Raw genomic sequence first — 60,948 nt, 5'->3', positions numbered from 1 at the left:
GGTACTAGAATGATAAAAAGAAGAGCAAGAAATTAAAAATTTATTTGAAAAAATAATGAAGGAGAACTTCTCCAATCTGGCAAAGGAAATAGACTTCCAGGAAGTCCAGGAAGCTCAGAGAGTCCCAAAGAAGTTGGACCCAAGGAGGAACACACCAAGGCATATCATAATTACATTACTCAAGATGAAAGAAAAGGAGAGAATTCTAGAAGCACCAAGAGAAAAGGAGACAGTTACCTACAAAGGAGTTCCCATAAGACTGTCAGCTGATTTCTCAAAAGAGACCTTGCAGGCAAGAAGGGACTGGAAAGAAGTATTCCAAGTCATGAAAGGCAAGGACCTACATCCAAGATTGCTCTATCCAGCAAAGCTTTCATTTAGAATGAAAGGGCAGATAAAGTGCTTCTCAGATAAGGTCAAGATAAAGGAGTTCATCATCACCCAGCCCTTATATGAAATGTTAAAGGGACTTATCAAAGTAAAAGAAGATAAAAAATATGAACAGTAAAATGGCAACAAACTCACAGTTATTAACAGCCACACCTAAAACAAAAACAAAAACAAAAACAAACTAAGCAAACAACTGGAACAGAATCACAGAACTGAAGATCACATGGAGGGTTATCAGAAGGGGAGTGGGAGTGGGAGAGGGGGGAAAACATACAGACAATATGTAGCATAAATGGTAGGTACAAAATAGACAGGGAGAGGTTAAGAATAGTATAGGAAATGTAGAAGTCAAAGAACTTATATGTATGACCAATGGACATGAACTAAAGCAAGGGTGGGGGACGTGGGTGAGAGGGGCTGTGGAGGGGAATAAAGGAGGAAAAAGGGACAACTGTGATAGTATAATCAATAAAATATATACATTTGTTTAAAAGAAGAGACTCCTGAGAATCCCACAGTGTCTTCTGTTGCCCCAACCCTCACTGGTTTTTATAGCCAGAAGTTATGGGGACTCCTGGCACTGGAATCCTGGGCTTGGTGGTTTGGTGTAGGCCTGAGGTATCCCTTGCTCCTGAGGTATCCCTCCTTGTCTCTGTCCCCCACGCATGGGGTCCATGGCATAGTAGTTGAAGCTAAAAAAATTCACACGGACTACTGAATCCTGTGGAAGAAAAGGGCAAGCGGCTTTTCTCTCAAGGGGAGCAAAAGCCTCGGCCCTTGAACCAATGAGCTTTTATTGTCTTACTGGGCACATTACAAGAAGGTCCTCGTTAACTTTGCACAGGCTTGCTTTAGATGGTTTCCTTATACAGAAAACAAGGAGAAGATGCTGGTAATCAAACTACTGAAGAGGGATATTTGCAAACGAAAAGGCACAAGCAGTTGAACTGGTTACACTGGTCCTTGGAAGGTTTAGGATGTTTTTTAGGAAGTTCTTTGTAGTAAATGTTTGCCGCTGGGGACTGAGCCCATGCCACACAAGACGGTCCCCTACGTCTCCCCCCTTTTATAATCAGTAAGCAACCCACATTCTCAGATTAAGACCATCAATCACTGTGAGGCAGTAATGATCAAACAGATAACATTCAAAGAATTCTGAGGGCCTATTTTAAATCAGGGTCAGATAGCTAAAAAGCCATAAAATTCTGGGAAAAACAAACTCATTTCAGATTTGGACCTTTATCATTTAAATTGAGAGTACTAGCAAAGTAGGTTTCATAGGATTTTATGCATTCTTTCTTAGGCCTGATTGTCTGGGGGAACCTGCCCTTGCCAGCACAGGGCCACACCGACCTCCGGCATTGTTTCAGGCTTAGGTGGAGCAGAGGAAGGCAGGAAGCCAAGAGATTAGGAGACACCTTGCAGGCAGAATGAGGACTCAGGCTAAGTCAAAGCCGAGGGGCAGGGGTCCATCACCCCATTTTTCTATAGCCCCCTCAATTCCTTCCCTCAGGGCCTCCCATGTGATTGTGCCTGTCTTAGATTGCCCCTCCCATGAGGGATCTTACCCATCACTGGCTAACTGACCAAGCATTAGGGGCCAGGAAGGGTGATGTAAAGTGAGCAGAGGTGGTGCTCCTGCCAGGAGGATGAGCTTTGTCTCCTCATTGGCTTATGATCCCAAGGTCTCTCACTCAGCCTTAGCCATGGTGGGGTTACAGCTTCTGAAACCAGGCAGGGCTGTTCCCAACATCTAATCTTCCCCCTTTTTCTACTGTAAATGCAATTGTAGCTATTAAGCCTGTGAAACCTACTATTTGCTCTTCCCCAACGCAATCTTAAGAAAACAATCTCTCTATATATCTTAAAGCACAGATAAGGATTAAGGCAAAGGGGCATCCAAATGCTACCCCCAAACTCATAAATCCAGTTTTTAGGGTTCAACCATTGAACATTATGGGGCACCAAGGGGTTGTTGCCCTCTGCAGGAGGTGCTTGAGCCCAGGCCCCTGTCACTGGGGCAGGTCCCATCCTCCTCCCAGGGCAGACCCAGGCCCATGAGTGATGGTGTGGGTGTCTGTTTTCCTTCTCATTGTTCAGGGTCAGCTGGGCCATCTGGTCTCTCAGCTGAGTGGTTTTCATGTCCAGATAGCAGAGCTTGACATTGGTCTCGCTCATGATAAGGCTTCACTCTTTTTGCTGGTATCCAGACAGGGCCTGTAGGAACAGAAACACAAGCATACCCTCTTCCCCAAGTTAAGACATCTACAGAACCCTGCCAAGAACCATCTCCCAGCAGATCCCTGAGGAGATAAAACTTGAGGATAAGATGACTTTGGCTCTTTTTTTCTGAAAATGTTTCTTAATTGGAGTACACAGTGATTCATCACAATTTAGAAAATTATAGGTAAATGTGACTAACATAATAAAATTTGTGGGGAGGACTCATGGCTCCCCCTTTTTTGTTTTTTAAGAAGATTTTTAAAAGTATGATGAGCCCGTTCTACAATTGCCTGACCATTTGGATTGTAAGGTATTCCTGTTTTATGTTGGATATTCCAGTGCTGAAGGAAGACCTGAGTAAAATAGGCAGTGTATCCAGGGTCATTATCAGTTTTAATTTGTTGAGGCCGTCCTAAATGACTAAAGGCCTCCAGCCAATGGGTTTGTATATTTTTACAAGGCCTGTTAAGGCAGATGCATGTAGGACACCAGAGTAAGTATCAATAGAAATATGAACATACGTGGATTTTCCAAAAGGAACGTAATGAGTGGCATCTGTTTGCCAAAGCAATTGATAGCTTAGTCCTCAAGGATTAATTTCTGTGGATGGGGGTGCCTTGCTAAAGGCTTGGCAATCAGGACATTCTTTAATAATTTGCTTAGCTTGGAAGCCGAGGAATATTACATTGTTTTTGGAGTGCCTGGCTATTTTGATGAAAAAACTGATGAGAAGCTGCTGCTTCCTGGAACGCAATAAGGACACTGACTAAGGCATCTGCCTTATTATTACCATCTACCCGGGGGCTAGGCAACGCTGAATAGGATTGAATATGAGTAACGAAGAGGAGGTGTTCTTGCTTGTCAAGGAGGCACTGTGGAGTCAAAAATAGGTCAAGTATTGGGGTCAATAGAAGTCTTAATTAATGCCTGATTTAGATGCAGAATAGTATAAACAGTATATCCTGAGTCACAGACTATATTCAGAGGCTCTTGGGGCCATTGACACAGGGCCATGATTGCAGCATAAAGCTCGGCTCTTTGAGTAGAGGAATGTCCCGAGGATACAAAATTTCTCCAGTTTTTGCCCTCTTGCCAGGCAATAGGAGCCCGTCCGGTTTTTCCAGACCCGTCAAGAAACCCAGTTCTCGCCCCAGTTATTGGCATTGGGCTGACCTTTTCTGCTAGCCTTATTTGAAGGAATGGAATGTTTTGAAGCAATTTATCGGAGGGTAGGTTAATTTCCAGTCCTCCTACAAAGTCAGCTGTGGCAGATTGAAATTCTAAAGATTGAGCTGCCAGTTGTTGTAAATAGACTTGAGTTAAGGGGACGTGAATAAAGGCAGGATCATATCCAAGTAACTGCTGTGTTCGCTCACGCCCTTTTATAATAGGATGGCACAATGCAGTTATATAGGTGGTAATAGAGCGTTGTGGTTGATGAGACAGAAAAAGCCACTCTATCATAGCTAAGTGGGGTGATAGCTGTCCTATAAGATCTCACTGGAGTGCCTAAGGTTCAGAAACAGAAAAGCTGGACAGGAAACTGTGAATTAATTCTACTTAGTTGTTGCAGCTGAATATGTTGATTTATTATGGTTAATTCTTGTAGGGCCTCGGAGGACAGTTTTCTGGGGGAATTAAGATGCGGGTCCCCTTTAAGGGTATTAAATAAATGAATTAATTGTTGGATAAGTATTCCAAGGCTGGGTCTCACCCAGTTGATTGCTCCCAGGAGTTGTTGGAGGCGATGAAGAGTCAAATCCTTGGGTGGATTAATTTGAAGGACTTGAGGCCGAATTGTCCTATTAAAAAGGATATAGCCTACATATTTCCAAGGTTCTGAAGGCTGGATTTTTTTCTGGAGCAATTCCTAGCCCAGCAGAGGCTATACAAGTTTTAAGAAAGGAGGCAGTTTTTGCTAAAATATCTTGTGAAGGACTTGTGATCAGGATGTCATCCATATAATGATAGATAATTGAATTAGGAAACTGATCTCTTATTGGCTGAATGGCTGTATGAACAAAATGCTGACAGATTGTTGGGCTGTTAAGCATTCCCTGAGGCAGAACTCTCACATTGAAACCACTGTAAAGGCTGAGAATTGTTAATGACTGGGAGGGAAAATGCAAAATGCTCCAGATCCTTTTCTGCTAAAGGGATTGTAAAGAAACAGTCCTTTAGGTTAATAATTAAAAGCGGCCAACCCTTTGGAATGCTGGCTGGACTGGGGACTCCCAGCTGCAGAGGGCCCATAGGTTGGAGGGATTCATTGATTTTTCTTAGATCATGAACTAGCCTCCATTTGCCAGATTTCTTTGGTACAACAAAAATAGGCATATTCCAAGGGCTGTTAGAGGGTTCAATATGACCTACTTGTAATTGTTGTTTACCTAAGAGGCAGGTCTGTTCACATCTCTCTTTTTTAAGTGGCCACTGATAAACCCATACAAGCGCATTGGAGAGCCAGGTAAGTGGTAGGGGAGTTATAAGAGCAGTGGCCAGTAGGGAAAATGCGGCAGAGAGATTTGCATCCCCCACCAACTGAGGAGATCACAGCCCCAAATATTAAGGGGCATAGGCAGGATATGTGGTCGAATTCTCCCTACCTGTCCATCTGGTCCCTAACACTTAAGAGACCATACATTGAGTTGTGGTTGAGAAACTCCTCCAACCCCTGTTACGGGCATTCTGCTTTCTGTTAGAGGCCATTCCGGAGGCCAAAACTGACTTGAGTTAACAGAGACGTCAGCTCCCATACCTATGAGGCTGTGAAAGATTTATCCTTTATCTTTATTTGTAAGATTGGTTAATTTAATTGTATTGATTCTGTCCAAAAAAACTGATTGATTGTCTGTACTACCAAAGTCTCCCTCTTCCCTCACAGTATTCGGAGTCTTTGAGATGATACAGGGGAGTAGGAGCAGCTGGGCAATAGAGTTTGGGCAGGAATAACATGATAACCAGAACCTTTAGGCATGATTTTAATTTCCCCTTGATAGTCTGAGTCAATGACCCCTGGCTGAACAAAAATGCCTTTGGTAGTAGTACTGGATCTCCCTAAGATTAAACTGACTCATTCCCGGGGTAGAAGTGCTCAGATACCAGTGAGAGGTACAATTACTTGATCTTGTTCCTTTAAGATGAGCTCATTGGTGGTGACCAAGTCCAGCCCCGTGCTTCCGGGAGTGGCTGCGGGAAGGTTGGAAACTGCATTTCCCTGCATTCCCTGATACTGATTGCTGTCCCAAAAGCTCCGATTGGGTTTGGGGGCACTGGAGTGGGCGCCCCTCGGAAGTTTCCCTGAATAGATTGGCCATTTTTGTCAAATTTATAGTGGCATTCCTTTGCCCAATGTCTGCCTTTGCCACAGCGCGGACAATCCTTTGGGGGAACTTTGTCATTACCCTTTCTTCTTTTCGGTGTAGACAAACAGTCCTTGCGCAGGTGGCCGGGCTTTCCATAAATTGTAACATTTGAGATCTCCTTTAATTGCAGCAGCCAAGAGAGAAGCCTTATGCTGCTCTGTGCCGACATCTTGGCAAGCTTCGATAAACTCACTGATGTCTTGGGTGGTAGATTGCAGGGGTCCTATAATGGTCCTGCAGTCCTTATTAGTATTTTCATAAGCTAGTTGCCACAATAGCTTATTAGCTTTGGCTGCTCTGTCATTATCTATTTGCCTTTCAATAGCTTCTTGAGGTGACCAATAAAGTCAATATATGCCTCCAAAGCACCCTGGTGGATATTGGTAAAGGAAGAAGTTTCCCTGGACTGAGAATCAGGCACAGCCTTCATGGCCCTGATAGCAATTTGAGCACTTTGACTGTAAGCATGAGGATCAAGCCTGGCTTGAGCTGTAGTGGTGGAAAAATTACCAGACCCAAGCAGCATAGGGAGGGTGACAGGATTATTCATCTTTGCATTCTCAGCTGCTTGGTGGCTGGCTCACTGAGAGTACTCCGAATGCCAGACTGAGAACTGAGCTGGGGTTAAGACTGTCCTGGCCAGAGCAATCCAGAGTCGCAAGGGGCCATTCTATAGCTGTCAGTGATGGCTTGAAATAGCCCATTAATAAAAGGAAACTGAAGCCCACTTTCTTTAATGCTCCTTTTTAAATCGTTGTAAAGGGAAAGAGTAAGGGGTTCATGGATATTTCTTTGACCCCTAGCTATAATGGGGAAGGCTGAAAGGGCATCTAAATCCCCAGCCTCTGCTGCCTGTTGAAGGCACTGTTGCCTGGCCCTAAGAGGGTATCTGTCCAAATTTTCTGGCTCCCTTGGTGGTGAGTAATCCTGCAAGGAGGAACTCTCCCAGGGTTTATGTAAGGAGCAATGGTTAGGCAGCAGGTCCTTGGGTGGTGCCATAGGCAGAACTTTCATAGCTGGTTCTTCCACTATGTTGTATACAACTTCCTCTCCTGAACTAGACTCTTTATCCTCCCTTTTGACTGGTTCCAATCTCCTAGCCCATATGGACATGAGAGCTTTCCTTACTAGCCCCCAAGTTGCTAAGGTTTGAGTTCCAATAGAAATACCAACACCCTGTAAAGATCTTAACCTATCACCTACTTCTTCCCAGGTTTTTATATCTAAGGTTCTCTCATCAGGAAAAGCAGGGTGCTATTCCCTTATAATTTCTAAAAGCTGAATGAGATGCTCTTCCTTCACCTTGTAACCCACTCCCCTGAGGAGCTACTGTAATACCCTCAGATAAGCTTCCTGCTCTTTAGATGAATCAGAGCCCACTCTTGCTATTAAAAGGTTTTTTTTTTTTTACTTTTGATTATTGTCTTTTCAAATTCCGCTGCCTGTGCTGAACCCTAACTAGCTAGCTATTGAGGGATATAGTATAGTGGATCTAGATGTACTGTTGGTGAAAGACAATCAGGGAGAGGGGTATTGGACTTTCTGAGTACTCTCACCCCGCTTATGGGTTTCAGGTTTTCCCCCAAACGTCTAGAACTGCGAGGGGGGGCTCGTAGTGCTAGGTGACCGGCCTTATATGGTGCTTTCCAGAAGATCCAGAAGTCATATTAAACAGTGTTGGAAGTCCCTATAAGGCCCCTGCATGTCTTAGGAACTGATCCCAGACACCCTTGCAAGGTTCTGACTCACTGGGAATACCCAATTTCTCGGGTGGAGGGGAGGAAGTGCCTTTTGTCTTCGGAGCTTGGTGAATGTCAAAAGCTCTCATGCAAAGCCTGTGACTAACACTAAATTCTTCTGGAAAGCGATCCTCGGAGTCTGGTAGAAACCAAAACACTCATACGCTATCTGCTTTTCCTTATGCAGGTGGACGGAAAGAAAAGGCAAAATCAAAAGGACTGCAAGAAGCAGCTTAAAAGAAAAAAATTGCTGAGATGCTTATAAATTGTCCTGAAATTATTTGATGTTTTTAAAGCCAATTAAAGGAAAATCTTTGGTCTTTCTCCCAAGCCTAGACCTAGTTGGGGGTTGTGCCGAGGGGATGGGCTTGTGAGTGTTTTTACAGTGTGCCTCGCATTAAGTGGACTTTCACTTACACCTGGAGGAAACCTAGTGTTCTAATCCAGTCCATGTACCAGGTAATGTTGTCACGGGTGGATTCCAGTGGCAAGTGCCCTTGTGCCCGTGAGGTTGCGGCAAATATTTGCGGGAGAGAGCAAGGATCCTATTGTATTAAAGGAGGTACAATTGCAAATTGGTCTCACGAGAGAGCGGCCTAGGAAGAAAACCTTTTTTCCTCTGTAATCCAACATACACTATGACATACCCAAAAGGTGCTCGGGGTTGTTGGCCCTTACCTGGGTTTATTGCATGCACTCCATCCAAGTTGGTGTGTTGTCCACAACACGGTTCATAGCCTCTGGGTCCCTGTTTGGGCACCAGCTCTCGCTGGCCCCCCGCACATGCAGTCCATTGTAGATGAAATAAAAGAAATTCACATGGACTACCGAATCCTGTGGAAGAAAAGGGCAAGCGGCTTTTCTCTCAAGGGAAGCAAAAGCCTTGGCCCTTGAACCAATGAGCTTTTATTGTCTTACTGGGCACATTACAAGAAGGTCCTCATTAACTTTGCACAGGCTTGCTTTAGGTGGTTTCCTTATACAGAAAACAAAGGAGAGGATGCTGGTAATCAAACCACTGAAGAGGGATATTTGCAAATGAAAAGGCACAAGTAGTTGAACTGGTTACACTGGTCCTTGGAAGGTTTAGGATGGTTTTTAGGAAGTTTCTTTGCAGTAAATGTTTGCCACTGGAAGCTGGGCCCACATCACGCAGGATGGTCCACTACACCTCCTGACTTTTATTCACTATGTATGGGTGCGGCATTACCCATTCTGCATCTCCATGCCTCTCCACGAGTATCCGTGTCTCTGCCCCTTCTACCCATGTGGTTGAATGTGAGTTATTTAATTTCTTGGTTGTCAGGCTTCCATACAGTTTGATTTTCTGATGACTCTGGGTGATATTTGTTTTGTAGTATTCTTGTAATTTTTGCTGTGGTTGAGCAAGGAGGGAAACTGTATTTACCTACCTGCAGTTATGTTTCCTAAGTCCAATTTTCCTGGATCATTTTTCGTCCTTTATTAAATTAAAAAAGATTTTTTAATGCAGATATAAATTCTACCATGAGCAGTTTATAGTCATGGTCAGGCTTTATATCAATTACTTTCGGCAATAACATTTATTATGAATTGGATATAATATCGGCAGTTGTGTTCATTCTTAACAAATCATAGAGAGTATATTCTTGAATTGCTTGATTATCCATAATTGGTGTAAGTGATTTTGTTTCTTCAATTCTTCATTATACTTCTGAGCAATATATCACTCTTTAGGTACTTTGAGCAAATAACAAATTGTGGAGATCAAATTGTTCTAGCAACTCAAAGAGTAAGATTACCTATTTCTTTACTAGTAGTAGTTTGTCTGAGGCCCAGGCTCTATTTTATAATTGTATTTGTCTTTTTAAAAAAAATATTTATTTATTGTTATTATTTTTTTTAGAGAAGGGAAGGGAATGAGAAAGAGGGAGAGAAACATCAATGTGTGGTTGCCTCATGTGTGCCCTCTGCTGGGGACCTGACCTGCTACCCAAGCATGTGCCCTGACTGGGAACTAAATCAGTGACCCTTTGATTCATAGGCCAGCACTCAGTCCACTGAACCACACGAACCAGTGTTACAGGGTGCAGCCAAGAGGGGGGGGACCCCAAATGGGCATTTTAAAATGGGGTCCAGAACTCAAGGTGTCCAGAAGATTTTAAGATGTCTCCATCCCCCACCCCAGGGTGTGGGTTGGGGGAAGGGACAAGTGAAGCAGGGCCCTTGAGAGCTGTTTTGCATAGCAACAGCCTTGCAGCTAACCTCTGGGTTGGTCATTTAACATATCTATAGCCTTTGGCTGGTTGCATAGATAGGTTAAGTAGCTGTGATCAGCTCTAAGCCAGGGGAATGGAAGTAACTTCCCCACCCAGAAGTAACTTCCCCACCCAGAAGTAACTTCCCCACCTAGATGTAAATGGGGGGGGGGTGGGTCCCCTGAGTTACAGCGCCTGCGTGGAAGCTCAGAGAGGATTGGCTCCAGGACATGGGGCCACGCCTGCCCAGACTCATGATGGCAGCCCAGTAAAGCTGGAAGGATACAAGTTCTGGCATATGAAGCCAAGTGTGGGAGGAGTCGGAAATGAGGCTGCAGAGGAAGATTGGCCGCGGGGATTTAAAACCCAGATTTGGCGGCCATTGGGAGGAGGAGAAGCATGCTGCTTTAGGGAGGAGAACCATGTGCAGCCCTGAGAGGAGGAGAGCCATGCACAGCCCTGAGAGAGGGAGAACCTTGAGCAACCCTGGAGAGGAGAGCCATGTGCAGCCATTGAGAAAGAGCCATGCACAGCCCATAGAGAGGAGAGCCATGCGCAGCCCTGAGGAGGAGAACCATGCTGCTTTAGAGGGAGAAGCACGCGGACTTGAGGGAGTGGAGACTCCTGCAGCCCTGAGAGAGGGAGAACCACGTGGCAGCCCTGAGGGAGAGAAACACGCGTCTTTAGCAGAGTGGAGACTCCCGCATCCCAGAGAGAGAGAACCACGCGGCCTGGCAGAGTGGGGACCCCCACAGCTTTAGAAGGGGGAACCACCACCTGGTTTTAGCAGAGATCCTGGTGACTCAGCCGAGGGTGCCGGGAATCCAGAGAGGTCTCCCAGTCGAGATGGAGTTCTAACTGGGAAGAACCAGAAGACTACCTAAGTCATGGACTTCTATTTCCTTTCCTGAGATATGGTACTCTGGACTGGGCAAAGGGGGAAGGAAGGAAGGACTGTGTGTTTGTGGGTGTTTTTAGGGACTTTGGGATTTTGGTAAAGACATTAGGTCACTACTTTAAGTTAGTATAGCATTAAATAAACATTTCCTTTTCACAAATCTCTGGTATTGAGAGATGTCTTTCCTCTGGCGGTGGACATAACGGACCCGGGGCCTTCTTTCAATAATAGTATATCGTCCCAGGCCCCCCTTGTTGTGTTCTATAACACCAGGGCTAATTGTATTTGTCTTTATTCACCAATTCTTCCTATGGTCTCACTCCGCAGGATCCCAAATTCAGTGAGAATTCAAGTCACTGAAAAATTACCATATTTTTTTCTGGGATAAGGAAAGGAATAGTCATTCATGGATACAATATTCCCCTGCTTTCATTCTTGTCCCTATTAAATGTACATTAATATCAAAATATAGAACTTAAACATTAAGCTCTTAGTGACCTGACCTAGTGTCATTTTCCATGATCTAAGTAGTTATTGAAACCCCATGATAAATTTACATATTAATATTAGAAGCTTGATGCCTTAGGTCTGGGTGGGGGTTATGGAGAAGACATTGCAGGTTATATGGGCTTGTTCTTTCAGAGGGGCCCACAAGAGAAAATTATTAGCCATGTTGTCCTTGGTTACAAAGGCAGCTAGTACTGTGAAAACCCCAGGGGTCATTGGTCCTTACAGTCATGCTCAGTTAGTCTGCTGAACCATTTTCATTTTAGGATAGCTAGGTATGAACCCTTCAAATGGCACTTGTTCCAGGCGGGTTGGTGAAAGAAGCTAAGTAAGTTTTTATAAACATGGGTGAAATTCTGAAAGCTACATGTTGTGACTTCACTAATGTGATGTAACCAACTTTTTCTGGCTGACATAAATGACTTCAATACCGTCCGTGAAACCTATAAATAGTATTTCAAGAGCAGTTTTCCAGCTGGAGCTGCTTAGCAGGTTATGGCTTTGCCCAGGAGAAGCAGTGTTGAGACACAAGCATTAGCTGTCCAAGGACCTTTCACAACAGCAGGAGTATAAGCAGCCCCAGTGTTATTAGTCTGAAATATTTATAATCTTATAAAGTTGACATCTTAATTCTTATAGCAATGTTGAATACTAAGTTTGACTAAAATATCTGAAGTATTATGGAAATACCATATAATAAGGAGAATTAAACATGAATTGAGGATTAGAGGATGAGCCCAGTTATTGATGTTATCAATTACACTATGTCGGCACACATTACTGAATTGGGGAAAGATACTCTTTTAAATATTTACTGAAGTGAAGGAAAATAATATATAGAAAGATGAGCTATTACTCCTGAGGAATAATAAACAGCATATCTGATTGAATTATATATATATATATATATATGTATATATATACACACACACTATATATATGTGTGTGTATATAATTATATATTCAGTATAGCACTGTGAATTAATTACAGAATTAAGTACTGAAAATTATTTTATTTTAGACATTTTTACATGAAGCAATATAGTATAGTGGTTAAAGGCATGAACTCTAAAGCCAGACTACCCAAGATCAAATATAGTTCTACCATTTATTAGCTTGTAACCTTGGGCAAATTACTTAAGTTTTTTTCTTTCTTTTTTTTTAAGTTTATTTTTAGAGAGAGGGGAAGGGAGGGAGAAAAACATCAGTGTGTGGCTGCCTCTCATGTGTCCCCCACTGGGGACCTGGCCCACAACCCAGGCAAGTGCCTTGATTGGGAATCGAGACAGTGACCTGTTGGTTCACAGGCCAGCACTCAATCCATTAAGCCACACCAGCCAGGACAAGTTTATTTCCTCAATAAAATATTGTCTCTGTTTTATCTGTAAATTAGGTATATTACTAGTATCTTCCTTATAAATTTGTTGTAAGCATTAAATAAATTAACATGTATAAAGCACTTGGAAATATATGCCTGGCAAATAGTGATGATAGTGATGATGATGATGGTGATGATGATAGAGAGTAAGATGAAGAAGACAAGGAAGAAAAAGAAGAGGAGGTAGAGTGGAACATAATTCCATACTAAAAGGAACTATATTATCAATCCACAAAAAGACACTGAAAACCTTAAATGCATGTTACTAGGACAAAGAAGGCAGTCTGAAAGGCTATATATACCATATTATCCCAAGTGCCTGAAATTTTGGAAAAGGCAAACAGTAAAAAGAGTAGTAAGTGCCAGGGGTTTGGGGAGTGGTGGGGGAGGTAGAAGAGGGATGAAATATGGAACACAGGTTTTCAGGGCAGTATGACACTTTAATGATAGATACATGTCATTATGCATTTGTTAATACCCAGAATGTACAACACAAAGAGTGAACCCAAATGTAAACCGAAGATTCCATTAACAATGTGTTAATGTTGGTTCATCAACTGTAACAAATGTACCACATTAATTCAAGAAGTTAATTGGGAGAAACCATGTGCAGGGTCAGAAGAAGTGTATGGGTATATATATATTTTTTCTGGCCTCAGTTTTTCTTTAAATGTTATTGTGTTTTTTTTTCCATTACCATTTATCCCCCCATATCCTCTGCTACCTCCATCCATCCCCTCCCACAACAATATTTTTGTATATAAAATGGCTTAACATTATTTTTTTTAAATTCGAGATAGAAATCAAGTGCTAATTGTAGTGAGATATACCATGTTTTTCTGACTATAAGACGCACTTTTTGACCACATTTTTGTTTCAAAATTTTTCCCTCTATTTTCCTCCTCTAAAACCTAGGTGCTTCTGGGATCTGCACCATAAGACACACCTAGGTTTTAGAGGAGGAGAAGAGGAAAAAAAATTTTGAAGCAAAAATTGTAAAAGGTGCATCTTATAGTCTGAAAATGCAGTTAAATGCTAAACCAATAACTTTAATAATAAAGAACATTTTTTTTTCTATCTTTGTAATAAAAGTGAAATTGATGGCTGGTATGGGCTGGAAATTAGTAGGCAAATTTAACAGTGATAAAGATATGTGATCTTTTTTCTTGTGTTTTTAAATTAAATTTATTTGGGTGACATTGGTTAAGAGGATTATACAAGCCTCAAGTGTGAAATTCTACAATACATCATCTGTGCTCACCACCCAAAGTTTAGTCTTCTTCCAGCTCTCTATATTTGTCCCACTTTACTGTCTTCAACCTCCCTCCATCCCCCTTCCCAGACACTGGTAACCACTGTACTATTGTCAGGGTCAATAAGTTTTTTGTTTTGTTTTATTTGTTCATTCGTTGCTCTTTGTTTTATTTTCCACATATGAGTGAAATCATATTGTGCTTGTCCTTTTCCATCTGACTTATTTTGCTTAGCATGATACTCTCAAGATCCTTCATGTTGCTTCAAGTGGCAGTATTTCATCTTGTGGCTGAGTAGTATTCCATTTATCTTTATCCAGTCACACATCAAAGGACACTTGGGTTTTACCACTGTCTTGGCTACTGTAAATAATGTTGCAAAAAACATAAGATTATATATCTTTACAAAAAAATGTTTTCAGTTTATTTTGGGTAGATACCCAGAAGTGTTGCTGGGTCATATGGGAAATCTATTCTTAATTTTCTGAAGAACTTTCATAATTTTTTCCATAGTGGTTTTACCATTATACATTCCCATCAGCAGTAAATGAGGGATCCTTTTTTCCAAATCCTCTATAATACTTGTTATTTCTTGTTGATAATGGCCATTCTAACAAGGGTGAGGTGGTATCTCAATGTGGTTTTATTTGCATTTTTATTATAACTAGTGAAGTGGACCATCTATTCATATATCTGTTGGCCTTTTGCATGTCTTCTTGGAAACAGTCTGTTCAATGCTAGACCCATTTTTTTGAGTGACTTGATTTTTTTTTATATTAGTGCTCAAGTACAGTTGTCTGCCTTTTCCCTTGACCTCTCCCCACCACCCCAGGCATCCCCACCCACCTCCTCTGATTCCACCCAACCTTGGTTTTGTCCATGTATCCTTCAGAGTTGTTCCTGAAAACTCTTCACCTTTCCCCCCCCCATTATCCCCTTGCATCTCCCCTCTGGTTACTGTCTGTTTGTTCTTAATTTCAGTGTCTCTGGTTATATTTTGCTTCCTTGTTTCTTTTGTTGAATAGTTCCAGCTAAAGGTGAGATCATATGGTATTTGTCCTTCACTGCCTGGCTTATTTAACTTAGTATAATACTCTGCAGTTCCATCCATGATGTCATAAAGGGTAGGAACTCCTTTCTTTATGCTGTGTAGTATTCCATCTTGTAAATGTACCATTGTTTTTTTTTGATTCATTCATCTACTGATGGGCACTTAGGTTGCTTCCAGCACTTGGCTATTGTAAATTTTGCTGGCATGAACATTGGGGTGCATAGGTTCTTTTGAATTGGTGTTTCAGGGTTCTTAGGATATAATCCCAGCAGTGGAATTGCTGGGTCCAAAGGCAGTTCTATTTTTAGTTTTCTGAGAAAATTCCATACTGTTTTCCACAGTGGCTGCACCAGTCTTCATTCCCACCAACAGTGCACTAGGGTTCCCTTTTCTCCATATTCTCTCCAACAGTTGTTTGTTGATTTGTTTATGGTGGCCATTCTGACTGGTGTGAAGTGGTATCTCATTGTGGTTTTAATTTACATCTCTCTGATGGCTAGTGATGCTGAGCCTCTTTTCATATGCCTCTAGACCCTTTGTATGTTCTCTTAGGAGAAGTATCTGCTCAAGTACTTTGCCCATTTTTTAATTAGTTTTTTTGTCTTCCTGGTGTGGAGTTGAGTGATTTATTCATATATTTTGGACATCAAGCCTTTGTTTGAGGTGTCATTGGCAAATATGTTTTCCCATATAGTTGGTTCTCTTTTAATTTTAATGCTATTTTCTTTAGCCCATGCAGAAGCTTTATAATTTGGTGAGGTCCCATTTATTTATTCCTTCTTTTATGTCCCTTGCTTTAGGGGACATATCAGTGAAGATGTTGCTACATGGAATGTCTGAGATTTTCCTGTCAATGTTTTCTTCTAATACTTTAATGGTGTCACAGCTTATATTTAAGTCTTTTATCCACCTTGAGTTTATTTTTGTGTATGGTGTAAGTTGGTGATTAGGTTTCATTTTTTTTTTGCAGGTAGCTCTCTCAATGCCATTTGTTAAAGAGGCTATTTTTACTCTATTTTATGCTGCTGCCTCCTTTGTCAAATGTTAATTGATCATAGGGACTTGTGTTTATTTCTGGGCTCTCTGTTCTGTTCCATTGATCTAGGTGTCTGTCTTTATGCCAGTACCAGGCTGTTTTGATTACCATGGCCTTGTAATATAGTTTGATATCAGGTATTGTGATCCCTCCTACTTTCTTCTTCTCAAAATTGCTTCAGCTATTCAGAATAATTTATGGTTCCATATAAAACTTTTCAAAGTGTTTGTTCCTTATCTGTGAAATATGCAGTTCTACTTTAATAGGTATTGCAGTGAATCCATAAATTGCTTTGGGTAGTATGGACATTTTGGTGATGTTAATTCTTCCAATCTATGAACATGGTATATACTTCCATTTGTTTGTATCTTCTTTAATTTCTTTCTTCAGTGTTGTGTAGTTTTCTGAGTACAGGACTTTTACTTCCTTGGTTAGGTTTATTTCTAGGTATTTTATTTTTCTTGTTTCTCTATTAAATGGGATTCCCCCCTCCCTGATTTTTGTTTCTCATAATTCATTGTTGGCATACAAAAATGCCTTTTATTTCTGAACATTGACTTTGTATCCCACTATTTTGTGAAATTTATTTATTAGGTTGAGCAGTTTTTTGGTGGAGTCTATAGGATTTTCTATGTACACTATCATTGTCATCTGCAAACAATGACAGTTTTGTTTTCCTTTTTCCAATTTAGATGCTTTTTATTTCTTTTTCTTGTCTGATTGCTATAGCTAGGACTTCTAATACTATGTTGAATGGAAGAGGAGAAAGTAAACATCCTTGTCTTGTTGGGAAACCTAGTCCTGATCTTAGTGGGAAAGTTTTTAGTTTTTGGCCATTGAGTATGATGTTGGCTGTAGGTCTCTCATATATGATCTTTATTATGTTGATAAATGCTCCCTCTATTCCCACTTTGATGAATGTTTTAATCATACATGAGTGCTGTACCTTATCAAATGCTTTTTCTGTATCCATTGATATGGTCATGTGATTTTTGTCTTTGCTTTTGTTTATGTGATGTATTATGTTTATTGGTTTGCAAACATTGTACCATCCTTGCATCCCTGGAATGAATCCCACTTGTTCATGGTGGATAATCTTTTTAATGTATTGCTAGATGTAGTTTGCCAATATTTTGTTGAAGATTTTAGTGTCTATGTTCATCAGCAATATTGGCCTGAAGTTTTCTTTGTTTGTTGTGTCATCTGGTTTTGGGATTAAGATGATGTTGGCTTCAGAAAAAGAGCTTGGGAGTCTTCCTTCTTGTTTTTTTGTTTGTTTATTTGTTTGTTTGTTTTTTGGAATAGCCTGTGAAGGATAGGGGTTAGATCTTCTTTAAACGTTTTATAGAAGTCTCCTGTGAAACCATGTGGTCCAGGGCTTTTGTGTATTGGGAGTTTTTTAAATATTGCTTCAATTTTGTCAGCTATTCTTGGTACTTTCAGGTTTTCTGCTTCTTCTTCATTCAATTTTGGAAGTTTATATTTTTCTAGAAATGTAATCACCTCAGCTATGTTTTAAAATTTCTCAGCCTATAATTCTTTGTAGTAATTTCTTACAATCCTTTGTGTTTCTCTGGTATCTGTTGTAATCTTTCCTCTTTCATTTCTGATTGTGTTTCTTTGGGCTCTCTCTCTCTTTTTAATGAACCTACTTAAAGGTTATCAATTTTGTTTATCTTTTTAAAGAACCAGCTCCTGGATTCCGTGATCCTTAGAATCATGCTTTTAGTCTCCATGTCATTGAATTCTGCTCTGATCTTGCTTATTTCCTTCCTTATACTTGCTCTGGGTTGTGTTTGTTGTGGTTGCTCTAGTTCTTGTAGATGTAGGGTTAGGTTGTTTATTTAAAATGGTTCTATCTTTTTTAGGTAGGCCTGTATCACTAAGACCTTCCCTCTCAGGACTGCCTTGGCTGTGTCCCATAAGTTTTGGATTGTTGTGAGTTCATTTTCATTTGTTTCCAGAAACTTTTTGGTTTCTCCCTTGATCTCATTCCTGACCCATTCTTTGTTTAATAGCATGCTATTCATTCTCTGTGAGTTTGAGTGTTGTGTTTTTTTTTCCTTGGGGTTGGTTTCTAGTTTCAGTCACTTGTGGTCAGAGAAAATGCTTAATATGATTTTAATTTTCTTGAATTTGTTTAGGCTTGTTTTGTGTTCTATTATGTGGTGTATCTTTGACAATGTTCCATGTGCATTTGAAAAGAATGTGTATTTTGTTTCTTTTGGATGAAAGGCTCTATGTTTATCAGTTGAGTCCATTTGATCTAGGATATTGTTCAATGTGGTAATGTCTTGGTTGATATTTTGTTTGGAAGATCTATCCATTTTTGACAGTGTAGTGTTAAAATCCCCTACTATAAAAGTGTTTGTGTCTATATCTTTCTTGAAGTCCTCCAAGGTTTTCCTTATGTATTTTGGTGCTCTTATGTTGGTTTCATGTCTGTTTATAATGTTTATGTCTTCTTCATGGACTCTTCCCTTGAGTATTAAGAAGTGTCCTTCTGGGTCTCTTTTTATGGCCCACGTTTTGAAGTCTATTTTGTCTGATATGAGTATTGCTACTCCGGCTTTTTTTTCCTGTTTATTTGCTTGGAATATTTTTTTCAAACCCTTCCTTTTTAGTCTATGTAGATCTTTTGTTCTGAGGTGGGTCTATTGTAGGCAGCATATGCATGGGTCCTGTTTTCTTATCCATTCAGGTACCCTATGTCTTTTGATTGGAGCATTTAATCCATTGGCATTTAAGGTTATTATTAAAAGGCATTTTTTCATTTTTCCTCTTTGTACCTGTTTTCCTCGGTCTTTCCGTTTTTTTCTTTCTCTTCTTATATTAGTTCTTTTAGTAAATCTTGTAGGGCTGGTTTGGTGAAGATGTATTCTTTCAGCCTTCTTTTGTCTGGGAAAGTTCTTATTTCACCTTCCATTTTAATTGAGAGCCTCTCTGGGTAGAGTAATCTTGGTTGCAGGCCTTTGTTTTTCATTACTTTATATATCTCTTGCCATTCTGTCTTGAATTGGAGTGTTTCTGTTGAGAAATCAGCTGCCAGCCTTATTGGAGCCCCTTTGTATGTTACTTCTTGTTTCTCCCTTGCTTCTTTTAAGATTCTCTCTTTGCCTTTAATATTTGGCATTTTTATTATGATATGGCTTGGAGTTGGCCTCTTTGGGTTCATCTTGGTTGAGACTTTCTCTGCTTCCTGAACTTGCATATTTTTTTTCCCTCTCCAGGTTTGGACAGTTTTCTGTCATTTTTTTCAAACAGGGTTTCTACCCCTTGTTCCTTTTCTTTTCCTGGTAGTCCTATGATATGAATGTTGTTGTGTTTCTTGTTATTTTGGAGTTCCCTTAAGCTGTCTTCATATTTTTTTAGTCTTTTTTCATGCAGCTTCTCTACCTGGGTGTTTCTTTCCACCTTGTTTTCCAGCACACTAATTTGTTCCTCACTTCATCCAGCCTGCTTTTAATACCTTTCAGTGTGTTTTTTATTTCTGAGATTTTATTGTTCATTTCTTCTTGGTTTTTGTTTATAGTTTCTATTTCCTTTCATACTGTTGTAGTTTTCACTGAGTTCCTTGTAGTTGTCCTTGAACAACTTTATAACTACTATTTTAAATTCTATATCTGATGGTTTGCTTATCTCCATCTCATTTAGCTCTTTTAGTGGGGAGTCTTCCATGTGTTTGAATTACATGTTCTTTTTTTTTTTTTGTCTCCCCATTTCAGGTGACTCTTTTTGTTTGTTTCTGTGCTTCGTGATGTTTTGCTTTGCTATCTGTCTTTGTAGGGTGAACTTCTATGGTAGGAATTCTGTGGGATTCAGTGGTGTGGTCTCTTTGATCTCTTTGTCTGGATTCTCTAGGTTTGCCCTTTCTTCTGTTTGTGTGGGCTCTCTTGTTGTACTTGTTTTTTTGCCTTTTGGTTGTGCCCTTGTTGGTGGGTTCTGTCCTCCAGCAGGTATACTGATGTTTGCAGCTCCCACTTATTCTTGTATGTGATCAGTGGCAGGAGGTAGGCAAAATGGATTAAGACAGTGGGACAGTATTCTATGGGACTTAAAGTACCAATAAGTAGAGAAGAGTTAGGAGATTCTGTGGATAACATTAACTATGATATTTCACCCAACTAGCCACTTTTTATAAAAGGTGAAAGAGAGATAAGACTTGTGAGAGGGGAGGATGGTTGTGAGCTGAATCCAGAAAATGGAGTGCTCATGCAAGTTTGGTTAATGAGATATAGTGAGAGGAAAGGATAGAAAATAGTCATAGTGTGCAAGTGAATAGAGTTAACCACAACAATAATAAAACTCAGGAATAAAGTGAAGTGGGCTAAGATGGGGGGGGTTGCTGTATAGTATTTACAATTGTATGGAACAAAAATTATTTACAATAATACTGGAACAATAATAATATGATGAGAAATATATGATTTAGATAACAATAGAAAGTACATGATCAAGAGTAGTGTGTTATTGGAACATGAGTGAAGTGAAAGAAGGAAAATTAAAATACAATATGAGAGAATAAGGAAAACCAATGAAACAATGCAACTAAACAGAGAAATAAAACAAAGAAAACTAAACAGAAAGAAGAGAAAGTTAAAAATACTAATAAAAGAAGTAAAAATAACAAATAAATGATAAAATACCAGTTCTATGGGATAGCAAAGTGAAATTTGTATCAGTTTCTCAGTTTTGGGGGTTAGCCTTGTGCTCCCCCTTTGGATCTGTGTTTGGACCTTTCACAATTCCAGGTCTTATTGAGTCACTTGGGGAATTAAAAAAAAAAAACAAAAACAAAACAGGCCTAAAGGAAAGAAAAAAAGTAATTCTCCTGCTGACTTTAAACTATTTGAACAAGTTCTGCTGGTATTCCTGGATCTCACAGGAAGAGGGGCGCTGGGCTTCACTTTTCTCTCTTCCTATGGTTTTGTGAGGATCAGGGCCAGGTCTGCACTGCAATACTCACAGTTGCTCAGGCTCCAGCCCAGATTCTCCATGAGCTGCCAGGCCCCCACTCTCCATCTGTGCCAGGCCACCAATTAATCCACCAATTGCGCTGCACCTTTAATCCACCAATTGGTGCACCTTTAGTCCACCAATTGCGCTGAGGTCCATGCAGTGTGCCTCCTCCTTGCTCTTTGCTAGCACACTGTGGCTGGAGCCCACTGCCAGGCAAGCAGTGCCAATCAGCTACCCGGCGTATGGTGCCACTCAGCCTCTGGGCAAGCAGCACAGGTCAAGCTCTGGCAAGTGGCTCAAATCAGCCTCAGCGAGGGTGGTGCCTCTAGCAGCCAGAATCAGCCACAGGGTGAGCAGTGCCAGTCAGCCTCCAGGTGAGTGTCACAACTCAGCTGAAGGCCTAGTGGCCTGAGTCAGGTGCTGGCAAGTGGCTCGAATCAGCCTCAGGATGAGAGGGGCGAATCAGCTGCCCCACAAGCTGAGTCAAGCGCCAGACCAAGGCTCAAATGGGCTGTTAGGCGAGAAGCCTGAGCCAAGCTTCGATGTGCAGCTCAAATTACCCTCTGGACAAGGCAGCTGCTGTACACGAGTTCCTTGCAAAGCAGCTGCAAGCCCCCTCCCCCGCCCCCGTTTTTTTTTTGTTTTTTTTTGAGTAAAAGCCTCTTGTTTAAGCCTGCCATTGTTAACAAGCACCTGGCTTCTCACACAGCCCAACAGTCTAACCAGACTGAAGACTATCCAGGTCAGGGTCCCACAAGGCTCAACTCCTCCCTTCTTCAGGTGTTGCCAGACTCCCCAATTTCTCTGGTAATAACCTAGCTGGAGTCCACAGTGCCAGCAGATGTATACCACCTCTGTGTGTCCCACTTCGTCTCTATTCCCTCCAGCAACTTCAAACATCCAGGTCTCTCGTGGTTCCGGGTTGCCCTCCCTGCTCTGTTCGGGGAGGGAGCTGGTGATCTAACTCGCCTTCTCATATCCTGTGGCAGGCACCAGGCTGGGGCCATAGCTGCCTAGGTCCCTGCGCAGATCCCAGGGACCTTAGAGTCCTAATGCAATCTCCTCACCATGTGTTTTTCAATGTCCTCTACAATTTTTGGCCTCTAAACTTCATATAAAGCTGGGATTCTGTTGGCTGTTCACTCTGTTCCTCAGAAGATCAGCTAGGTGTTCCAGCTGGGCACAGGGAGAACTGGGCTCCACTCACACCTACCTTGCCACCATCTTCTATCTCTGCTTGACCCATTTTTAATTGGAATGTCTGTTTAATTTATTGTTGTTTCATAGTCTGAGTTCTTTATACATTTTGGATACTAGACCCTTATTGGACGTACTGTTTGTGAATACAGTGGTATGTCAAACTCATCGGTAATTTGTTCTGGCACTTGTGATGTGTGCCAAAACTGATGAATACTGAACAATGAAGTATTTTCTCTTGTGGGGCAATGTTGTGACTCATACAAGTCCTAGGAAGTGCAACAAGTCCTAAGCAAGTGCCGAACCTGAGACATTTTTTTCCTCATCAGAACATGATGAGTACAGGGTTCGATAAGTTCTGAAGCCCATGAATACTGAGATATGACTGTATCTTCCTCAGTTGGTTTCTTTTTGTTTTGTTGTTGGTTTTATTGTTGTTGTGCAGAAGCTTTTTAGTTTGATATAGTCTCATTTATTTTTGCTTTTGCTTCTCTTGCCTTTGGAGTCAGATTCATAAAATCTTCCTGAGACCAAGATTCATAAGTCTGTTTCTAGACCAAGAAACATAAGTCTATGTTTTCTCCTATGTATTGTACTGTTTCACGTTTTATATTCAGGTTCATTTGATCCCTTTTTAGTTAATTTTTGTGTATGGTGACAATTTGCAGTCTAGTTTCATTTTTTAGCAAGTGACTTTCCAATTTTCCTAACACCATTTATTGAACAGGCTTTCTTTTCTCCATTGTATGTTTTTGGCTCCTTTGTTGAAAATTAGTTCCCCATATATATGGGAATCTATTTCTGGGCCCTTAATTATGTTTCACTGCGTCTGCATGTCTGTTTTTTTTTTTTTCAAAACCAATACCATACTGTTTTGATTATTGTAGCTTTGTAGTATAATTTGAAGTCAGAGAGTGTGATACCTCTAGAATTTTTTTTCTTTTTTAAGATTGCTTTGGCTACTCAGGTATTTTTTTTTTCTCATAGAAATTTGATGATTTTTGTTCTATATCTTTGAAAATGCCATTGAAAATTTATGGCAATTGCATTAAATTGGATTGCTTTATGTAATATGGCCATTTTAACTACATTGATTCTTCTACCAATGAACATAAAATGCCTTTCCACTTCTTTCAATAACGTCTTGTAGTTTTTAGTCTATAATTTTTTCATATCCTTTGTTAAGTATATTCCCAGGTATTTTATTAGGTTTGTTGTAATTATAAATGGATTTTTAAATTCTTTCCCTAAAATTTCATTGTTAATATATAAGAATGCAATGAATTATTGTACATTGATTTTGAATCCTGAAGCTTCACTTTATTGTTTTTTGTTCCTAATAGCTTTTTGGCCCAGACTTTGATGTTTTCTATACAAAGAATCACATCATTTCAAAAAGTGATAATTTTACTTCATTCCCAATTTATATGACTTTTATTTGTTTATTTTTCCGAACTCTGGCTAGGATTTTCAGTACTAAGTAGAATAACAGAGGTGAGAGTGAGCATTCTTGTCTTATTTTAGATATTAGAAGAAAATATTTTATTTTCTCATGATTAAGTATGATATTTGCGCAGTGTTTGTAATATATGGCTTTATTATGTTGGTGTACTTTTCTTTTATACCATTTTGAGTGTTTAATAAAATAGATTGTGTATCTTTTAAATGCTTTTTAAACATTTATTAATATGATCATATACTTTTAATCTATTATTTTGTTGATGTGGTATATCACATCAATTGGTTTGAATATGTTGAGCTATCTTGTGACCCTGGAATAAACACCAGTTGATCATGATGTATTATTACTGTATTTGATTTACTAGTATTTTGTTTAGGATTTTTGGTGCAATATTTATCAGAGATACGGGTCTGTAATTTTCTTTTTTGTGTTTGTTGTCCATGTCAGATTTTGTTATCAGGATAATGATGACCATGTAAAATGAGTTAAGCTGTATATCCTAAATCTTCAATTCTTTGGAAGATTTTGAAAAAGATAGGTATTACATTTCCTTTGAATATTTAGTAGAATTTACTAGTAAAGCCATCAGGTCCTGGACTTTTCCTTTTGGGGGGGGTTCTTGATGATTGTTTCAATTTCCTTACTGTTGATTGATGTCTTTAGATTTTTTTAGGTCTTCATGATTCAGTGTAGGAAGGTTAATGTATTTCTAAGAACTTATCCATTTCTTCTAGGTTATAGAATTTGGTAGTGTAAAACATTTCATAATATTCTTATATACTCCTTTGTATTTCTGTGGTGTCTGTCATAATTTCTCCTCTTTCATTTTTGATTTTGTTTATTTTAGTCTTTTCTCTTTTTCCTAGTGAGTCTAGCAAGAGGCTATTAATCTTTTCATAGAACTAACTCTTTGTTTCATCAGTTTTTCAATTGCCTTTTTTGTCCTCTATTTCATTAATCCCACTCTAATTTTTATTATTTCCTTCCTTCTACTGACATTGAGCTTTGTTTCCTCTTTTTCTAAGGTGAACTGTTAGGTTATATATATGAGATCTTGTTTGGTTTTTGAGGTAGGCTTCTAATGATATAAATTTCTCTATTATTACTGCTTTTTCTCTATCACCCAAATGTTGATGTCATATTATTATTTTTATTTGTTCCTTTGTATTTTTATTACTATTCTTGTTTTTTGTATTATACCTTTCCCAATTTTTCCCCTTTTGTCCTCACCATCCAGCCCACCTCTGTTCCCACAATCCATTCTCACACTATTGTCCACGGGTCATTCATTCACGTTTTGTTTAATGTCTTCCCCTTGTTTCTGTTGGGAACTGCCCTGGCTGGTTTCAGAAGCTGTAACCCCCGCCATGGCTAAGGCTGAGTGAGTGACCTTCAGACCAGAAGCAACTAAGGAGACAAAGCTTATCTCTCTGGCAGGAACGCAGCTCTGTTCCTTTTACTTCACCCTGCCTGGCCCCCAATGCTTGGTCAGTTAGTCAATGATGGGTAAGATTCCCCAAGGGAGGAACAACCTAAGACAGGCACAATCAAGGGGAGGCCCCAGGGAAGGACTTGCGGGACTATAGAAAAAGGGGGTGTTGAATCCTCACCCCTTGGCTTTGATATAGCCTGAGTCCTCATTCTGTCTTCGAGAAATCTCCTAATCTCTTGGCTGCCTTACTTCTTCTGCCTGACTTAAAACTAAAATAATGACAGAGGGCAGTGCAGCCCTGTGCTGGAAAGGGCGGGTTCCCCAGGTGATCAGGCCTAAAAAAGAATACATAAACTCCTGTGAAACCTGCTTTGCTAAGAATGCTCTCAATTAAATGATAAGGGTCAGAGCAGGAAATGAATTTGTTTCCCAAAGTTTTGTACCCTTTAGCTAACAGACCCTGACTCAGAATAGGCCCTTGTAGTTATTTGTATGCTATCTATTGTTGGATCCTTACTGCCTGACAATGATTAGTGAACTTTACCTGTATTCCTGTGCAAATTGAAACCCAATAAAAATCTGTCAAGGCAAGGGTCGAGGCAGTCTCCTTTTGAGAGGGTGACCAGGCTGCTCTGAGGAGCTCTCCCTTCAGAGAGTAGCTGTGCCATCCGTTTCCCTCCACAGGACTTGGTAGTCTGTGTGAATATATTCCATCTCATCCATAATGCCATGGACACTGTGGGTCAGTGTGTGTGTCAGTTTCCACCATTCTCCCCCCTCCCCTTTTCCCCTGGCAGCTGTCTGCTCCTTGTTTCCAAGTCTCTGGTTCTGTTTTGCTATAGAGTTTATTTTGTTCATTAGATTCCTCTTATAAGTGAGATAGTATGGCATTTGTTTTTCACTGACTACCTTATTTCACTTAGCATAGTAGCCTTCAGTACCATCCATGATGCCACCAAAGGCAGGAATTCTTCTCTTTCTGTTGTGTAGTATTTCACTGTGTAAATGTACTACAGTTTTTAAATCCATTCATCTACTGATGGGCACCTAGGCTGCTTCCAGCACTTGGCTATTATAAATTGTGCTGCTATGAACATGGGGTGCATAGGTTCTTTTGGATTGGTGTATCAGGGTTCTTAGGATATAGTCCCAGCAGTGGAATTGCTGTGTCAAAAGGCAGTTCTATTTTCAGTTTTCTGAGGAAATTCCATACTGTTTTCCACAGTGGCTGCACCAGTCTGCATTCCCACCAACAGTGCACTAGAGTTCCATTTTCTCCACATCCTCTTCAACACTTATTATTTGTTGATTTGTTTATGATGGCCATTCCACCCAGTGTGAAGTGGTATCATTGTGGTTTTAAGTTGTATCTCTCTGATGGCTGGAGATGCTGAGCATCCTTTCATATATCCCTGGGGCCTCTTTATGTCCTCCTTGGAGAAGTGTCTGTTCAGGCCCTTTGCCTATTTTTTAGGTGGATTGTTTGTCTTCCTGGAGTAGAGTAGTGTGAGTTCTTTATATATTTTAGAGATTAAACTCTTGTCTGAGGTATCATTGGCAAATACGTTTTCCCATATGGTTGGTTTCCTTTTCATTTTAATGCTATTTTCTTTAGCCATGCAGAACATTTTTAATTTGATGAGGTCTCATTTGTTTATTCTTTCCTTTATGTCCCTTGCTCTAGGGGACATATCAGTAAAAATATTGCTGTGTGGAATATCTGAGAATTTCCTGCCTTTCTTCTCCTGTAGGAATTTTATGGTGTTACAACTTATATTTAAGTCTTTTTCCTACTTGAATTATTTTTGCATATGGTATAAATTGGTGGTCAAGCTTTATTTTTTTGCATGTAGTTGTCCAGATATCCCAACACCATTTGTTGAAGAGGCTATTTGTACTCCATTTTGTGCTTCTGTGCCCTTTGTCAAATATTGACCATAGAGACTTGAGTTTATTTCTAGGCTCTCTATTCTATTCCATGGATCTATGTGTCTGTTCTTATGCCAGTAGCAGGCTGTTTTGATTACCGTGGTCTTGTAATATAGTTTGATATCAGGTATGGTGATCCCTCCTACTTTGTTCTTTCTCAAAATTGCTGCACCTATTCAGGGTCATTTATGGTTCTATATACATTTTTGTAATGTTTGTTCTATAACTGTGAAATAGGTCATTGGTATTTTAATAGAGATCGTGTAGAATCTATAAATTTCTTTGGATAGTATGGACTATTTGATGATGTTAATTCTTCCAAGCCTCTTTGGATTCATCTTGATTGGAACTCTCTGTTCTCCCTGAACTTGTGTGACATTTTCCCTCACCAAGTTAGGGAAGTTTTTTGTCATTTTTTTCCCAAACAGGTTTTCTACCCCTTGCTCCTTTTCTTCTCATTCTGGTACCCCTGTGATTCAAGTATAATTATGTTTCATGTTCCCAAAGCTTCATTTAATATTGTCATTCTTTTTTAGTCTTTTTTTGTTATGTTGCTCAGACTGGGTGCTTTTTTTTTTTTTTTTACCTTGTTTTCCAACTCACTGATTTGGAAGTGCATTCTGCATTTCAGATATTGTAATCTTCATTTCCACCTGGTTCTTGTTCATAGTTTCTATATCCTTTTTCATGCTGATGTAGTTCCCTCTAACTTCCTTTAGCATCCTTATAAACATTACTTTGAACTCTATGTCTGATAAGTTGCTTGCCTTAATTTTATTTAGCTCTTTTTTGGGGATGTCCCTTTCCTTTAGATTAGGGGTTTTTCCTTTGTTTTCCCCTTTTAGGTGTCTCATTGTGTTTGTTTCTGTGTATTAGATTGATTTGCACTGACTCCCTGTTTTTGTGGAATAACCTGGCATGGTAGGAGTCCTAGTGGACTCAGAAGTATAGTCTCCTTAATCTCCTATGCTGTTGTACAGCTGCTGACAAAACAAAGCAAGCAATGCAGAAAACCAAAGCCACACAGCACCCATACCCCCTGAAACAACACCAATATTGACAATGAATGAGCAGGCCTTAATAAAGGTGGTAAGTAAATAAGAATATTATAAGAAAGGTAAAAAAAGAATATGAGATGAATAAAGGAAAGAAAAAATTATTTTGACAGGGTAAAGGGAGGAGAAATAATAAGGTTAAGGAATGGGAACAAGATGAAGAAATAGAAAAAATAAAATGTAAAACAAATAATAAAGGGAAGGAAGAAGGCAAAATGGAACAAGAAAAAGGAAGAGTAAAATATGAAGTTTGAAATACTAATAGAAGAATATAAAAATTTAAAAATACTAACAAAATTGAGGAAAAACAACAGCCACAGCAGTATCAATGACAAGTGATCAAGGTCAACCATGGTGGAAGGAGAATAAGAATATTATAAAACAGAAAAAAGAATATGAGATGACCAAAGGAAAGAAAAATGACTTGGAGAGGTAAAGGGAAGAAAAACAATAAGAGACTGGAACAGAAACAAGGTGAAGAAAGAGAAAAAATAAAAATAAAGGAAAGTTAAGAAAGGGAAATAAGGCAAAATGGTGTAAGACAAGAAAGGAGTAAAGTATGAGATTTTATATAAAAAATATTGAACAAATGGGAACAAAATTAAACAATAATTAATTAGAACAGCAATATTAATGAAAAATGAGCAAAGATAAATAAAAGGGGAAAGAAAATATGGTTATTATAAGAAAGAAAAAGAATATGAGATGACTAAAGGAAAGAATGATTTTGAGAAGATAAAAGGAGGGGAACTAATAAGAATAAAGAATAGGAATGAGTCATTGGCTGGGGGAGGAAAATGGAATTAGAGTAGGAAGGAGCACATTCGGCTTCATTCTGCACATGGGAGAGAATCCTGGCTGATCTATGGAGTGGAGGAGCAAGCAGCCAACACACCTCAGCATATGTGAAAATAGGGGGCCAAGGATTGTGGTGGAACCAAAAAAACCAGTCGGTGGGAGGAGTGCTGCAATAAGGTAGGGTCCCAGGGACCAGTGCGGGGTTGGGGGGCTGTAGCCCCAGGCCCAGCTCCTGTTGCCGGGTTTGCCACAGAGTCCTTGGGAGAGAGCCGGGACAACTGCTCCCTCCCCAGCCAAACAGGGTCTGAGTGGCACCAAAAGGAACCCAGTTGCTAGCAAACACACAAGTGCTGTGAGCACCCTCAGAGTCTGTGGACACCAGCGAGGTTGGGTTGCACAACAGGCCCTGACCCCCACAGTCACTGGTCTGGCTGGAGAGTTGGGCTGTGGGAAAAGCCAGGCCGCGTTGTGGTGCAGCAGGCTTGAATTGGAAGAATTTTCACTTCTTCCTTCAAGAGGAAGAAGTGAAAAAACAGACACTGTTTGGGGAATTCTCCTAGAGCAATCGCCAGCCTCCCTGCCACCCAGCCAGGCAGCGATCCTGAGTTTGCACAAAGGGTTGTGCTTGAGTGGAGGACCTGCGCACCTCCATAGCTCTGGGAAGGGTGAGACGGTTGGTCGAGGGTGCTCGTTCGTGGGAGCACATCGCTGCACCCCAGTCCACAGCAGTAACCCTGCAGAAAGAACTGATTCCCACACCCAGGACGCAGGGCCCTGGAGCCACAATAGCTCCCCAGACAGTGCACACCTCTGAACCGAGTGCTGATTCTGAAGGAAGAAAAGCCATACCAATCACCCCTCAGCCTGCCACAGCCAGCAAGACCAGAAAAACCAGTTTGGCCACTTTGAAACCAAGAGACTTTTTAATTTTATTCTATTTTTTAAAATAATTCTTTATTTTAAAATTATTTTTATTCTCTTTTAATTCTTTTCCTCTCTTTTCTGATTTCTTGTTTTATTCCTTCCTCCTTTCTTTCCTCCAATTTTATCTCTTCTTCCTTTGTCTGCCTTTTTTATTTTTATTTTTTAAATATCTACAACTGAGACAAAAACCTGGATCTGTGAAAAGACCATAGTTGAACCCAAAGAAGGGGAATCACAACAGCTGTGACAGTGAGACAAATTTCACTCTGCTATTAGAGAACCTGCAAGTTATTGCATATTTGTATTATTATTATTTTTCTATTATTCTTACATCTTTTTTTAATAGTATTTTTGTATCCCTCTTCTTTTTGTATAGTATGCTTTGCTAGGCTGGTATATTGTATCATTTGATAGGTTTCCCCTGATACCTCTTTTATAGCATATTCCTAATGTACTGTCCTTCACCTCACCTGTGTCCCATTAGCACACTACTCAAGGTTCTATACTCCCTACTGTTGTTATTTAGATCTCATAGATTCTATCATATGATTGTTGCTCTAATATTATTGTAAATAATTGCTGTTCTGTGCAATTGTAAATAGTTAACAACACCCCTTCCAGATCTTAGCCCACTTCAAAATTTCCTGAACTCTATTACTGTAGTGGTTAACTCTATTCTCTCATACAGTACATCTATTTACTATCCTTTACTCTCACCTTACCTCAGAATCTGACCTCCCACAACCTTACTGACTTCTAGAGCCAACTCACAATCCTTTCTTCCCCAATAAGAGTCTTATCTTCTTTCCATTCTTTCTAAAAATCAGCTAGCTGGGTGGAAGATCATGGTTAACACTATACATAGTCAAAGGATCTCCTGTCTCTTCTCTTCTGGCTGCCACTGTAACTATCATAGAATGCTCTCTTGCTGTCTTAAACCATTTTGCCTTCCCCCTCCAACTGATCACAAAAAAGTGTAGGTGGAAGCAATGAACATCAGGATACCCACTGAAAGAGGAAACCCAACAACAAAGGAACCACCAAGAGATAACAACAGAAGAAGACAAAGGAGGGAGTGGAAACCACACAAAACTCAATCCAGGATCTATCTGGAAATACAACTAAACAGTAGAGACAGTACCCAGTACAAACAATGGCACAGGAGCAAGAGAGAATCCTCAAAGCCTTTTATACATGGAAGAACCAGCTTCATCACAACCTTCCCTCACCAGCACAACAAAATACAGGAGGTGGTGGACAGAGTGACCCCCATTTAAGCAGCTGGTGGGGAGAAACTACCAAATAAAGACCCAACAGCAATCAAAACCCAAAGACAAACACAGAGCCAACATAAATGACAGCCAAAGACCAGTGAGCTCTGGAGATCAAGGAAATTGCACCACTGAAACTCACTGGTATTCTACCACAGAAGTACACACCACAAACCCAGGGAGCTACAACAGATCAACTTAAGAAGCTAAGGCTAACAAGAAGAGTCTCAAAAACAATGGGAAGACAAAGAAAGAATCCCCAAATGAAAGGAAAGGAGGAAGCCTCAGAAAGAATGTTAAATAAAATAGAGGCAACTCAACTATCAGATATTGAGTTCAAAGCAATGATTATCAGGAAACTACAATGAACTCACTGCAAAATATATCAACATGAAAAAGGAAATAGAAACTATCAACAAGGGCCGAGAGGAAATGAAGAATACAATTTCTGAACTGAAGAACACAGTAGAAGGAATGAAAAGCAGGATTGATGAAGCAGAAGATTGGATCAGTGAGCTAGAGAACAAAGTAAAAAAAATCATGAAGGAGCAACAAGAGGGTCAAAAAGAATGAAGAAAGATTAAGAGAAATGCAAGACAATGTGAAACGTAATAATATCCATATAATAGAGATACCAGAAGGAGAAAAAGAAGAGCAACGGATAGAAAACCTATTTGAAAAAGTAATGATGGAAAACTTTCCTAATCTGATGAGACAAAAAGTCACACAAATCCAGAAAACACAGAGAGTTCCAATCAAGAGGAACCCAAAGACAGTCACTTCAAGACATATCATAATTAAAATGGCAAAATACCAAGACAAAGACAGAATCTTAAAAGCAGCAAGGAAGAAACAGGAAGTAACATAAAAGGGAGCCCCAATAAGGTTAGCAGCTGACTTCTCAATGGAAACAGCCCAAGCCAGAAGAGAATGGCAAGAAATATTCCAAGTAATGAGAACTAGAGGTCTCCAACAAAGGCTACTTTACCCAGCAAGGCTCTCAATCAAGATAGAAGGCCAAATAAGAAGCTTCCCAGACAGAAGATGTCCAAAAGAATACACCTCCGCCAAACCAGCTCTGCAAGAGACGCTAAAAGGCCTGATTTAAAGAAAAGAAGAAAAAGAGAGACAGAGAAAGAGGAACACAGGTACGAAAATAGCAATGAATAAGTACCTATCAGTAATAACCTTAAATGTAAATGGATTAAATGCTCCAATCAAAAGACATAGCATAGCTGAATGGATAAAAAAGCATAACCAACACATATGCTGCCTACAAGAGAACCACCTCAGGACAAAAGATATACAGAGGCTAAAAGTGAAGGGCTGGACACAAATTTTCCAAGCAAATGGACAGGAAAAAAAAAAAAAGCTGGGGTAGCAGTACTCATATCAGACAAAATAGACTTCCAAAAAAGGGCCATAATAAGAGACCCAGAAGGTCACTTCATAATACTCAAGGGAAGAATCCACCAAGAAGACTTAAACATTGTAAATATATATGCACTCAACATAGGAGTACCAAATACATGAAGAAAATCTTAGAGGATTTCAAGAAAGATGTTGACAGCAACACAATTATAATAGAGGATTTTAACACCCCACTGTCAAAAATGGACATATCTTCCAAACAGAATATCAACAAAGATACTGTGGCATTGAATAACACCCTAGAGGAAATGGAGTTAACTGATATATAGAGAGCCCTTCATTCCAAAGAAGCAAAATACACTTTCTTTTCAAATGCACATGGAACATTTTCAAAGATGGACCACATGATAGGACACAAAGCATGCCTCAACAAATTGAAGAAAATTGAAATTATACCAAGCATTTTCTCTGACCACAAAGGACTGAAGCTAGAAACCAACCCCAAGGGAAGAAACCTGAAACACTCAAAATCATGGAGATTGAATAGCATGCTATTAAATAATGAATGGGTCAAGAATGAAATAAAGGAAGAAATCAAAAAGTTTCTTAAAACAAATGAAAATGAACTCACAACAACCCAAAACCTATGGGACACTGCCAAGGCAGTCCTGAGAGGGAAGTTCATAGTGATACAGGCCTACCTAAAAAAGATAGAAACATTTCCAACAAACAACCTAACCGTACGTCAACAAGAACTTGAGCAACAACAACAAAGACATCCCAGAGCAAGCAGAAGGAAGGAAATAACCAAGATCAGAGCAGAATTCAATGACATAGAGACTAAAAGCACAATTCTAAGGATCAATGAATTCAGGAGCTAGTTCTTTGAAAAGATAAACAAAATCGACAAGCCTTTAAGCAGCTTCATCAAAGAAAAAAAAAAGAGAGAAAAAGAGAAAGGATCTAAATAAACACAACCAGAAATGAAAGAGGAGAGATTACAACTGACACCACAGAAATACAAAGGATTGAAAGAAAATATTATGAAGAACTGTTTGCCAAAAAATTTGAAAACCTAGGTGATATCGATAAATTTATAGGAAAACATAATCTTCCAAAACTCAATAAAAATCAGAAAGCCTGAACAGACCAATAACAGCCAATGAAATTGAAGCAGTAATCAAAAAACTCCCAATACACAAAAGTCTGGGTGCGGATGGTTTCACAGAAGAATTCTACAAAGCATTTAAGGCAGATCTAACCCCTCTTCTCCACAGACCATTCCAAAAAATCCAGAATGATGGAAGACTCCCAAATTCTTTTTATGAAGTCAGTATCATCCTAATTCCCAACCAGATTAAGACACAACAAAGAAAGAAAACTTCAGGCCAATATCACTGATGAACATACACACCAAAATCCTCAACAAAATATTGGCAAACCCCATCCAACAATATATTAAAAAGATCATACACCATAACCAAGTGGGATTCATTCCAGGGATGCGGGGATGGTTCAATATTCGCAAATCAGTAAGTGTTATACACCACATAACCAAAAGCAAAGACAAAAATCACATGATCATACCAATAGATGCAGAAAAAGCATTTGATAAAGTACAGCACCCATTTATGAAAAAAACACTCAGCAAAGTGGGAATAGAGGGAGCATTCCTCAACATAATAAAGGCCATATATGAGAGACCTACAGCCAACATCATACTCAATGGGAAAAAATGAAAATCTTTTCCACTAAGATCAGGAACAAGACAAGGTTGTCCACTTTCAGCACTTTTATTCAATATAGTATTGGAAGTTTTAGCCACAGCGATCAGACAAGAAAAGGAAATAAAAGGCATCCAAATCAGAAAGGAGGAAACAAAACTGTCACTGTTTGCAAATGACATGATAGTGTGCATAGAAAATCCTATAGACTCAGCCAAAAAACTGCTTGACCTAATAAATGAATTTGGCAAAACAGTGGGATAAAAAGTCAATATCCAGAAATCAAAGGCATTTCTGTACACCAACAATGAAACAGCACAAGCAGAAATCAAGAAAAAAAATTCCATTTGATATAGCAAAAAGAAAAATAAAATACCCAGGAATCAATCTAACCAAGGAAGTAAATACCTGTATACAGAAAACTACACAACACTGAAGAAAGAAATTAAAGAAGACACAAAAAAATGGAAACATATACCTTGTTCATGGATTGGAAGAATTAACATCATCAAAATGTCCATACTACCCAAAGCAATTTACAAATTTAATGCAATTCTTATTAAAGTACCAATGGCACATTTCACAGACATAGAACAAACCCTTCAAAAATTTATATGGAACCATAAACAACCCCGAATAGCTGCTGCAATTTTGAGAAAGAAAAGCAAAGCAGGAGGGATCACAATACCTGATATCAAACTGTATGAAAGACCACTGTAATCAAAACAGCCTGGTACTGGCATAAAAACAGACATATGGAACAGAACAGAAAGCCCAGACAATGGAACAGAACAGGGAGCCCAGAAATAAACCCAAGTCTCTATGGCCAATTAATATTTGACAAAGGGGGCAGCAATATAAAATGGAGTAAAAATAGCCTCTTCAACAAATGGTGTTGGGAGAACTGGAGAGCCACGTGGAAAAAAAGTAAAACTTGAGCAACAATTTACACCTTACACAAAAATAAATTCAAGGTGGATAAAAGACTTAAATATAAGCCATGTCACCATCAAAGTCCTAGAGCAGAACATAGGCAGGAAAATCTTAGATATTTCACACAGAAACTTTTTTACTGATATGTCCCCCAGAGCAAGGGACATAAAGGAAAGAATAAGCAAATGCGATCTCATCAAAATAAAACGCTTCTGCACAGCTAAAGAAAACAGTATTAAAATAAAAAGAAAATCAACTGTATGGGAAAACATATTTGCCAATGATACCTCAGAGAAGGGTTTAATCTCCATAACTTATAAAGAACTTACACGACTCCACTCTAGGAAGAAAAGCAACCCAATTAAAAAATGGGCAAAGGACTTGAACAGACAGTTCCCCAAGGAGGACATAGGATCCAGAGACAGATGAAACGATGTTCAGTATCGCTAGTAATTAGAGAGATGCAACTTAAAACCACAATGACATACCACTTCACACTGGTCAGAATGGCCATCATAAACAAAGCAACAAACAACAAGTGTTGGAGAGGTTGTGGAGAAATGGGGACCCTAGTGCACTGTTGGTGGGAATACAGACTAGTACAATCACTATGGAAAACAGTATGGAACTTCCTCAGAAAACTAAAAATGGATCTGCCTTTTGACCCAGCAGTTGCACTACTGGGATTATACCCTAAGAACCCTGAAACACTAATCCAAAAGAGCCTATGCACCCCAATGTTCATACCAGCACAATTTACAATAGCAAAGTGCTGGAAACAACCTAAGTGCCCATCAGCAAATGAGTGCATCAAAAAACTATGGTACATTTACACAATAGAATTCTATGCAACAGAGAGAAAGAAGGAGCTGATACCCTTGCAACACCATGGATGGAACTGGAGAGCATTATGATAAGTGAAATAAGCCAGGCAGTGAAAGACAAATACCATATAATCTCACCTTTAACTGGACCATAATCAATAAAAGAAAAAAGCAATCAAAATATAACCAGAGGCATTGAAATTAAGAACAATCTAACAGCCAGAGGAGCGGGGATAGGAGCTTGTGGGGAGAAGGGTTTTCAGGAACTACTATAAAGAACACATAGACAAAACCCAGGGGGTGGGTGGAAGCAAGGGAGGGAGGTGTGTTTGGATGGGGTAGGGGGCAGTGGTGGGGAGAAAATGCGGACATCAGAAATTAAGATGGAGGCATAGATAAACATATCTTGCTTCTTTGCACAACTGAATCAAAATTACAACTAAACTATAAACCAAAGACCATTCAGAACTATCAGAAATGGAGTGAGTTGAATGGAAGTCTGACAGTGATAGAATTAAGGAAACCATGTTTATCCAGAAGGGTAGGAGATAGAGAGTTGCAGAGATGTGGAACAAGCAGGTCCCATACCTACTTGTGGGGGATAAAAGCTCAGGAGGATATCTTGGAAGTGAGGAGTCCCAGCCCCCCAGCCCAGGGTAAAAGTGTCAGGAAGATAACCCCCAATAACTCTTGGCTATAAAAAAAAAAAAACAAGTGGGATTGGAGTTGGTGAAAAAAAACTACTCGACTCCCTTGGCAGTTCCTCTTAAAGGGCCCGTGCCAAGCTTACTCATATGCTCTCCCTCTGAGTTCCAGCACCACCAGGGTAGCAGCTTGAAAGGCAGAAGTGTAATACAGGGTGGAACTGAAGTGTCTGGCATCAGGGCAACAATGGGGGATAGCTCTCTTCCAGACAGAACACCAAGCAGAGGCCATTGTACCTTTTCTGAACCCTCTCCCCACAAAGCTACAGAACCATTGGCAGGAGCCATATCTGAGCCTCCATCAACCTAACTTACACTGTTTTCCCTACCCTAGGGTTTACCTGAGGCTCCACCTCACCTAATTTATGGGCCCATCCACAGTGCCATACCTCAACCTGAGCAGCTCCCAGACCAGACTAGCAATAGCCAGCTTTGGATCACAGTTTGACTCTACCTGGGAACCTCCAAGCCCAGGACCAGCAGCAGCCTTTCCAGATTACTTTTACCTACACTGGTTGGCCTCAGATAAAAATAGGTGGTTGATGCTGACCTGCAATACTTAGGACACCAGAGCATATGCAACCTGTGTACAGGCTGTAGGCCACATCAGAGCACCACTACCCTGCCCAAGCATAGCTGATCTTCCATGGAAGTTGGAGGTTGGTGGTTAGTGATCACAGCCAGTTCTTGCAATTGACTGGACTGAGTAAATCCCTCCCATACATCTGCCAACCACAAACAAGGCTCAACCATAAGAGAAGGGTATACTCAGCCCATGTGGAGGCACACTTAGAGGACCTAGTTTGGGTGATAAGGAAGATTGTTCCACTGGAGCCTACGGCCATGCTACCAAGATAGGGAGTCAAGCAGCTCTACTTAATACACACAAGCTGACACAGGAAGACTGACAAAATTGGACACAAAGAATGACTCAAAACACCAGAAAAAGAATTGAAAAATGGAGATGAGTGATCTACCAGAAGCAGAATTCTAAACATTGGTTATAAGGAAGATCAAGGAACTTAGTAAGTACTTCAAGAACATAAAAACAAGGGGTCTAAGATGGCGGCTTTACTCTAGGCAGCGTTTTTCTCAGCTTCTGTGAAGAGGAGGGAAACTCGTGGATTGGTGGAGAAACAGAGCAAGTGGACTAGGTTACTGAATCACTTTTGAAAGCAGGACATCAAAAATTATTGTACTCACTGGAAAACCAGATGGTAAGAAGTCTGCTACAGGACAAAAGGGGCCCAGGGATCAGCGCGGGGTCTAGGGGTGTGCAGACCCCAGGCCCGCCCAGGGTGCTCCAGGGTCTGCCCCAGGGCGCCCGGGAGAGGAAAGTTGCTGCTCCCTCCCCGGAATACTGGGGGTGAGCAACTTCAGGGGAGAACGTGTTGCTAAAAGGAACAGATTGGACAGTCCAACTGACTGGGAAAAAATAGCCCAGGGACTGTGAACAGCCGCCCAGAGGCCTGGGAGGAGTGAGGGACACTAGCCGACAGGACCAGGGGCAGCCTGAAAGGGCGCCTGCAACCCTAGCCCGGTGGAAGTGCAGATCGGTGGCTGCGCTCCGCTCGCGCCTCATAGGGAGGCCTGAATCGCGTGCTGCGATCCCGGGAGGGACGTGGCACTTGGTGCGTTCCTACAGTGGTGGCTCAGAGATTTCCAGCCAGCCCGACCCGGGGAGCAGGGAAAGGCGCCCACACCGGGGCGGAGCGCGGTTCGGCGGGGAACACAGAGCTGGAAACGGCTTGGCGTGCATCCCGTCAGAATGACCAACTCTCGTGCACTTTGATGCAGGGAGGGTCACGGCGAGGCGCTTAGGGTGATCCTATACCCCGAATCTCAAAAGTTTGGGGGAGAGGCGCGCCCTTCTACGATCCCCAGGGAGGGCGCAGTGAATCCTAAAACGTCGCGGGTGCCTCCTGGGATCATAGAGCTGGAAACCTGCAGGACCCCGGAGTCCGGAAGAATGTGGAAGTGAGATCCAGAGAGCCAGTGTGTGCGGGAGTGCCCAGGGTACCTGACAGACCAGCTGAGGTCTGGCTGGGAGAGAGAGAAGCATTTCAAAGGTCCCTCAGCCAGCTAAAGCCAGCAAGATCAGAAAAACTGGTCTGGCCAGTTTGAAACCAACAAGAGGTTTTTTGTTGTTGTTGTTTTTGTTTGTTTGTTTGGCTTTGTTTGGTTTCTCTGGCTGTTGTTGGTTCATTGATTTTATCTTGCGTTTTACGTGACATTTTATTTTTCAATTCTTATTATTTTTATCTCGCAATCCCTTATGTTTCTCTTCCATTCATCCTAATATTATTCTTTCCACTCCAAATTTATCTCTCCTGCACTACATCTTCTGCTTTTCTTTCCTTTTTTTTTTAATCTTGCAAGTTACTGTAAATTTGTACTATCTTTTTCTTACTCTTCCAACATTTTTTATTTTAATAATATTTTGGTATTCTTTTTCTTTCTGTATAATCTTCTTGGCTTGGCTGGTTATACTGTCATTTGATAGGTTCCCCCTGGTATCTCAGTCACAAGGTGTTGACAAGTTACTATCCTTCATCCGTGTTCCATTAATACACCTCTGAAGGTTCTATACTCTTTATTCTTGTTATCTAGACCTCATTGATTCTGCCACAAGACTGTCACTTTACTATTACTGCTAGTAAGACCTAGTCTATACAATTGTGAATGCTTCTCAATACCCCTACCTGATCTCAGCCCACTTTGCAATTTTCTGAACTATACTCTTGTGGGGGTTGTCTCTATTATTTTACTCACTACTCCTATATACTAATCTTTAGTCCAACCCTACCTTAGAATCTGACCTCCCACAGCCTCACAGCTTTCTAGATCCAACTAACAATTCTCTCGTTCCCAGTAAGAGTCTTACCTTCTTTCCATCCTTTCTAAAACATGGATAGTAGGGTGGAAGATCACGGTTAACACTATAAGGAGCCAAAGGATAACCCTTCTCTTCTCTACTGGCTGCTAAAGTAAATATCATAGTATACTGTCATGCTGTTTTAAACCATTTTGCCTTACTCCTCCAACTGATCACAAAAAAAGAGTAGGGGGAAGCGGTGAGCACCAGCATACACAAAGGAGATTGCACTACGGAATCTCACAAATATTCTACCACAGAAGTTCACACCATAATTAAATGGAATTAGAACAGATCAAATTAACAAACAAGAAGAAAAAAGAAGCCCACAAACAATGAGAAAACAAAGAAACAACCTCCAATTGAAGGGAAACGAGGAAGCCTCAGGAAAAATGCTAAATGAAATAGAGGCAACTCAACTATCAGATAGTGAGTTCAAAACAATGATTACTAGGAAGTTCAATGAACTCACAATGAGCTTTCAGAAATTAGAGGGAAATTACATCAATCTCACTGCGAACTATAGAAACATGAAAAAGGAAATAGAAACTCTCAACAAAGGTCAAGAGGAAGTGAAGAATACAATTTCTGAACTGAAGAACACAGTAGAAGGAATGAAAAGCAGGATTGATGAAGCAGAAGATCAGATTAGCGAGCTGGAGGACAAAGTAGAAAACAGCATCCAGAAAGAGCAAGAAAAGGAAAAGAGGCTCAGGAAGAATGAAGAGGGATTAAGAGACATGCAAGACAATATGAAACGTAATAATATCCGTATAATAGGGATACCAGAAGGAGAAGAAGAAGAGCAAGGGATCAAAAACCTAGTTGAACAAGAAATGAAGGAGAACTTCCCTAATTTGATGAGAGAAAAAGTCACACAAATCCAGGAAACACAGAGAGTCCCAATCAATAGGAACCCAAAGAGACCCACCCCAAGGCACATCATAAGTAAAATGACAAAATTTCAAGACAAAGAGAGAATCTTAAAGGCAGCAAGGGAGAAAAAGGAAGTAACATACAAGGGAGCCCCAATAAGGCTAACAGCTGACTTCCCAATGGAAACACTTCAAGCCAGAAGAGAATGGCAAGAAATACTCCAGGTAATGAGAACCAGAGGGCTGCAACCAAGGCTACTATGTCCAGCAAGGCTCTCGATCAAGATAGAAGGCCAAATAAGAAGCTTCCCAGACAAAAGAAGTCTAAAAGAATATACCTCGACCAAACCAGCTCTGCAAGAGATTCTAAAAGGACTGCTTTAAGGAAGGGAGGGAAAAGAGAGTAAGAGACAGAGAGAGGAACACACGTACATAAAAGACAATGGATAAGTACCTATCAATAATAACCTTAAGCCTAAATGGATTAAAAGCTCCAATCAAAAGACATAGAAAAGCTGATTGGATAAGAAAAAATGACCCACATATCTGCTGTCTACAAGAGACCCACCTCAGGATAAAAGACCTACAGCGGGTGAAAGTGAAGGGCTGGAAACAAATCTTCCAAGCAAATGGACAGGAAAAAAAAAAGCTGGGGTAGCAATACTCATATCAGACAAAATAGACTTCCAAAAAAGGTCCATAATGAGAGACCCAGAGGTCACTTCATAATACTCAAGGGAAGAATACATCAAGAGGACATAAATATTGTAAATATATATGCACCCAACATAGGAGCACCCAAATATATAAAGAAAATCTTAGAGGACTTCAAGAAAGATATGGACAGCAACACAATTATAGTGGGAGATTTTAACACCCCACTATCAAAAATGGACAGATCTTCTAAACAAAATATCAACAGAGATATTGTGGCATTGAACAATACCCTTGATGAAATGGACTTTACTGATATATACAGAGCACTCCACCCAAAAGAAGCTAAATATACATTCTTTTCAAATGTACACGGAACATTCTCAAAGATAGACCACATGATAGGACACAAAACAAGCCTCATGAATGTCAAGAAAATTGAAATCATACCAAGCATTTTCTCAGACCACAAGGGTCTGAAGCTAGAAACCAACCCCAAGGAAAAAACCAAAAAACACTCAAAATCATGGAGATTAAATAGCATGGTATTTTACAATGAATGGATCAAGAATAATATTAGGGAAGGAATCAAAAGGTTTCTGGAAACAAAAGAAAATGAACTTACAACAACCCAAAACTTATGGGACACAGTCAAGGCAGTCCTGAGAGGGAAGTTCATAGTGATACAGGCCTACCTAAAAAGCTTAGAAACATTCCAAACAAACAACCTAACTCTACGTCTACAAGAACTTGAGGAACAACAACAAAGGCAGCCCAGAGCAAGCAAGAGGAAGGAAATAACCAAGATCAGAGCAGAATTAAATGACATAGAGACTAAAAGCACAATGCTAAGGATCAATGAATCCAAGAGCTGGTTCTTTGAAAACATAAACAAAATCAACAAGCCTTTAAGCAGACTCATCAAGAAAAAAAGAGAAAAGACCCAAATAAACACAATCAAAAATGAAAGAGGAGAGATTACAACAGATACCACAGAAATACAAAGGATTGTAAGAAATTACTACAAAGAGCTGTATGCCAAGAAATTTGAAAACCTAGATGAAATGGACAACTTTCTAGAAAAATATAATCTTCCAAAACTCAATGAAAAAGAAGCAGAAAGCCTGAACAGACCAATAACAACAAAAGAAATTGAAGCAGTAATCAAAAAACTCCCAACACACAAAAGCCCGGGACCAGATGGTTTCACAGGAGAATTCTACAAAGCATTTAAGGAAGAGCTAACCCCTATCCTTCACAGACTATTCCAAAAAATCCAAAAAGATGGGAGTCTCCCAAACTCTTTTTATGAGGCCAACATCATCCTAATTCCAAAACCAGATAAAGACACAAGAAAGAAAGAAAACTTCAGGCCAATATCACTGATGAACATACACGCTAAAATCCTCAACAAAATACTGTCAAACTGCATCCAACAATACATTAAAAAGATCATACACCATGACCAAGCGGGATTCATTCCAGGGATGCAAGGATGGTTCAATATTCGCAAGTCAGTAAATGTAATACATCACATACACAGAAGCAAAGACAAAAACCACACGATCATATCAATTGATGCAGAAAAAGCATTTGATAAGGTACAGCACCCATTCATGATAAAAACACTCAGCAAAGTGGGAATAGAGTGCCATATATGAGAGACCTACAGCCAGCATCATACTCAATGGGCAAAAATTAAAATCTTTTCCAGTAAGATCAGGAACAATGCAAGGCTGTCCACTTTCACCAGTCCTGTTCAATATAGCACTGGATGTTTTAGCCACAGCAATCAGACAAGAAAAAGAAATAAAAGGCATTCAAATCAGAAAGGAGGAAACAAAACTGTCACTGTTTGCAGATGACATGATAGTATACATAGAAAATCCTATAGACTCCCCCCAAAAACTGCTTGACCTAATAAATGAATTTGGCAAAACAGTGGGATACAAAGTCAATATCTAGAAATCAAAGGCATTTCTGTACACCAACAATGAAACAGCAGAAGCAGAAATCAAGAAAAACAATCCCACTTGATATAGCAAAACGAAAAATAAAATACCTAGGAATAAACCTAACCAAAGAGGTAAAAGACCTGTATTCAGAAAACTCTATAACACTCAGGAAAGAAATCAAGGAAGACACAAACAAATGGAAACATATACCGTGTTCATGGATTGGAAGAATTAATATCATCAAAATGTCCATACTACCCAAAGCAATTTACACATTCAATGCAATACCTGTTCAAGTACCAATGGCCTATTTCACAGACATAGAACAAACACTTCAAAAATTTATATGGAATTATAAACGACTCCAAATAGCTGCTGCAATTTTGAGAAAGAAGAGTAAAGTAGGAGGGATCACAATACCTGACACTAAACTATACTACAAGGATACTGTAATCAAAACAGCCTGGTACTGTCATAAAAACCGGCACACAGACCAATGGAACAGAACAGAGAGCCCAGAAATAAGCTCAAGTCTCTATGGTCAACTAATATTTGACAAAGGAGACAGCAACATTAAATGGAATAAAAATAGCCTCTTCAACAAATGGTGTTGGAAGAACTGGACAGCCACGTGCAAAAAAAATGAAACTTGAGCACCAACTTACACCATATACAAAAATAAATTCAAGGTGGATAAAAGACTTAAATATAAAACATGACACCATTAAAGTCCTAGAGGAGAACGTAGGTAGGAAAATCTCAGATATTTCACGAAGAAACTTTTTTCTGACATGTCCCCTAGAGCAAGGGACATCAAGGAAAGAATAAACAAATGGGACCTCATCAAAAGAAAAAGCTTTTGCACAGCTAAAGAAAACAGTATCAAAATAAAAAGAGAACTAACTGTATGGGAAAACATATTTGCCAATGATACCTCAGACAAGGGTTTAATCTCCAAAACATATAAAGAACTTACACAACTCCACTCTAAGAAGACAAGCAACCCAATTAAAAAATGGGCAAAGGACTTGAACAGACACTTCTCCAAGGAGGACATAGAGAGGATCCAGAGACACATGCAATGATGTTCAATATCGCTAGCTATCAGAGAGATGCAAATTAAAACCACAATGAGATACCACTTCACACCAGACAGAATGGCCATCATAAACAAAGCAACAAACAACAAGTGTTGGAGAGGTTGTGGACAAAAGGGGACCCTAGTGCACTGCTGGTGGGACTGCAGACTGGTACATCCACTGTGGACAGCATTATGGAACTTCCTCAGAAAACTAAAAATGGATCTGCCTTTTGACCCAGAAATTCCACTGCTGGGACTCTATCCTAGGAATACTAAAACACCAATTCAGAAGAACCTATGCACCCCGATGTTCACAGCAGCACAATTTACAATAGCTAGTTGCTGGAAGCAACCAAGATGCCCATCAGTAAATGAATGGATCAAAAACTATGGCACATTTACAGAATGGAATTCTATGCAGCAGAAAGAAAGAAGGAGCTCCTACCCTTTGCAACAGCATGGATGGAGCTGGAAAACATTATGCTGTGCAAAACAAGCCAGGCAGTGAAAGACAAATGCCATATGATCTCACCTTTAACAAGAACCTAAGTAACAAAGCAAAGAAACAAGCAAAATATAACCAAAGACACTGAAATAGAGGACAGGCTCACGGTGACCGGAGGGGAGAGAAGAGGGAATTTAAGGGGGCAGTGGGAAGGGTTCACAGGAAGAAACTTAAAGGACACATGGTCATAAACTAAGGGGAGGGTGGTAATGGGAGGGAAGTGGGGTGGGTGGGATGGGGGACCTGATTGGGAGTAAAAAGGAGAATACTGTCTTTGAACAATGATTAATATATAATTTAAAAAAGAACATAAAAAAAAGAGCCAGGAATAAATTAAGGATATACTAATGGAAATGAACAATTTACAGGGAATCAACAATAGAGTGGATGAAGCTGAGAATGAAATCAATCACATTAAACATAAGGGAAAAAAAAAACAATCAAGCAAAGCAACAAGAAGGAAAAGGAATAAAAAAAATAAAGACAGTGTAAAAAACCTCTGGGGAAACATCAAATGAACATTATAGCGGTGACAGAAGGAGAAGAGAAAGTGCAAAAAATTGAAAATCTATCTGAAAAAAATAATAAAAGGCAACTTCCCTGAATTGGTGAAGGAAATAGATAACAAAATCTAGGAAGCACAAAGAATCCCAAACAAGATAGATGAAAACAGGTCTACACCAAGACACATCATAATTAAAATGACAAATGTTGGAACTTCCAGCCAAGATGGAGATGTAGGTAGATGCATTTTCTTCTTTGCACAATCAAAAGAAGGACAACAACAGATTTACAAACAAAAAAATAACCAAAACTCCCAGAAAGTTGAACCATATGGAAGGCAAACAACCAAGGACTTGAAGAACATTCATCCAGAGAGGTACCAGGGGGGGAGACAGACAGCTAGGGCAGAGAGGATTCATGGCAAAGTGGCAGCTCATGGACCAGGCAAAGTGGCAGCTAGTTGACCAGGTGGCCCCACATTTGGAGACAGGCAAACCACAAGACACAACCACAGAGCAAGATAGACCACACAACCCAGGGTTCCAGCACAGGGAAAGAAAGCCTCAAAACCTCTGGCTAAAAACATCTGGGGGCTTATGGCAGCAGAGATACTCCCAGCCTCACATGAGGTTCCACTGGAGAGACCCACAGGGTCCTAGAACATACCCAAAACCACCTACCTGGAAATCAGCACCAGAAGGATCCAATTTGCTTGTGCATAAGTGCAGGAAGTGACCGAAGGCCAGCCCAGAGAGCTGTGGAAATGGCCTTGTCCCCTCCAGAACCCCTCCCCAACATACAGAGCCACAAAGTAGAGAAATAAATTGCCCTACCCTGGTGAATACCTAAAGGCTCTGCCTCTTACTACATAACAGGTGCCCTGAGACAAAAAAAAAAAATGGTCCAAAGAAAGAATGGATCAAAGCTCCAGGAAAACAAACAAACAAACAAACAAAAAAACCTAAGTGATGAAGAGATGGCTAACCTATCAGATACTGAGTTCAAAACACTGGTAATCAGGATACTCACAGAAATGGTTGACTATGGTCACAAAATAGAAAAAGAAGTGAAGGCTATGAAAAGTGGAATAAAGGAAAATGTATAGGGAACCAACAGTGAAGGGAAGGAAACTGGGACTCAGATCAACAGCTTGGAGCAGAAGGAAGAAATAAACATTCATCCAGAAAAGAATGAAGAAACAAGAATTCAAAAAAAATGAGGAGACTCTTTGGAACTTCTGGGACAATATTGAATGTTCCAACATCTGATTCATAGGGGTGTCAGAAAGAGAAGAGGAAGAACAAGAAATTGAAAACTTATTTGAAAAAAATAATGAAGGGGAACTTCCTCAATCTGACAAAAGAAACAGACTTCCAGGAAGTCCAGAAAGCACAGAGAATCCCAAGGAAGTTGGACCTAATGAAGCATACACCATGGCACATCATAGTTGCATCACCCAAGATTATAGAGAAGGCTAGGATCGTAAAAGCAGAAATAGAAAAGGAGACAGTTACACACAAAAGAGTTCCCATAAGACCATCAGCTGATTTCTCAAAAGAAACATTATAAGCAAGAAGGTGCTGGAAAGAAGTATTCAAAGTCATGAAAGGCAAGGAAGGACCCACATCCAACATGACTCTATCCACCAAAGCTATCATTTAGAATGGAAGGGGAGATAAAGTGCCTCCCAGACAAGGCCAAGTTAAAGGAGTTCATCATCACCAACCCCTTATTATATGAAATGTTAAAGGGGCTTATCTAAGAGAAAGAAGATCATAAGTGTGAACAGTAAAATGACAACAATATTACAACTATCAGCAACTGAATCTACAAAAACAGAAATAACTAGAATAGGAAGAGAACCACAAAAATGGAAATCACATGGAGTGTTATCAGCAGGGAGGAAGAGCAGGGAGATTGGGGAAAAAGGTACATGGAATTAGAAACATAAATGGTAGGTACAAAATAGACAGGTTAGGTTATGTACAGTATGGGAAATGAAGGAGCCAAGGAATTTAAATGTATGATCCATGGACATGAACTAAGGTGGGGGAATTCCTGTGGTGATGCATGGCAGAGAGGAATAAAGGGGAGAAAAAATGATACAACTGTAATAGCATAATCAATAAAATATATATTAAAAAGTAAAATTTTCTAATTTTAAAAAAGAATGAAAGATCATCTGTCTTCCCCTTGAATTTTGCTTGGTTTTAATGATGGTGTCCAACCATCTAATTTATGGGAATTGATACTGTACAACTTCAAAGCTATGTCATAAAATGCAGTGAATCTTTCATTTTGTTTACTAGGGCACTTAATTTTGGAGCCCTAAACCACCTTTTAAAAAGTCTGACTACTTTGTGGTCACCACGCTGTATGGAAGCCAAGGCTGAAGTTGCAGCTGACTGCCAACATCAATCACCAAATAATTAAATAAAGATGCCTCTAGATGCCTCTAGTCTCTGGCCATTGAGTCATGCCCAGATACAGCTGCAGACTTTATGGAACAAAGACAACCCATTCTCACTGTCAGAATTCTGATCTGCATAATTAATTGATATTATAAAAAAGATTGTTGTAAGCTACAAAGCTGTGGGCTTCTTTTAGTCAGGAACACTTAACCAAACTTACTTAAGAAAAAATAGAAACTCTTAATAGTCTTATTATTACTACCAATGAATTTATTTTTTTAGGTTGTGCTTTTAGTGTTGTATGTAGAATATAATTACTAAACTTAAGGTCATCCAAATTTTCTCTTGTGCTATCTACTAGAAGTTGTAGTTTTTGCATCTTAAAGTCTATGATCATTTGGAATTATTTTTGGTGAAAGGTGTAAGGTTCATATCTAGATTAAATTTAAATGATGGCAGGTTAAAATGAATCCCTAGTGCCATCTTAGCTCAAGTGGATTTTATAGCAGAGCAAAGACCTTTTTTCTGGGAACTTAACAATCTTAATAATGAATGGCAGCCACATGGATAGAATTTGAATATGGAATTCTCTTTTTTCTTCAGTAAACCCACACAAGTATCTTCCCATGATTTCAGGATAATGGCATTTGTCTAATAATTTTACTAATAGATATTCAATCAAACTGAAATGTTTATGGCAGCATTGCTCATTCTAATCAGCTTCTTCCAGGTATATTTTCCTGTACTTTCCTAAGCTGGAGGACCTCAATCTTGGACTCTAGCTGTCCTCTGCTTTATCCCCCTTTATGAATGAGTTTCTTCAAGACCTCCAATTATGTCAAGTTGTTTTTTTAATCAAGGGGAATACAAATAATGTTTTTGCCTTATTCTGTAAATGTACCAGAATAGAATGACTTGGGAACCGCCCTGACTGGTATCAGAAGCTGAAACCCCTGGTAGGCTAAGGCTAAGGGAACGCCCTTGGAACCATAAGCCAGCAAGGAGACAAGGGCTTGTCTCCCTGGCAGGAATGCTGCTTCTGCTGCTGAACCCCAAAAAGCTTGGTCAGTTAGCCAAAGACGGATAAGATTGCCTACAGGGGGAACGACCTAAGGCAGGCACGATCACTTTGGGAGGCCCCCCAAAAGAAGGACTTGGGGGCTGCAGCAAAAGAGGGTGACGGACCCTTGCTCCTCGGCTTTGACATAGCCTGAGTTCTCATCGTCTGGGAGAAAATCTCCTTATTGCCTTAGTTCCCGTGCTAAGCCTGAAACAATGACAGGGTGATACAGCTCTGTGCTGAAAAGGGCAGATTCCCCAGGTGATCAGGCCTAAGAAAGAACATGTAAATTACTGTGAAACCTTCTTTGTTTAAGAATGCTCTCAGTTGAATGAGAGGGGTCCAAGGAGGAAGTTGGTTCCTCAAAGTCTTACAGCTCTTTGACCCCCACTCAGTAAACCAGCAGACTTCCTTGTTTTCTATAGTTCCTTACTTCCCCCTGATAAGTACTGTACTTCACCTGAATTACTATGCAAAATGAGCCCAATAAAAGCAGGTATGGACAGTAAATCAGGGCCCTCCCCACTAGGGGGGGTGGCCATTCTGTCCCTACTTCCCCACAGGACCTGGTTGTCTCTGTGCATGTGTGTTTGTTTCTCGCGTGTTTTTCGGCGAGCCATCCACAGCGTTCCGTGGTCACTGCTGGCCGGTGACCCACGCGCAACAAATGACTAGTCTGGTGCAGAGATAGGAAACTTCTGAAATACTATATTTCTGCCAGAACATCACAAACACATATTTTCTCTAAAATCTTGAGAAGAGAATATGTACCTAAAGGCTTTCAAATACAATTTTTTTAACATTTCACAGTTTTGTCCTTAAACCATGTGAGATATGAAGAATAATTTCCCCCAAAGATGTCCACAGCATAGTTTCTGGAGCCTGTGAATATGTTGTTACATGGCAATGGGAAATTAAAGTTACAAATGGAATTAAAGTTGCAGGTCAACTGATAGGAAGATTAATGAATTATCTGAGTGGTAATGTAACTAGAAGGGTCTTTAAATGTGGAAGATGGAGGCAGAGGAGAAGGTGCAACAGTGATGCACTGTGACAAGTATTCCACCTGCAGCTGCTGGCTTAGAAGATGGAAGAGGAGGACCATGACCCAACCCTCTCTAAGCATTCAGACAGCCTCTCTAAGCTGGAGGAAACAAGATCTATTCCCCCAGAGCTTCTAGAAAAGAATGCAGTGCTATTGACATCTTGATTTTAGCCAATTAAGAGCCCTTCGGGACTTCTGATATATAGAAATATAAGAATTTGTATTGTTTTAAACCACTGAGTTTGTGGTAATTTGTCACAACAGCAATGGGAAACTAATATACCATGAAAATTGTATCTATAAAATAAAACAGATTTGGGGGAAATATTTTTAAATTAATTTTTCAAATTCTATGTCGGTTTTCTAGATTATTAATAAAACTACTTTCAATAGTATAAATTGCAAGAATATGGTTGATGTTGTTCTTAAATTATACCCTTTCTCTCCTACTTCTATCCTGTTTTAGTTTCCATGTTATTGTGAGTTGTAATTTCAGGTTAAGTAGAAAGACCACAAAATGGAAAGCTGTTATAGGATGTTCTCTCAAATTTCTTGAACCTGGGGAGGCAGAACAATGTGACTGCTTTTTTTGGTTTGACTGAGCTAATTCCCTGTTCATTGGCAGCCTTTGAATTTTTTATTATAAACACATAGTATAATAACTACTTTCTTTTTAAAAAAATGTTAATAGATATTTGGGTCAGAGCAAAACACATATTGAATTGTCTTTTTCTTCATTTTATTAAAATATATTTTATTGATTATATTATTAAAGTTGTCCCATTTTCCCCCATTTATTCCCCTCCACCCTGCACCCTCCCTACCACCTGCATCCCTCCTCCCTGTCCCTTAGTTCATGTCCATGGGTTGTACATATAAGTACTTTGGCTTCTACATTTCTTATGCTATTCTTAACATACTGCTGTCTATTTTGTACCTTCCATTTATGCTACTTATTCCCTGCAGTTTCCCCAATTCCCCCCAAATGCCTGCTGATAACCTCCATGTGATCTCTATTTCTGTGATTTTGTCCCCATTCTAGTTGTTTGCTTAGTTTGTTTGTTTTTTTAGGTTTGGTTGTTGATAGCTGTGAGTTTGTTGTCATTTTAATGTTCATAGTTTTAATCTTTTCTTAGAAAGTCCCTCTAACATTTCACACAATAAGGGCTTAGTGATGATGAACTCCTTTAACTTGGCCTTGTCTGGGAGGCACTTTATCTCCCCTTCCATTCTAAATGATAGCTTTGGTGGACAAAGTGATTTTAGGTGTAGGTCCTTCCCTTTCATGACTTTGAATACTTCTTTCCAGCACCTTCTTGCTTATAATGTTTCTTTTGAGAAATCAGCTGATGGTCTTATGGGAACTCCTTTGTAGGTAACTGTCTCCTTTTCTATTTCTGCTTTTAAGATTTCTTCTCTTTAATCTTGGGTAATGCAACTATGATGTGCCATGGTGTGTGCTTCATTAGGTCCAACTTCCTTGGGATTCTCTGAGCTTCTGGACTTCCTGGAAGTCTGTTTCTTTTGTCAGATTGAGGAAGTTCCCCTTCATTGTTTTTCAAATAAGTTTTCAATTTCTTGTTCTTCCTCTTCTCTTTCTGGCACTCCTATGAATCAGATGTTGGAACATTCAATGTTGTCCCAGAAGTTCCAAAGAGTCTCCTCATTTTTTTGAATTCTTGTTTCTTCATTCTTTTTTGGATGAATGTTTATTTCTTCCTTCTGCTCCAAGCTGTTGATCTGAGTCCCAGTTTCCTTCCCTTCACTGTTGGTTCCCTATACATTTTCCTTTATTCCACTTTTCATAGCCTTCACTTCTTTTTCTATTTTGTGACCATAGTCAACCATTTCTGTGAGTATCCTGATTACCAGTGTTTTGAACTCAGTATCAGATAGGTTGGTTATCCCTTTGTGGCTTAGGTGTATTTTTGTTTTTTGAGCTGTGATCTCTTCTTTTATTTGGGTCTTTTTTTTTTTTTTTTTGGTCTCAGCATGTCTGTTACATATTAAGGGAAGAAGTCTTAGTTATTCACCATGGTGGGGCAACTCACATTGCTGGGTTGTGGTGCTGTACATGAGGGAGGGTTTGGAGAGAGAACAATGCCACTTTCTCAGGTCTTGGCCAACTTTCAGTCACTTCCAGCACCACCCACAAGCAAATGGGGCCCTTCTGGTGCTTATTCCTGGGTTGGTGTGATTAATGTATGTTCTAAGACCCTATGGGTCTCTCCAAAGAACTCTCTTATGAGACTGGGAGTTTCTTCTGCTGCTGCAACCCCCACAGGCTTTTTCAGGATGAGTTTTTGAGGCCCTATTTCCCTGCACTGGAATACTGGGTTGCACAGCATATCTCATTCCCCAGTTCTTCTTCCAAGTTTCTCACATGCAGATGTGGGACTCCCCACTCCACCAGTCACTGCCTTGCTTGGCCCTCCAGTAGCTTCCTTGCCAGGTGTCCTCTCAGCCCCCACTGCCCATCTCCACTCCTCTTACTGGTCGGAATGAATATTTCTTTCACTCCTTTGTTGTTAGATTTCCATACAGTTTGATTTTCTGGCAGTTCTGGTTGTTTTTTGTTTTTAAATGTGTTCTTGTCCTTCTTTTGGTTGTGGAAAGAGGCACAGTGTATCTACCTATGCCTCCACCTTGGCCAGAAGTCATAATGAATTGTCTTATGTATTAAAACTGCTCTTATAATAAAAAGTTTTTTTCAAGCTCACTTTTTAGAAAATCATTTTCTTCATCTTGTTTTTTGCAGTGAGATTTTTCAGTTTGGGTTAGGCTAAGTATTCAATCTTTTTTTTAAGATTTTATATATTCATATTCAGAGAGAGGGGAAGAGAAGGAGAAATAAAGGGAGAGAAATATCAATGTATGTTTGCCTCCCACACATCCCATACTATGGACCTGGCCTGCAACCCAGGCATATGTCCTGACTGGGAATTGAACTGGTGACCCTTTGGTTCACAGCTCACACTCAATCCTCTGAGCTCCACCAGCCAGGACTAAGTAGTCAATCTTAAGTATATCAAATATAATAAGTCAAGGCTAAAAAGAGCTCATTAGGCACATCACCAAAAACAATTAGAAAATTTACTATGTTCCCCCTGCCTTTTTTAAAATTTCTAGTATTAACTGTACATTTAACTAAAGTTTTCTCATATTGGTTATATTCTTGAAAAATGTGTGTATATTTCTAAAGTCTCAAATGTCAGAGCAAAGAGCCAAACCATCAGGTCTTGTGAAAGTCTTTACTTAAAACCAAAACACAGTCTTTGGCATAAAAGTCAAAAATGAATTTTCTCATTTAGTTGAAATAAGAGATGTCAAGGCCTTCCTAAAAAAAAAAAACATAATAATTTTGCCATGACCAAGAGTTAAATAATGGGTATATAATATTTCACACACTTCAAATTTCAACTGCAGTGTAGGGTATGTAATCTCAAGTGTAACAAGCATTGTCACTGTGGGAAAATCAGTCTTACAGAAAATCACTGGTTGAACTGTCTTGTAGTGGCAAGTTCCAAGGTGGAAAGAGAGTTGCCCATAGCTGTATCCTCAAAATCTTTGCTGAAGGAATACATAGGAGATGACCAAGAACATTTGCTGAGAGAGGAGTGAATGATTAGTGAGCCTGTACTAGAAGTCTACCAGCTGTGAAGGTTGAGTGTGAGGGCAAAAGATAACGGAGGATGAAATGAAACACCAGGAGGATACTGTGGAAGGGGTGGCTGGCTCACAGACAGTGGTGAAGAAGTTGGGGTGCAGGGCAAGGTCAGTGATTGAAAATTCTGACAAATCCTCAAGCCTAGAGAGTTTGGCAGGAACAATTATGTTAGAATTTGAAGATGTTCATCTTAAGATGGAAAAAAGTATTCAAGCATAAATCTTCAATAAGCATTTATAAATGTGGACTAGAGGTTCTAACTATATGTGTTATCAATATGGAAATCTTATGAGTGAGAATTAAAGCCAGGACAAAATAATTCTTCAGAAAGATAACATGAGGTGGGAACAGGATATGACTGATCTCCCTTGCTTAGCTAAGTAAATCAACCCTATAATAAAGCATTAGGAAGAGGAGTTAGGATAAGAACAAGTCAAGAGAGGAAAAGCAAGACTCAAGCCAAGGGAGGGGTACATTTCTGGGAGAACAGCACATTTTTCTGTAGTATTCTCAGGAATATGTCTTGGTTTTGGGGCTTTGGAGGTCCTGGCCAGAAATTGAAACCTAAATATATTCCCTTCCTTGAGGATTCTGAGACAGCTCAAGTCTTGCATTTGTAAAAAAAAAAAAAAAAAAAGCCACAGATGTCATAAAATATGATAAGGTGGATAAGGTGATAAGGTTGAATAATGGCCTTGCCTTTTATTCAAATATTTCCTCTTCAGGTGAATTTTTGGTTTTATATGAAAGATTCTATATTTGCAGATGGTAATCCCACATAGTAATAGGAAATTGTTTTGTATTGAAGAAGAGGAACTGCAAGATTATTGGACCCAACAAAGATGTTTCTGAATATACATGACTGGTTTTGAAAAATTTGAAGAGATAGATGCAGATATGTCTATAAGAAAAATCTAGAATACAACAGGATTTACTGTAGTTTAGAACAAAAATATATAGGAGAGATTATATGCATATATACTTTTATATAACAGATGTACATACAAACACATATAATGCGTTGTGCTGAATATAGACTGTCATAAGAGATAGAAAGGTTTGAATGTGACTAAAGAGTGCCAGAGAATTTTTAAATTATATTTTATTGATTATGCTATTACAGTCATCCCAAATTTTCCCTTTGCCTTCCCCTACCCAGTGCCCTCCCCACTCCCTCAGGCAGTCTTCATCCTGTTGTCCATGTCCATGAGTTATGCATTTATGTTCTTTGGTAACTCTGTTTCCTATATTGTACTTTACATACCCATGACTATCCTGTAACTATCAATTTATACTTCGCAATCACTTTCTTTTTTGCTAACCACCCCCCCCCCCACAACTTCTCCCATCTGGCAACCATCAAAATATTCTCTGTATCTATGATTCTGTACCTGTTCTGCTTGATTGGTTATTTAGTGTTTAGATTTAATTGCTGATAGATATGTGTTTGTTACCATTTTATCATTCATATTTTTTATTTTCTTCTTCTTAGAGAAGATCCTTTAACATTTCATGTAATACTGGTTTGGTGGTGATGAACTCCTTTAGTCTTTTCTTGTTTGGAAAGCTCTTTATCTGTCCTTTGATTCTAAATGATAGCTTTGCAGGATAGACTAATCTTGCTTATAGGTCCTTGCTTTTATCACTTTGAATATTTCTTGCCATTTCTTTCTAGCCTACAAAGTTTCTTTTGAGAAATCTGTTGACAGTCTTATAGGTGCTCTTTTGTAAATAACTAACTGTTTTTCTCTTGCTGCTTTTCAAATTCTATCTTTGTCTTTAACCTTTGGAATTTTAATTATGATGTATCTTGGGGTGGGTCTCTTTGGGTTCATCTTGTTTGGAACACTGCATTTCCTGTACTTGTATGTCTATTTCCTTCACCAAGTTAGGGAAGTTTTCTTTTGTTATTTTTTCAAGTAGGTTTCCAATTTCTTGCTCTTCTCTTCTCCTTTCAGCACCCCATGATGAGAAAGTTGGTATGCATGAAGTTGTCCCATAGATTCCTTACACTATCCTTGTTTTTTGGATTTTTTTTCTTCTTCTTCTGATTGGTTGTTTTTTGCTTCTTTATATTCCAATTGCTGATTTGACTCTCAGCCTCATCCACTCTACTGTTGATTCCCTGTAAATTGTTCATCATTTCAGTTAGTGTATCCTTCATTTCTAACTGGTTCTTTTTTTATGGTTCCCATGTCCTTTTTTATGCTATTAAAGTTCTCTCTGAGTTCATCTGCCCTTTCCTAAATTCATTGAGCATCCTTGTAACCAGTGTTTTGGACTCCGCATCTAGTAGCTTGCTTGTCTCCATTTTGTTTAGTTCTTTTTCTGGAGTTTTGTTCTGTTCTTTCATTTGGGATATGTTTCTTTGTCTTCTTATTTTGGCTGCCTCCATGTGTTTTTTCTGTGTATTAGGTAGAGCTGCTACATCTTCCAGGCTTGGTAGAGTAGCCTAAGGTAGCAGATGTCTTGTAGGGCCCAGGGTCATAGCTTTGCCTACTACCCAAGTGGGGTACTCAAGGTGGGCCCACAATGTGGACTATGTACACCCTCTTATTGTATTTGCATCTTGATTGCTCTTGGCATGTCCAAGGTCAGGCACTTCCTGTTCTGTCCAGTGTCATACAGCATAAATTACAAAGCAATCTGCAGATGGCTGCTGCTTCTGCTATATTTGTAGGTGCCCAGGAAAGTTCAAGTTATGACCCAAGGCTGGCTGCTATTATTAGCAGGCCTGGAACAACTTAACAAGAATTGTGGGTCTTGCTGAAGACAGATGCTGCTTGTTTGAGAGAATTTAGGAAAATTTGAAGTATGGGCCAAGACAAGGCATTTCTGTGGAAAAGCCACTAGAGACAGCTTGGGTTGGCCTGCCAATTGGGTAGGGCAGGGCCTCAGGGAATCACACTGGGGCAAACAGTATGAGCCAGGTTGGTAGGGTCCCCAGTATGGAGCCTGCCTCTCTGGCTCTGTGTCTCTCTGTGAGGACTTGAAAAAGGAATGCTGGCCTCTGCTAGCACTCTTTTCTGGGTGAAAGCTGCTGCAGCTCTCACCCTGTTTCCAGACAATTCAGGTCTTCCCTATATGTCCCTGGTGCCTTTCATGCTGCTGCCCCTGTGCTAGAACTCAGAGTAAGTGAATTGAGTACATATGTGCATGAGCCCTTTAGAAGGAATTCCCAGGAATTCCATCAGTTTATCTTCCAAAGCCTCAATCCCCACTGGTTTTTACAGCCAAATGTTATGGTGACTTCTCTTTCCGGCACTGGAATCCTGGGATGGGGGGACCTGTTGTGGGACTGGGACCCTTTGCTCTTGAGATGTCCCTGCTGATTCTTATCCACCACATGTGGGTGTGGGACCAACTTGATCCATGTCTTTGCCCCTACTACCAGCCACAATGTAGTTTGTTCCTTAATTCCTAGTTGTAGGACTTTCATTCAGCTTGACTTCTAACAGTTCTGAATGATGCTTGTTCTATAGTTTAGTTGTAATTTTGATATGGTTGTGCAAAGAAGTGATTTGTATTACCTACACTGCCATCTTGACCATAAGTCCCTGCTTCCACACATTTCTCCTGGAGTGGTGCTAAAGAGCATGCCACCAGGGATGGTGCTGTAGGCCCTGGGAGGCAACTGTATACCATCACTGTGGACCACCAGATGAGTGGTGGGGATAACCCAGCTTGGGATCTAGCTGTAACTGCTGCCCCAGACATAGTCTCCCATGCACAATCCAGAGTATTTTTTAAATGACTTCTATACTATTTCAAAAGAATATTATTTTCTTATGTATTTGTTTTATAATTCTAAACTTCAGATTTTTTTCCTTGTTGACTGTTTATCTGTAAAGATTCCCACTATAATACACTTTAGTTTTATGCATTTGGGTTCAGCTTTATTACATGACAAATATTTACACACTTTGTTAGAATCTTGTGAATGTGATCCATCAAAAGGATAAAGGAGCAACTCAAACATTATATTATGTGCACACACACACACACACACACACACACTGTTGACTTTGAAAATTAGGTTCAATTTATTAAAGGACTTGAGTAATCTCAGTGAATTCTGTCAGGATAAAATACTCATCTTTAGACATTTTTTTATACTCTTTTTCCAAGAGGAAAAAAAGGAGGTGAAAAAGCCAGAGTTGTGTATGTAAAAATGTACAACAATGCTTATTTATACAATTGAATTATGAAGACATTCCTCTTTCCAGACACCCTCTTAGAATAACCAAGACTGGAAAGTTCTGAAACCCATAGTTCAATAAGAGAAAGTGCTTCCTACTGGTCAGATTGTTCTGGCCTCTACCTTTAATGCCTTAGCTAAATGACCAATCTGGCACTGTATTAAAGAGCCCAGGCTTTGAACAAGGCAGACACAGAGCTGGTGATTCACTTGTTATTTGCTGTGCAACTTTGGGCTGGCCTAATCATCCCTGTCTGTGTATATATATGGCAGTTAACACACTACCTGATACATAGTCAGTGATTAAGGAAAGCTATCCAGCCATGTCTATAGTAGTAGAAGCAGAATAACACCTCCACAAAACATATTCTTAGTAATAGTTAAGTGCTCTATATCTGAGGCAGTGATAGGTGTGCTTAAGTAACTGCGCCTGCCCTTTGTGAGTTTCTACCCTTTTAGGGAACCTAGGCTCCAGTAGCATAAAAGGTCACTATCATTAATACTTTAAGAACTGCAGCCCAGGTACAAAGACTGAGGCTTCAACTTTCAAGTTGTCTTGGTAGGGCCCTTTGTTATAACACCAGCTCTGGGTAATCAGCAAGCTTGTGTCCCAGCCTGTAGTATCTTGAGTTCTGGCCTTGCCTATTCTTTGTTGGTTTTTGTTGTTGTTGTTGTTGTTGTTGTTGTTGTTGTTGTTCAAGTACAGTTGTCCACATTTCCCCCCACCCTCCTACCTAGACCCTCCCACCCTCATAAACCCTTATGACCTTTGGCTTTGTCCATGTGTCCTTCATATATGTTCTTTGATGTCCCCTCCCTTATTTTTGCCCATTATCCCTCTCCACCCACCCCTCTGGTTACTGTCACTTGTTTTTTTCTGTTTTACTTGGACTTTGCCTTTCCTGCAGGCATGCATAACACTCTGATATTCTTTTTTTTTAAATTTATTTTAATCATTGTTCAAGTACAGTTTTCTCCCTTTTACTCCCATTCCAGCCCACCCACCTGAACCTCCACACTTCCCTCCCATTACCACCCTCCCCCTAGCTTTTGTCCATGTGTCCTTTAAATTTGTTCCTGTAAACCCTTCCCATTCACCCCTGAAATTCCCTCTTCTCTCGCCTCTAGTCACTGTCAGTCTGCCCCCTATTTCAGTGTCTTTGGTTATATTTTGCTTGTTTCTTTGTTTTGTAGTTTAGGTTCCTCTTAAAGGTGAGATTATATAGTATTTGACTTTCACTGCCTGGCTTATTTCACTTAGCATAATGCTTTCCAGCTCCATCCATGCTGTTGAAAAGGGTAGAAGCTCCTTCTTTCTTTCTGCTGCATAGAATTCCATTGTGTAAATGTACCATAGTTTTTTGATCCATTCATTTACTCATGGGCATCTAGGTTGCTTCCAGCACCTAGCTATTGTAAATTGTGCTGCTATGGACATCGGGGTGCAAAAGTTCTTTTGGATTGGTGTTTTAGCATTCTTAGGATATAGTCCCAGCAGTGGAATTGCTGGGTCAAAAGGCAGATCCATTTTTAGTTTTCTGAGGAAGTTCCATACTGCTTTCCACAGTGGTTGTACCAGTCTGTATTCCCGCCAACAGTGCACTAGGGTCCCCTTTTCTCCACAAGCTCTCCAACACTTGTTGTTTGTTGCTTTGTTTATGATGGCCATTCTGTCTGGTGTGAAGTGGTATCTCATTGCGGTTTTAATTTGCATTTCTCTGATAGCTAGTGATATTAAACATCGTTTCATGTGTCTTTGGATCTTCTGTATGTCCTCCTTGGAGAAGTGTCTGTTCAAGTTCTTTGCCCATTTTTAATTGGATTACTTGTGTTCTCAGAGTGGAGTCTTGTAAGTTCTTTATATATTTTGGAGATTAAACCCTTGTCTGAGGTATCATTGGCAAATATGTTTTCCCATACAGTTGGTTCTCTTTTTATTTTGATACTGTTTTCTTTAGCTGTGCAAAAGCTTTTTCTTTTGATGAGGTCCCATTTGTTTATTCTTTCCTTGATGTCCCCTTACTCTAGGGCATATATATTTACAATATCTATGTCTTCTTAGTGAATTCTTCCCTTGAGTATTATGAAATGACCTTCTGGGTCTCTCTTTATTGCCCTTTTTTGGGAGTCTATTTTGTCAGATATGAGTATTGCTACCCTGGGTTTTTTTTCCTGTCCATTTGCATGGAGATTTGTTTCCAGCCCTTCACTTTCAGCCTGTGCAGGTCTTTTATTCTGAGGTGGGTCTCTTGTAGGCAGCATATGTGTGGGTCATGTTTTCTTATCCAATCAGCTATTGTATGGCTTTTGATTGGAGCATTTAACCCATTTGCATTTAAGGTTATTATTGATAGGTACTTATTTATTGCCTTTTATGTATGTGTGTTCCTCTCTCACTCTCTCTTTTCCTTTCTTTCCTTAAAGCAGTCCCTTTAGCATCTCTTTCAGAGCTGCTTTAATGGAGGTGTATTCTTTTAGCCTTCTATTGTCTGAGGAGCTTCTTATTTGGCCTTCTATCTTGATTGAGAGCCTTGCTGGGTAAAGTAGCCTTTGTTGCAGACCTCTGGTTCTCATTACTTGGTATATTTCTTGCCATTCTCTTCTGGCTTGGAGTGTTTCCTTTGAGAAGTCAGTTGTTAGCCTTATTGGGGCTCCTTATATGTTACTTGCTGTTTCTCCCTTGCTGCCTTTAAGATTCTCTCTTTCTCTTAAAATTTTGCCATTTTAATTATGATGTGCCCTGAGGTGGGCCTCTTTGGGTTCCTCTTGATTGGGACTCTCTGTGTTTCCTGGATTTGTGTGACTTTTTCTCATCAAATTTGGGAAGTTTTCCATCATTACTTTTTCAAATAGGTTTTCTATCCCTTGCTGTTCTTCTCCTTCTGGTATCCCTATTATACAGATATTATTATGTTTCATATTGTTTTGCATTTCTCTTAATCCCTCTTCATTCTTCCTGAGCCTCTTTTCCTTTTCTTGCTCTTTCTGGGTGTTTTCTTCTACTTTGTCCTCTAGCTCACTGATTTGATCTTCTGCTTCATCGATCCTGCTTTGCCTTCCTTCTGCTGTGTTCTTCAGTTCACAAATTGTATTCTTCATTCCTCTTGGCCATTATTGAGAGTTTCTATTTCCTTTTTCATGCTGATGTACTTTTCAGTGAGTTCATTGTAGCTTCCCTGTAGTTTCTGGTAGCTCATTGTGAGCTCATTGAGCTTCCTGACGATCATTGCTTTGGACTCAATATCTGATAGTTGAATTTCCTCTATTTCATTTAGCATTCTTTCTGAGGCTTCCTCCTTTCCTTTCATTTGGGGATTGTTTCTTTGTCTTCCCATTGTTTTTGAGGCTCTTCTTGTTAGCCTCAGCTTCTTAAATTGATCTGTTCTGGCTCCCTGGGTTTGTGGTGTGAACTTCTTTAGTAGAATAGCAGGGAGTTTCAGTGGTGCAGTTTCCTTGAT

The 60,948-nt window shown here is 39.8% G+C and overlaps 1 pseudogene; it reads left to right on the top strand.

Moving 5' to 3' along the window:
* The first annotated feature begins 11,522 nt into the window (after positions 1-11,522).
* On the top strand, positions 11,523-11,932 carry LOC114514393 (annotated as a pseudogene).
* Positions 11,933-60,948: the final 49,016 nt, after the last annotated feature.

Source organism: Phyllostomus discolor, chromosome 7 (assembly GCF_004126475.2).
Source record: "Phyllostomus discolor isolate MPI-MPIP mPhyDis1 chromosome 7, mPhyDis1.pri.v3, whole genome shotgun sequence".
Lineage (NCBI taxonomy): Eukaryota > Metazoa > Chordata > Mammalia > Chiroptera > Phyllostomidae > Phyllostomus > Phyllostomus discolor.
Note: the sequence above shows the minus strand (reverse complement) of the source record. Positions and strands in the feature narration are given on the sequence as shown.